Genomic DNA, 72089 nt, shown 5'->3' with positions numbered 1-72089 from the left:
CCATCTGAGGTGAATTCGCTCTGCCTCTTTAGGGCACTTTTCTCTCCTTTTTTCTTCCATCATTCCTTTCTTTCCTTGCTTCTCCAGCAGCCCCATTTCTTCTTTGCCACAATCTCCCAATCACTTAATCCCTCACCCATAAAAACACTTTCCTTCTTTTTTCCCCCCATATCTTGTTATCATGTTCACAAGGATTTCAGGGGAAGTGTGTATTTAGAAATAAAGTGCAGGATATTTAGAGAATAAAAGAACAGGGGAAACCCAAGATAGATCTTTTCAACATCCAAAGCCCCTTTGGGAAGGAGGGGAGCGGAATCTGCTCAGGTTGTGTGCTTTCTGTGTCTATCGAGGAGAACTACACCCAGACTCTGGTTATTTGGATGACATCAAAGAAAAGGGGATGCTGGAATTGACAGCATTATGTTCAAAGGGAAAACCTGTATGTAACAGGAAGCCTTATTAACAAGAACTGATTTTCTAAGTTTCTGGCTAAATTAGGGAAAGGTCTGATTTCTGAAGGTCTTATAAAGAAGCGAGCCTTAATTACATTCTCATACACACAGAGAACTAGAGACCTCTCTAGTTGTAGTATCTAGGAACTCATTTTGGTGACTAGAGATAACATGTTAGCAATAGGTAAAACCTGATTGTGACATACCAATTGTATGTTAACGAGCATTTCTGCTAAGATTGCTTCAGAACAATTAACTACATAATTAACTGGAAAACTGCTTCTTTCAGTTTTGTTTACGCTATAAATGCATTTGGCAAACTTTCCCTTTGGAGAAAATATTAGGTTAGACTTTATCCCTTAAGATAATCATGAACTCTAATTTTCTGGGGCCTGTATTAATTTAATATGCTTAAGTAACTTTGGGTTCAGACATTAATGGACCAGAAATGTTGGTTGAATATACCTAAAACTTCTTTGTTAGCCACGAATTACTGAGAAACAATAGAACTGTATGTTAGAAATTGATGAGAACCAGCTCGATGCCTTTGACCTTCTTGGTGGCAGACTACTCAAAAATGTATTTGAATTGTTTCCCTGAATAATGTAGGACTTGGTACCATTTTCTGAATAACTGCCACAGCACCATCAGCTGGCTGTGTCCTGAGGGTCACCAGGAAGCTGACTTTCTGTGATTCTTGGGCATCTATTCTTCACAAGACTATTGAAACTTATCTTCCCAACTCTTGCCTCCAGCTCAGATCAACTTTTGGGGAGTCTCCAAGAGAACACAATAACCAAAGCAGAAAACCATCGCTTATTGGGCCATCAGACAAAGAAAAGGTTGACAATGTGAGGGAGACTTCTTTAGAAGCTTGAGGGCTATTTCTGAAACCTTTCTTGTTGGATGTAGGAGAGAAAGCGCAGGTTTTTTTTTTAACATATCTCAAGGTTCACAGTGGATACCCTGATAACAAAAGACAGATGAACAAGAGAAAAACATAACAAAATTTTTTCATATAAAGTTTATAGGACCTGGAGGCCTTCAGAAATGAAGACCCAAGATCTAGGTAAAAGTGTTTTTGTGGGCCGCCCTCCAGACGAGGGAAAAACATATGATCTGATGATAGTAACTAGGGGGAAAGTGGCAAGTCCCATTTGTTCAGATTCTTCTTGGATTCCACATCTCCTCTGCAATGAAGGTCTTAAAATCTACTTTCAGGAGAGATGGGTCAAGAAATCTAAAGAGATTCCTGTTTTAGAGGGTAAAATAAGAAGTCAGATAAAGGGGAAAAAAAGGTTAGAGAGTTAATTTCCGTGTTCTACTGATTTCTTCATTTCCTTTACCTTAGAATATTCGGTATGCAAAGTTGCCATTGTTTACGGAATCATGTTCTGAGTCTTGACATGAAGATGAGATTCAGGTCACAGAAAGGTTGTGGTATGAGTGAGAAGGAGGAACTCAGGGCTTTTCTTGTTGTACAATATCCCAGAAGCTCTAGGATGTTTGCATAGAAATAATTATTTCAGTTGTTAGCTACTGAGGGTCCCCTTGGCTCAGCCCGCCTGGATCCATAGTATACAGATATCTTTTGTGCTAATCCAAGATATTGGGTCAATATCCCTTGGGGCATCAGCAAAAAAAAAACAAAAAAACATAAACTCAGAAAGTTGCCAATAGTAAGCCATGAGTTCAAATCTGAATTCTCCCACTTACTTACTATGTGATCTTGAACAAGTTACTGAACTTCTCTGCCTCAGTTTCCTCATCTTGAAAACAGAGTTAAGACAGATGAAATTACATATTATTTGAGGTTTGGTTTCAGAAGTTGGGGAGGGGATTATATGAAAGTTTATAATACTAGTCTCATTACTTTGTTTGAAACTTTCCATAATGAAACATTAAACATTTTCCATAACAAAATATTTTATCAAGTAGTAATAACTGTACCTACCTCATAAGCTTTTTTTAAAGAATTAAATGAATTAATATATGTAAATCCCTGTGGGTGGGGTTTGACTCATAGTAAACTGTATAGGTATAAGGTATTTATATTGCTAATATAAATATTGTCATCATCTCACCTAGGATGTTCACTTAGTACTCAGAGAGTTGTAGTCTTGAATAATATTAGATATAGTAGATCATTCTCAGAATCTCTTCCTTTTTTTCCCCCTCTATTTTAGATACCCAATGCTTTCACTCAAGGCCTGTTTTTTCTCTCTCCCCCAAATTTTCACCATCCTCCAAATTGTTTCCTTGGCTTTTATCTTGCTCCTCACCCCTTTTAGTGCAGCCAATGGGAGGACAGTACATGCAAAGTCATAGAGCTTGAAAGGGAGCCAGGAGGCAGTGTCTTATTGAGCACAGCCATGACCAGGGCTTAAGATGCATGGAAGGTTGTGAAACTAAGGAGACTCTTCATGGTCAGGTCACAGATTGGAAGGAGAGAGACTGGAAGGAAGGTTATTTTGGAGGTTGCAATAGCTCTCCACAAATGAGAGTATTTGATGAGGAACTGAATCAAAAGTGGCAGTGGGAAGGAGAGAGCAAGAGAGAAAGCTAAAATCAAGTAACTTTACCTTTTGCAGATAGAGTGAATGTAAGGATTGAGGGAATGAACAAGACGGATACCGTATATAGATACTGTGGATACAGTATACAGATATCCAGATAAATGGGAGGATGATGATGGCGGTCAATTAGATAGAACCACAGTATAATATGCAAAAATTGGAAGAGTTTAGATAAGGTAACGTTGGATTTGGTTCTAATAAGCTATATTTGTAATATTTCAGATATCCATGGTGAACTGTCAGGAAGGCCAATAGAAATGAGAATTTGGTCAGAATATATATAAGGAACTCAGAAGACTCTATAATAACAACCACCACAACAAAATAATTCAATAAAAACAGGAAAGATGGATAGATACTTCTCAAAAGAAGAAATTCCAATGAAAAAAGCTCAACATCATTAGTTGTCTGTGAACTAAGACCACAATGAGATACCGTCTCACCCCAGTTGGAATGACTATGATCAAAAAATGCTGGCCAGGATATAGAGAAAATGCTGGCCAGGATATAAGAAAAGGGAAGTCTTATGCACTGTTCACTGTTGATATAAATTAGTAGAGTCATTATAGAGAACAGTATGGAGTTTCTTTAAAAAAATAAAACTAGATTTACCGTATGATTCCACTATCTCACTTATGAGACTGTATCCAAAGGAAATGATGAGACTGTATCCAAAGAAATAGAATACCTGAATGCCCACATTTATTGTGGCACCCATTCACAGTGGCTGAGATATGGAGTCAACCTAAATGTCCAATGACACATGAATGGATAAAGAAAGTCACACACACACACACACACACACAAGAATATTATTCAACCATAAAAATAATGATATTCTAACATTTGTAGCAAAATGAACAGAATTGGAGACCATTATGCCAGGTGAAGTAAGTCAGACACAGAAAAACAAAGACTACATATTTTTTCTCATATATCCTAAAAAAAAAAAAAAAAGTTTATCTTAATGGATAATAGCAATTACCAGAGGCCAGGAAGGGAAAGGGGAGATAGAAGGAAGTAGGATAATGGGTACCTAAATATAGGCAGATAGAAGTAATGAGTTCTAGTGATCCACAGTACAAGGAGCTGACTATAATCCACAATAACTTATTACATGTTTTATGAATAACTAGAAGAGAGGAGCTCAAAGCCTCCAAACCAAAAGTAATGATAAAGAGATGGTAACATTAATTATCCTGATTGGACCAGTATATATTATATACATGTATAGAAATACATCACTATACCTCATAAAAATGTATGATCATTATTACACTGTAACCCCCCAAAAATTTAAAGTGTGAGATAGAAATGCTAACTTCCATGATTTGATAATTATACACCATATGCATGTACAAATTATCACACTGTGCCCTAAATCTATGCAATTAAAATAATAATTAATAAACTATCTTTAAACAGAAATGATATTTTATCATTGGGGCATTCTTTTTTCTCTTCCAACACATTATGCATTAGAGATATATAATCTTCTTAAAGTTGAGGGTAATTAAAATAATTAAAAAAGAAAAGTCAAAGATTTAGTTAGGAAAGTTCTCCATGTCTCAATGCTGAACGCAACTGAAAGAAGAAAATTTAATTCTGAGAAAATATGCTGATTGATAATGAATTGTGTGCATACATGTGTGATAGACATATACAGATTCCTCTCTCTCTCAGAAACTATTTCCCTATTCATTAACATAGCAGAAAGGAACATGGTGCTGGAGAAGGAGTTGATGATCACACCCAGTCTCCTGGTTTGATTAATAAGCAACAGACTCGTGTTCCTGTTTTGAGGGAGCTTTCCTATCATGGCTGTAGTCTCTGGAGAGCTCCAGCCTACAAAGCGATAACATCTGGTGCCCATTATTTCCCCAGATCTGTTGTGATTAGTCCATATGATAAGCCTGGCCAATTGCTGTGGGCAAGGGATTGTTACATTCCCCCCCATCAGGGCACTGGAGCTGTCACTTCTGGTTTGTGGCCCCTGCTAATTTGCCACCACAATTTCCAATATCTGCTAGAATTCCACAAGGAAATCTCAGTGCCTTGCAGGGGCAGTAGGCTGTGTGGCTGTAGACAGAAGGCTAGCCCTGATAATAAAAAGGAGAGGTTTATCAATTAACTCAAGCAGAGCCCTGTAGACAGAGACTGGCAGCCGACCCCCACTTCCATTGCACCACTCTAGTGAAATGGTCCAGGAAAACTTTAGCATTGTTGATGACAGAAATGGGAAGCACCCAAAAGTTAAAGGAAGAGGAGGCGTCCACAAACTCTCTGCTATTTGAATAAAATGAGTTTCCTGGCTTTCCAAATGCTTTTCATTCTTTCTCCTTTACCCTTTCTTTCCAGCTATGATACCCAAGGATAATACAGTTGGAGGCTATCCAAGTTGGCAGAATGACTCGTCTGTTTCAGATAGTAGAAGATTCAAGCCCCTAAAAAAGGCAGTTGCACTATTTGATAGAATTCGTTAGTACTGGAGCTAGCTACTATAATACATGTCCCTTCAAAAACCAAAATAGATCGACTGTAAAAATTGGGAAAAAAAATGAGGTAAACCAAACAATTGTAATTTTTATAGAACTGGTAAATATTGAATAGCTTTTTCACTGAAATGAATTTAGTATTGTCTTTAAATAAGTTCTCAAGATATAATTTGGAACAACACTTTATTAAACTGAAATTTGAAGGACAGGACAGGGATCAACTTGTATGTTGTTTATGTGTGTGTGTGTGTCCTTAGTAATCACTTAAAAACATTCTTAGGAGCATACATTTGTTTTGATACTTCTGAAAATAATTTTGGCTAATAATTCAAGATATGAAATTTAGTAGTAAAATATAACAATTTGCTATCACTTATTCAATAGGACCTATCGTTCCTAAATAATCAAATGGCAAGTATTGTGACTAAATGTTATCACAAACGGCTTATGTTGACATGACACTTAAACTTGCATAAAACAGTAAAATTGTCAATCATGTGAGTCAAAGACAGTGCAATAGGTGTCTGGATTTTTTTCCTCTGCTCTTTGGGTGTTTGACCGTCATTCAGACATGCACCTAGGATCAAGAATGGAGAAAGTTACCTGGGAACAAACATCAAAGATGTTAGTTTGAACAGATTGCTGCATGCTGAATTTTGTAAGCAAAAGTCAAGATTTGTACAGCCAGAATCACTCCAGTAAATGTAAAAAAAAAAAAAAGGTAAATGTAAAATAGTGGTAGAAAGACAGAGGGAAAGGTTTGGCCTAAATTATTGAGTGATTTTGTCTTTTTTTTTTTAATTAGCAGCTGGAAAAATAATAGAAATGTTGATTTAAGGTAAAAATTTAAATTCCTTTCTATCTTATCTTACCTGCCTGAGTTCTGAGAAGCCTTTTCCCTTTTTCTTTCTTTCTTTCTTTTTTTTGTTAATCTAATTTTATTTTTGCTTTGACTGCACAGAGCTTCTTTAACCAAGGCATGCTGGTCTGATCTTGGTAGACATTCTCCTTCCTCTTGCTGGCCTGTTTCTAGGGCTCAAAGATCTCTACCCATCCAATGGCCAGTTTTACGGCATAAGAGTAAGCAAGCTTCATAGGGAAGCTGTTATTCTCTGCCATGTGTTACCCAATAATTTAGGATCCAGCTGGATTTGGTGAGGGCTGAGTGTTATCTATTATTCATGTGCAATTGACATTCCATCAGTAATGAACTTTGCTCCACTTTACTTTGAATGCCGATGTCTTGATAAGGTCGAGTGAGCACCCCATTCCCAGAACCAATCTGGATAGTTGAAGCCCAAAGTCTTCCCTCAATTGTGAGCCTCTCTCCATTATTATTGAATTACATATTACTTTGTAATTTCCTTCAAAGTGGAATTTGAAAAAAAAAAGTTTCATCTGTTAACATGGGTAATCAAAGTATAGATTTATCTATAGAACCATGTACCTAATAATAATAATGTAATCAAAATGTTATATTTTTATTTCCTTTATGTGTCTTAAAAGTTGAAGAATACTGATTTAATATGGAATTTCAGATTTTGCACTCAGGTAGATGGACACAATCAAAAAGATAAATGTAACAATACAAGATGCGTGATCAGTGTACAAGGTTAAAAATCCTAAGGATCAGAATATTTTGCAAGCTTTCATGTACATAAAATGGATTCTGGGAATGGTCAAGCTGCCAAAGTGTTTCTAATAGTACTTTCTTGGACATGAATGAATTTCTTTATTTTTGTTTGTTCTTCTTAGCTAAACATGACAGCATATTCTATTTTCACATATTTATACAAAGATGGAGTACATCTTATTTTAATTAGGATATCAGTCCTATACATGCACATGATGTTGAGATCCATTATGGTGTATTCATGTATGTATATAGGAAAATTATATCAGATTCATTCCACTGTCTTCCCTATTACTGCCACCACCTGATTTCTTATAGGATATGAACAATAATTTTTTTCTTTGCAGAACCTTTTTCCTTTTCTTTAATATTTTTCTTTTATTAACTCTATTTTCTCCTCTTAAAAGAAAACAATAACTATAGTAAATTTAAACACAGCAAAAAATAAAGAAAATGTAAAAGTTCTTTTCATAGTGACTCCAAATGACACCATTCACTTTGCAAATATGTTTTGCCAAATCCTTAATTGTCTTTAATATTCTCTTGCTCAAGAAAGCAGAGGCTAAACTTCAGAACAGTAAAGAATGAATTTAATTGTGTTAGTATCAATACAGTTTGAATATATGTATGGCTTTGGTGTGATCAAAATATGGTTATTTTTCTGGTTTAAATTATTTTAAATTAATAAATAGACTCTTTGCAATAACTTAAAAGCCATTTGTAATTGGGTGCATTAAAGTACTTAGCCAACTTTGCTAAATTTATTCTTCAAAAACTAAGAGCAGAGTTGCTCTTGCCTTTGCATTTAGTGCATCACAGGGTAGGGTGATTCCCTGGGGTACAGAGACCGCATCTTCAAGTCCCAGCACAGCTCCAGTAGTTCCACTTGACTAGGCTTGCAGAGGAGCCCTCTCTTCTGTGAGAGGTCAGACCCTCTCCATTGACACTAATGGACCGTTTTATGCAAAACTGTTCATTTTCCAGAAAGAACCATGTCTGACTGGTGGAGTGATTCACAAAAATCACTTCATTAAACGAATACTCCTCATGCATGGCCTTACTCTCTTTAGTGGGGTAGACACTGCGAGTCATGCCTGGGTGCCCATGGGGAGCAAGCTCATCTCCACAATGCAAATCCAACCACAAGTTCCAGTCCCTGCATTCAGACAATGACAACCTGTCACTTGCACACAGGCCAATGCAAACCTTGTGACTCCATTTGTCCCTACTTGCCTACTTGCCTGCAACCGAGCACTGCACACAGCATTAAGAGAGCCAAGCCCACAGAAAAGCTGCTGAGAGCCTTCAGACCCCACACCAGTGCTAGCTTTACTCTTTCTCATTGTCCATGGAGCAGCAAATGGTGCTGTTAATGGCAAGAATGGCCAGAAATTCTCTCAAGATCTCCAACAACATGACAAGTCCATAGACATGACAATGTCAGAGGAGGAAGGCACTGTCATTTGGGAAAGGAGAAAGAACAGGGCTTAATAGGCATGGAAGACAGAATGGGGGCAAGAGGCTGAGCTGTTGATTAAAACACGGAAGATTGAGGTATGACTTATCTAAACCTTTTGAACTTCTTGCATAGTACATGACATTCACCCCTGGGTCACTCTGTTCTCCTGAAGTTGCCTTGCTAAGTCTAAGTCAGAGTGTCTAGCTGTCACAGTTCGTCATCTATCATCATGGTGATTCTGCTTCTCTCATTTTCACTTCAACTTATGCATTGGGTCTGGTAATACCAGATTTCATTTAATGTTCGGAGTCTAAACTCTACAATCTTTCCAAATATTAAATAAAAACGAATTCTTTGCCTTTCAGAATGCAATGGCCAGCAGGCTATGAAAGGTCCGTTTTGCTGTGATCTGCACAACCCAGGACTGCTCAGAGCTCAGCTGCACCAGGCTAATTTCCATAAGCATCATGTGGTGTTACAGAAACCACATTTTGCCAAGCTGTCAACTATACAGCCTTCTCTTTGCTAAACAGACTCCCATTAAAACTGTCTGCACAATTTGTCAGTTAAATGAGGTACAAGAGGGACGCTCTATTTGCCCCTAATTAGCTGCGCAGACTACCTTTGTCTGTTTGATTAAGCATTCACATTATCAATTTTGTTTAATCTGATTCATTTCACACACGTCCCCTGGGACTCAGCCCATACGGTTAACTAATCTCTGATATCATCTCTCATATCAGGCAGCCATCATCTCTCCCAGAATACATTCTACCCACAGGCACCGTGATCATCACGCTCAACAGAGGGGAGTTGGTCTGGTGAGGGTCAGAAATTGAGCTCAGGAACTGGAGCTGAACCCTGACATGCTCAACTTAAAGTGGAAAGCAGCTCCTTCCCTGGGTGACATCTGTCGGCCATGAGCCACCCACTCATTTGTTCATATTCACTCATTCACTCTTTAAGCAGCAAACATATTGTTTGTCCCCTATGCACCAGGGGCTTGGTGCAGGCTGAGAGGAACACAACCTATAAGAGTGTCTTATCTCTACCCCGGAGAGCATTGTGAAACCCGTCACAGACAGCACACCCTCCCTGAGGCCAGTTTGTCTCCTATCTGTCATACATGGCCTATTTGGCTTTGCTACCCAAAAACTCTCCGAAGACAGCATTTGGCTAAAGTCATTAAAACACATGGTCACGGCTTCAGGAACTCAACTCCCCTCCTGCTCACAATTTGGAAAAGTGGTTGGCATGGGGAAGGAGGAGGCATAGAAATTCATATCAACAAACCACTTGCTGATAATTGGTTATGAAACTGCATTGCACCTCACACTTCACTGAAGTTACACCTTAGTGAAACCACACTACTTACCTTTAAGTCAACCTCTTCAGGATATTAGCAGAGGCGATTAATCCCTAGAGGAAGCCAAATGAAATATTTGAGAATGAAAGTGATTGGTTTAATTGAATGGAAAGTATGAAGTAATTCTGGGAATGGGACCAGTTAAAAAATATACAGGTATTCATGGTTGATGAAATACATTCCTGCAAAAGTATGAGAAAACTTCATGCTGATTCAGATTGCAGTTTCAGAAACATGTCCTCCCTGAATGTTTTTGGGTCTTGGCAGATGATTCATTCTCACTTGAGAATTAATGTTGGAACTTCAGTGTGGGAAATGGAACTTTTTTGAAGTCACCCCATGTAATCCTCTGCAATTTCAGGGACCTCTTGGATGGTGTTGTAGACCAGGGAACTAGAGAGTTCTTCATGACTCCCTTCACAAATGGGTCTCATTGTTCTTCACAGGTGCCTTCTTCTGATTAATCACTTTTGACAAGCACATGCTAAGTGAAATCTGCCTGCGTGGAACTCACATTCACTGACTGCAGTGAGTGGATCCCTGCAGGTACATCTAATCTCTTCTTAACAATTTTGAAGTTTAGTTATCACCTTTAGTGCTCGATCCAGACTTTCCTTCTCCATGTACAGAACCATGCATTTTAAAGCAGTTCTTCATGTGGTGGTTTCTACTTTCTCCTGTCCCCTTCCTCCAAATATTCTTTGGTTAGATACCTTTCCAACTGAGATTTCCAGAACTGAGCCCATCTCCACAAATGACTGACATGGAAAAATGGAGCAGGACTCTGCCTGATTTCATGGATACAATCTAAGGCCCTGTTGACCCTCAACAACCTCATTGCTCTGTGGATTCACAGTGGCCTAAAATCCTTAGGATTTGTTGACATGTTCCTTTATTCATGTCTCACTGCTCTGGATTTACTCTATCATTCCAACTCATGTTAATCCCAGTTATATGTTATCTCGTTAATGTCTATTCATCATTTTGGTTTGTGAATCAAGATCTGGTTTTCAACGTTCTATCATCTCTCAATTTGATTAGGATGGCAGCACTGTCTTCATCTAAGTCATTAATTAAAATGGCGAAAAGGACGAGAATTGAAGTGGTTAAGAAAGTCACTGAGGTTTCTAGAATACAGTAAATACAACTCATGCTAAGATATATTGGAAGTGTATGCCAAATATATATATTATATATGCTTTACTATAAGTAAGGAAATTAAAAATAGTATATTTATCAATCTTTGTATTTTGATACCAAATCTGTTTTTTAAAATATTGTAAAAAATTACCAGAGAAATTTATAGGAAGGTAAACCAAAATGTTAGTGTATATTTTAGTGTATTTTAAATGTTTTTGTTTCATAGTTCTTAAATATATAAAGGTGGACATTGTGGCACACACCTGGAACCCTAGTGACTCTGGAGGCTAAGGCAGGAGGATTATAAGTTTGAGGCCAGCCTCAGCAACTTAGTGAGATCTGGTCTCAAAATAAAATGAAAACAGCCCAGGGTATAGCTCAGAGGTAGAGTGCCCCTGGTTTTAATCTCCAGCATTGCCAAAGGGAGGAGGGAAATAAGACCAAGGAACCACCTAGTACATAAACCTTATAATCCTGAGTGAGAATTTCTCTAGGGTCTAGACCTGGAATGGAGACTCCAAGCACAAATGAGTGCTCAGTAACTCAACCAGCCAGACAGAATTTCTTTTCCCCTGCGTATTCCATTTGGTAATTTGAAACTTAACTTTTGCCAATCTAATGGTTGTGCAGTTGCTGCTCATGTTTTTTAAACATGTATTTTTTCTGATTATTGATTTGAGCATCTGTTCTTAAGCTTGTTAGTCCTTCAAGTTTCCCTTTCTGCAAAATGCCTGTGCACATTTTAGCTCTTTTTTTTCTATTTTTTTCCTAATACCCAAATTTCCCTTAGACAATAAGTATAATTTTGTAAGATCTACTACACAGCAGGATGATTATAGTTAATAATAATGTATTTTTTATTTTAAAATTGCTGAGAGTAAATTTCTAATATCTTTTCATGTAAAATAAGTAAATGAGATGGTGGATATGTTAATTTTATTTTATCATTCCACAACATGGATGGAGATATGTGTGTGTGTGTGTGTGTGTATCGTATATGTTATATATGTATATATATGTATATGTGTATGTGTCACATTGTACTATATATATGTATCTGTCAATAAAAATTATAAAAATGTAAAATAACATTCGTCATTTTTATTATTATTATTATATCTTTTTTGATTATTTTTTTTAATTTGTTTCTGTTTCCACATAGTAAGCAATGACCAAAAAGTCCTCGCATCATCATCTCTATGGCAATGACACAAACCTATGGTCATCCCTTACTTCTTTACATCCCTTTCTTCTTTACCTAGATGGTAGGCCCTAGAAATTCTACACTCAGCATTTCTATCCTATCATCCATTTTTCTGCATTCATTCTGGGTATCTGACTTAATTGCTTCTGTCTTTTATCCAATTGTCTAAGTGAGAAACAGTTTCCCTTGGGCATAGTTTCTCCCGTATTCCCCATGACTAGTCAATTCCTCTCATACCTCCCTCCTCTTCTCTCTTTCTATTACCCTACACCAATACTCATCGCCCATTGTCCCAGCTCTCAGATGAACTCCAAATTGGGGTATCTTGAGAATCCCCCTACTTCATACCATCCCTACAACACCATCAAATTGCATTACAAAATACATATGTGGGTGTTTGGGTTGGGGAAGAGAAGTGAATGTTGGAGATGGTTGGTGATGATGATTGCACAATTGTATGTATTTTGTGACACTGAACTGTCCATCTAAAGAAAACCAATTTAAATGATGTTTAATGTTTTATATGTATATATATATATATATATATATATACACACATATATGCATACTTTATCACAGTAAAATGTGTATATATGTATTTTACTGTGATACTATATATATGTATATAGTATCACAGTAAAATATATATAAATTTTTTATATATATAAAATATATGTAATTTTTCAAGCTTCTAAGCCTCCTTTATAATCACTATCGATTTCTCCCATTTACTACAGAAAAAAGTCCAAATGTCTTTATAATTGGACCCCAACCATCCTTTCCAGGCTACCCTAGACACTGCATTCCATACATGAACACACTCTCTGATTTGCAAATATGCTTTAATTTTACTCTTCTACACATTGCTGTCTCCCTACACCCACCTCCCAAAACCAGTGATCTCTTTTCTGTTCTTATAGTTTTGTTTGTTCTCGAAATTTATATAGATGAATGATAGAGTATGTAGTCTCTGTGTGTAACTTCTTTTACTTAACACGTGCTCTTTAAATTTCTTTTAAAGGAATAGAGTAGTGGTCCATTATGTGAATATGTAATAATCTACCATAATTCATGCATTTACTACTTGATAGACATTTGGTTGTTTCCAGTTTGGGTATATTAAGAATAAAATCACCATGAACATTTGTGTACTAATCTTTGAGTGAATATATATTTCTTTTTTCTTTTTTAATATTTATTTTTTTAGATTTCGGCGGACACAACATCCTTGTTTGTATGTGGTGCTGAGGATTGAACCCGGGCCGCACGTATGCCAGGCGAGTGTGCTACCGCTTGAGCCACATCACCAGCCCTATATTTCTTTTTAGATTATGTGAATATCTATCAACAGAACTATGGGGCCATATAGCAAGTACATATTTAACATGATCAAAAAACTACCGAACTATTTTCCCATGGTTGTATTATTCTACACCTCCACAAGCAATGTATGAGAATTCTAGTTGCTTTAATTCTTATCAACAGAAATATTCATTTGATTTTGAATGATTTCTAATTTTCTGTTGAAATCCTCTCGCTTTTATTCATTTTGTACATATTTTACTTCATTTTCTTGAACAGATTAATTTAAAATATTTTCTAGTCCTTCTCCACTAATGCCAATATTTTGATCATCTCATGTATGCATTTATTGATTATCTTATGTCTTCCTTATTGGAATATTTTCCTGTTTCTTTGCATGTTTCTATTTTTTTAAATGTATAGCAGAGAATTAAGATGATGCACTGTAGGAACTTTAGACTATTTTATCTCCCTTTGAAGAGTGTTAGGCTCTACTTTTCTGATAGACAATCAAATTATTGTCTTTATCTGTCAGATCCTGTCGAGCTTTTACTAGGGAGGGTCTATTTTAGTTTTGCTTTCTTTCATAGGTTGAAGTCCTTATTGTTAATACAGCGTGTTTATTCTCTTCTGATTGAGGCAAAACCCCAATGTCTCCTAGAATTTGAAGACCCTATGAATCTTTGCAAAGCACTACAGACTCCCATAACTAGGCTGGTCTCCCACAATGTTGCTATGGACATATGCAGCTTAGTGCATTTTTGAGATTCCTTATCTACTTTGCCCCAAATCCTAGCTGCCCTTGGCAACCCTAGATTCCACTGTTTCTTCCACCCAGTGTGACTGTTACCATCTGCTTGGACTCTGTTCCCTGCACCCCAGTTTGGAAAAGACTCTTAGGAAGAAAGCCCTGGCAATGCTGGGCTCATCTCAATTGTTTTCTTTCTTAAAGATGGAAGCTCTGAGTTAGTTGCTGTCTGGTACTTGCAGACACTGTTGTGAAATAATTTTGAGACAATCTGCATTAAGTTTAAGAAAACTGACTTGATAATAACTGACTACAATCAAGTGGGGACTATTTTAACAATGTAAACATATTCAGAATTACAATCTGTCATTCACAATCACAGATTAATGTCAGGAAAACCATTTAATAATATTTTACATCCATTTGTAATTTTTTTTACAAAAAATGCATTTTTTTCTATGATAAAATATTCAAAGCATTTAATATCAAGAATAAGATAATAATTTCTGGCATCACTATTTCCTTCTAACCTTGAATCAGAGGTCCTAGTTAGCGTAAGAAAAAAAAAATAGGTATAAAGTCTGGTAGGGGAAATTTAAAATTACCATTATTCATTATTTTGTATATTTTCTATACATAAAAATGCAATGAAATCCATAGACAAATTACAATAATTAATAGATTAATTTCATATGAACACCATAAGATCAGCAGACAGTCTGGTGTGGTGGCGCATAGCTGTAATCCCAGTGACTTGGGAGGCTGAGGCAGGAGGATCCCAAGTTATAAGACAGCCTCAGCAACAGTGGTACCTCAGCAAAACAACTTAGCAAGACTCTGTTTCAAAATAAAAAGGATTAGGAATGTAGCTCAATGGTAAAGCACTCTGGGTTCAATTCCTAGTAGCCCCTCTCCACAAATATACAAATTTCATTTTTATAATCAGCAAAAAATAATTAGAAAGTAAATCTGACTTATATTTTTGTAATACATAGAAAATATTTTATGTATTACAAAAATATAAGTCAGATTAGTGACATTAGAAGAGATCACAGTAAGAATTTTGTAAAATAGCATATATAAAGTAATCTCTTCCTTGTATTTTACATATGTTATGTACTTTGCCTTTTCCAAAAGAAGTTTGGGGAAATGTCTATCAAATGTTAATTATAGTTATGTCCAGAATATGGCATGATGTTTCTATTTAAAAATTTTTGATAGTCAATTTTTCTATATACATTGATTAACTTCATATTTGGGATTTAAAAAATACTATAAACAATTAATTTTTTAAAATCACTGTTTTACTTCAACTGTTTAGAAATTATAGGGAGAAAAATGTAAACATGTACCTCAAAATCAATGTTAAGGTTTGCTACACCTCCAAAGCTTCTAATTGGTGAAAAAAAAATTGTCAGAATAATTATTTAATGTCATAAATTTGAAATGTTGGTTCACTGATTTAATATTTGATTTTGAGCAGTTTTTTTAAACTCTTTGAACATTTTAGACTCATCCAGTGACTCAATAAACATTTGTTGAAAATCTGAATACCTTCAACAAAAATAGGCTTTTTATTTCTTGGTTGAAATGACTAAAAGACAGGTTTAGTTAAGGGATTTTAGCCATTCGTTAATCAGAAAGTATGTTTTGAGATCCCTGAAAAGCACCAAATGGGATTTCATTCTCATATTTACTTTATTCTCTGTGTTTTCCTAATAACTCTTTGTATGTTTTAATTTTTCATTTAAGTATTTTAAGATCTCATATGTCTCAATAAACAAATCCAATTATTTACATTTAAGACAACCAACAACTCCAAGCTCCAACCTCATGAATCACTTGATGGCTCTTCTTGGTATTAAACTTCTGTGAATAAACATAACTTGGAATGTTTAGAAGCAGCCAAGAACATCTGGCTTACAGTCTTAATAAAATGAACCTTAAGTTTTATAATTTTTTAGTGGCTGCCCAGAAAATTAGATCTTCATATGGATTTTCTTCTTATGGACTTGTAAAAATGAAATAATTATAGGTAAGAAACATTTTTTAAAAATCATACATGAAAATGTTCTATGTATTACAAAAATATAAGTCAGATTAGTGTGAAGAGATCATTCCATAAACTTTAAAACTTTATAGCAATGGTTTAAACTAATCAGTCTGTCATTTACATGAATAAGTTTTTAAATTGCTCTATATGCCGTGCTTTGGGAATCATTCTGACTCATTAGTTTCTTTCATTTGATACTATTAAGCATCAATATTCATGCTCATTGGCTTTGCCATCAGTTTTATATCAATCTAATCAGTATCCCTATATGTAGTCATGTTAATTAAAAAGTTTATCAAAGTCTCAAAGATGAAAATTATATTCTCCTTCATAATGCTTAGCTGATGAATGATAAATAGTTATGTGTAAATGCCAGAATATAAATTAATCCTGATAAGAGGAGCAAGTTTTAAGAGGTAGCTAACTTTGCTGTCCCTTGGTGTGCCAAGTAATTGTGTGGAGGAGGCTCTAACAAGTCCTGTGTTGAGATGCACAAAGTGAGGGAAACTGTGACTATTTTTGACTCATGTAGAAGATATATTAAAGTCCCCGCCCCAAAGGAGAGATATGCTTCTTTTTAGATACAAATAATCTATGGTGTATGTTTTTAAGTGAAAATTAACTAAATGATTTCTAGATCTCTCCATTTGTTTTTTGCTACTCATTCATTATTTTATTCACTCTTTTATCCCTGGATGATGGACTCATTCATTTGATGAATAAATGTATAATGGCTATTTACTAAATGGTATTTTCTTTTTCTTTTTTAATTTTTAGTTTTGAAGCAGGGTCTTGCTATGTTGCCTAGGTTGACCTCCAACTTGTGATCCTCTTTATTCAGCCTCCCCAGTAGCTGGGGTAACAGGCTTGTGCCATAGCCCCAGACAGAAATGGTGTTTTCAATTGGTTAAGGAGCCAGACAGTCTAATTTACATGGGACCTCTACCACTTAATCTTTTTGTATCTCAATTTCTTCATCTGTAAAATAAAGATAAAAATGGAGAAAGTAATAGTAAATTATCAGCAAATTCATGTACTTTAAATGCCTGTTCCTATAGCTGTCCCTGTCAATCTGTCATATCAGATTATTGTTCACTATTAGGTATTATAACATGTTCTAAGGGTCCTAGACTCAGACAGTACATAATACTCAGTTCAATAGTAATTCAAACTTTTAATCTGCTTTGTACACTGAAAGTTTTTAAAGTATTTTACTGTCATTCTAAATCCTTCTTATGTTATATTTCCTGTATAAAATTTATTCCTGTATGCACTAAAATGCATGGATTTGTTTTACATGAGACTTTCTCATCATTCTTCTCTACTACATTATGAATTTCTTGAGTTTCTTTATTCTTTTTTAAAATTTTGTTTATTTATTTATCTATTTATGTTTTGTAGTGCTAGGGATAGAACCCAGGGTTTCATGCACATGAGGCAAGAACTCTACCTCTGAGTCACATCCCTCGTCTGAGTTTTTTTTTATTCTTGAGTTCATAAGTGCTGGAATTCTCTCTGTGAGTTAAGTAAATAAATCAAAAAAAAAAAAAAATTACCTGCCAGGACACACGTGTAGGTTGCTGAAAGTTGAGTCTCCTAATAAAGTAGAACTTCTTCACCACAAACAAGTATGAGGAGGCAGACGGACCGTCCCCATCTCAAGGTAAGCCATGCCACTACAGACTTGAATTGCTGTATTGTATGTGCATCCCTCTGTATATAATTCATAAAATTTCTGCAGCCATGATCCAGGCTGTGATGAAATACATAAATGGTGTGATGAAATGCTGATTGGGAGAACTCATGAACAGCTCTTTCAACGGACCAGCAATCCCCCATGAGCCAACAAAATGGCCTCCAAGAACATTATTATCAGAATATATTTGGCCTTGGTCTCTCTTATTTCCTATTTTCTTTATCCATGGTTTTCAAACATTGAGATCACATTTTAGAATATTTGGAACCAAGCAGATTTCCTTTTAATAAACATTTCTAAATTTGAAAATTAAATTTAAATCTATATCACTCATTTGAATACCCAAATATGTTTTGAAAAATGTGGTATGCTTTGAACCAAAGCACAAACCAAAGGCAAAATTCATGGGCATTCTGAATAGTCAAATAAAATTGGAGTGATAATGCAATAGTTTGTTCCACTTGTGTTATAATTCTAAAATATGTTCATATTTGACAAGTCTTGCTAGTTGGTGAGTTATACTTTAGAAAGAGTTCCTGTGAAAAGTCCTAATTATCCCATTAAATTATCAGTAGAGAAACCAAGTATAACAATGCTTATCAGATTTACATGTTCATTACTATTTTTTTTTTTAATATTCTATGTTCTGTCTCAAACACTAGGCAAATTGATTAAGCATAGTATTAGTTTTGGCTGAAAAAACAGTTTTATTCTTTGAAAAACTATTGAAAATAAAGTCAGAGATTTTCAGTGATTAAATAAAAAATTTGTTTTTTATTTATGCACATACAATACAGCCATACAAGCCTGCATGACATGGCTTACCTTGAGACAGGGACAGTCCTTCTGCCTCCTCATACCTGTTTGTGATGAAGAAGTTCTATTTTATTAGGAGACTCAACTTTCAGCAGCCTACATATGTGTCTTGGCAGGTAATTTTTTATTTATTCACTTAACTCACACAGAGAATTCCAGCACTCCAGCACTTAGAAACTCAATAGTTTCTTCCCCTGCCCTCCCTCTCCATCCATCCATGAGGGAGGTAGAGAGATTACAAAGTATTAGCTCACATGAATGTTCAGACTGAGAATCCAGACAATTTTCTGTCTGCAAACTGAAGATCCAGGAAATTTAACCAAATTCTGGACACCCCATGGCCCAATCAAATAAAATTAATGATCGCAAGAAGATAATTGTAGTACTTCAACTATGGCAAATATCTATGTTTCCAGAGACATCAGAAGGACATCAAATACCCTAATGGGAAGGATACACTGAACTGTTAATTTATTTTGAGATGTTAGAAAAATGACTGAAGAATTACATTTTTTTAAAAGGAAGTGGTTTTCCAAATATATGTGTTTTAAGATTACTCTTATATTAAGGAGATAGATCATAGAGGGGATTCATTCTAAGAAAGAAACCAATTATAAAACTCTTGAAGATTACCCAGATCATCCTCTATGGTGGAGTTTGGCACACTTTTCTGTAAGTGGCCAGACAGTAAATATTCTAGATTTTGCAGACCATAGTATCTGTTGCCACTACTCAATAAGGCCACTATAGTATGAAAGCAGCTAAAGACAATCCATAAAGGAATGGGCTTGGCTGTGTTTCATTGAAACTCGATTTATATACCCTGCAATTTGAATTTCATATAACTTTTTATGCATCACAAATATTATTTTAAAATTTTTCAAACAATTAATGTGTACAAAGCATTCTTAGCTTTTGAGACATATAAAAAAACGTAGAAGACCAAACCTGACCCATAATTACAGTCCCGTCTGATCTGAAATAGTGGCAGTGGTACTAAAGAAGAGAGGGGAAAAAATTTTAGTGGCGGCAAGGAGATAGAATTTATAGAATTTGGTGACCAGTTGAATGTTGAATGCTGAGGAGACAGGGAATGGCCTTGGATGAGTTGCAGAAGTTTGGCCTGGTTAAATGGTGGGGTGATTCATTGATACAGAAATCAATGCTTAGAGGGAGGGAATCAGAAAGTGAGTTTATATCTCCTAAACTAATCCATCAAGAGAGTGTTCAGAGGAAAACATTTGAGGTTCTTCATTTTTTGAACATTGATCATGAAGTAAAAGAAGTGAAGTCTTGGGAAGCAGAAACTGAATTGAGCATTATTTTATCAGAAGGGCACATGACCCCTTGTATTAGCTTTTTGCTGCTGTGACCAAAATACCTGCCAAGAACAACTTAGAGGAGAAAAAGTGGCTTACAAGACCCTGTCTCAAACTGAAAAGTAAAAAGAGCTGAGGATGTAGCTCAGTGTTAGAGCAGCCCTGGATTCAATTCCTAGTGAGAGAGAGAGAGAGGAGATTCCAGAGATTGAAGATCCCTCTTAGCATATTGATTTGCAGCTGCTAAAACAAACTACCACAAACTGCTACTTAAAAAAAAAACCCAAAAAACAGAAATATGTTTTCTATTATCTAACAGTTTTGGAGACTTAATTTGAGGATCGAAGTATTGACAGGTCTGGTTCCTTCTGAAGAGTGACAGTGAGGTAGTCAGGGACCACTATGGTGGGACAAAAGGCTGGGGCAATAAAACAAACCACTGGGTGCATTCATCTATTGCCCTTTGTAATGTGATGAGCTGCTTCCTTACCCTGGTGCTCTTTTCAACTGACGGACTCCGATAAAACCACAAAAGCTGTATATTACACAAGTTGAAATTGTTTCTAAAGAAAAACCCAAATAAGTCCTCTAGCTCATTCTAAATCAACACAAAAATCCTAATTTTGGAGGTCATAGAACTGGGTGATACATTATTGGTTTCCCACTAGCTCTGCTGTAGGTAATACCTATGACATGTGGGTTATGATGACAATGGTTGCCTGGGTTGCTTTTCAGGGACTTGAAGCCTGCTTTTGCTGAAAACATCAACTTTTTGCTTGGGCCTGAAGATATCTGATGGTTGATTACAATGGGATGAAAATGTTTGGCATCTCTGTCTTCATATTATGTCTTCCTCTTTTGCTGCCTCAACTTTGGGTCAGATTCTACATGGTGCTGAATGTAGACATGTTGGTTGCTTGTTGGAACTGGTGTATGTTTTCTTTCGTCCCACCATTGCGTTTTTTCAGCAGGTGTAGCAGCCCAAGCACCTAAAGTCCTTCAGCCCTATCATAAGACCCAGAGTGAGCCACAAAACCAGGAGACTTGCAAAGGATGATGGCACCAGTTCCAAGAGTAACTCTGCAGTTTCTAAGGCAAGTTGACCTTGGTGCAAGTCTTGCACAAGAATTAACATCTTTGGAACTGTATTCTTGACCAATGGGAAATTACCAGACTTTAGCCCACCCTAGCAAATCAATGAAAGCTTACATCTCCCTTTTTTCACAGAGCAGCCTGGTGCTGTCTCCCTTCAGGTGAGGCCCAAATTAAAGCCTGGCATGCAGTGGTTATGTTTGTGCTCTCTTGGCTCAGTTTCACTTTCAGCATCACCAAGCCAGAAGTCGCATCTTCAGTAATATAAGGAGTATCTGTTCTATGACTCTTTCTGGTGGTTTGCTTATAATCTGTAGCATTTCTTGACTAGTAGAAACTTCACCCTGATCCTTGCCTTCATATCCACATGGTATTCTTCTTCTGTGACTATCACGTCTAAATTTCCCCTTTATATAAGGACAAAAGTCATCTTGGGGCCCAACTTACTCTAGTATGACCACATCTTAACTAATTATATCTACAATATTCCTATTTATAAATAAGGCCACATTCCAAAGTACTAGTGTGTGTGTGTGTGGGGGGGGGGGGGTGGTTAGAATTCCAACATGAATTTTGGGGACCTTATACCAGGGCCTTAGCATAGTTCATAATAAGACATCAAGTTTGTGGCTATTTTGTTTTGTTTTGTTCCTCTCCAGACATATGCTGAATACTGAGGCTGCATTAAAAAATTTACTAAAAAAGCTATATAATATGTTTCTTAAAATCAAAACAAGGTTTTTCTGTGTATTATAAGAAAAAGATTAGAATTTGATTCTTACCGGAATGTGGGACCACATAGAATACAATAGTCTCCTAATTGAAACTTAAGAAAAGGGTGAACTGAATGTGTACTGAATCTTTGCAGAGCTGAAAGTCTAATCTTAACTCAGCTAAATTATGATTAAATTAAAATGATCAGTGAATAATCTCTCTGTTTGCCCAGTAAAAAGAAAGAGGAAACTTCTTTAGAGGAATAACATCCTCTTGAACTTCAACAATTATTTTATATAATAATTACTAGAATCTTCCCAAAATAAAGCCATGTGACCAAAAATTAAAGGGAAAAACAAAAATAGAAATAGTCTACAAAGAATCTAGTTACAATGAGATGACAAAGACCTTAAAATAACTATGATAAAAATGTTGAAAGGGTAAATGAAAATATGGAAAAATAGACAAAAATATCAAGATACTGACCGAAGAATTAATTCCACAAAAACTAACAAAATGGAAATTCTAGAATCAAAAAAATATGAAATCATAAGAAAAGTTGTACAACAGATTGGATACATAAGACAAAATTAGTAAACTGAAATATCAACATAAAATATTCATACCTAAGTTAGAGAAAAGAAAGGAAAAACTTACAAAAAAGTGCCTGATAGCCATGTAATACTCAGAAAATATCCAGTATGTGTAACTAGATTTCCAGAAAAGGAGAAAGATAAGGACAGAAAAAACATTTGATTTGAATCAGCAATGCTTTAGAACTTTCCTAAACCCCTAGAAGATATCGATCTTTAGATCCCAGAAGCTCTAGAAGTAGCAAACAGGGAGGACAAAAATCTAAGACTCTTCCCAAAAACAAGGACAGAGAAAAACTAATAAAACAACCAAAGAAAATAAGACCCAAAAGCAACCAAAGAAAATAAGACCCCCAAACAATATCACAATTAATAGCTAAGTTGTCATGGAGATAGTAGAAGCCAGATGGCAACGGAATGATACCTTTAAATTGCTACAGGGGAAACAATAACTACCAATCTAGAACTCTGTTTAAGTAGTAAAAACTAAATGAAATTAAGATTTTCTTTAGACAGGAAAAAATTGGAGAATTTGTTACTAGCAAACATCCATTTTTAAAAAAATGCTAGACTATTCTTCAATCTGAAATAAAAGTAAATATATAGAGAAATTTGGGTATAGGAAGGAATTAAGAGCAGTGGAAAAAGAAAAGCATGTGTGTAACTTCAAAGAATATTGACTGATTTTGGGATGTCTAAAAAAATAATAATATTGCCTTCTATAGTAGAAATGTATGTACAATTAAAACGTGTGATAGCAATAATGAAAGGTAAAAGAAAGTTAATGTGGCTGAATTTTTCTAAGATTTAGTATAAGCTGAGGGGTAGTAAAGAACAAGTCAACTACATATGTTTCCAATATGAAGGGAAAGACTAAAAATAAAAAGTTAATAGAGGAATAACAGACTAATAAAATTATATATGTATATATATAATATATAATTTTATAAAAGAGGGCAAGGAAGGAAGTTTAAAAGAAACATAGGCAGATAGATAATAAGATGATATACATAGACCAATTTTAATTAATAAACACATTAAATGTAAATTGAATAACTGTTCCTATCAAGAAACTAAGATTGTCAAACCACCTTCACAAAAATAATATGCTGCTTAAAAGTGAAGTGCTTAAAACACAGAACAAAGGTGTTTGTGTGAAAATAAGAAAGCTAAACCAAATAAGCAGGAAAATAGATAGTAAGGCAAGAATTTTTACCCGAGAAAAAGAATAATAGTAGATTAAATCCTTAATCCTAATGGAAAGTCTTAAACACATCTTTCAAAACAGCTGGTTACATATGCAGAAAAGATTATAGAGAATTCACTTATGTAAAGAGTTTGGACATCTTCCCTCCCATACTCACAATAAGAAAAAAAAAAACCCTGGAAAAAAACAAAATCAATAACTCTTCCTACTTCTATCAATCAGAGAAGTAGGTTGCTGAGCAAATTGTCCCTGGGAAACAGAATAGGTATACAAAACAGAGAATCACAGCTTTCCCAGGGTGAAGCTGCTGGAGCCAGTAACAGGCAGGATCATTTAAAATGATAATGGGTGAATTGATGGAGGTTGAGAGTTAAAACTCCTGGAGCCCACGCAATCCAACACTTTCATTCAGGAACAGAGGAGATCATCCTGAACTTGATAAAGAGCATTTACAAAGAACACACTACTAACAGTACACTTAGTTGTGAGAAACTAGATGCTATCACTAAGATTGAGAACAAGATAAGAATGTCACCTCTATTTTCTTATACTACAGGTGAAGTTGTACAATATCACCTAGATTGTGATAAATCAAAGATTTACATCATAAACTCGGAACCGCAAAAGTAACGTGACAAAGAGTTATAACTAATATGACAACACAGAAGATAAGATGGAATGTTTAAAGTGTCTAATCCAAACGAAGGAAGGAAAATAAAAGAATGGAACAAAAAACATATGGGGCAAATAAAAAGCAAACAGCAAGGTGGTATATATAAATCGAACCACATTAAAAATTGTGTTAAATATGATTGGTCTGCTTATCCCAATTAAAAGGTGAAGACTGTCAGATGGGATTTTTTAAAAAGTCAACACGCAATTATATTCTATCTATAAGAAACTCATTTATAATAATAAAGCAGATTAACAGTTAATGAAAAGTGGAATAATTCATACTATGATAGTTATAATCAAAATGCTAAAGTGGTTATATTGCTATCAGATAAAGTATGTTTTAGAACAGAGAATATTGCCAAGGTTAAAGAGGGACATTTCATAATGACAAAATGGTCACTTAATCAAGAAGACATAAAAAAATCTAAATGTTTTTGCTCCTAAAAAGAGCTTGAAAATACCAAAGCCCCCAAAACTTTACAGAAGTCCAAGATGAAAAAGATAAATGTGGAATTACAGTTAGATACCTCTCTTTCAATAATCAATAGAGCAAACAGAAAACAAGTAAATGTATATAATACTTGAACAACACTGTCAACCAGTTTGACCTAATTGGCTTTTACAGAATTTTCCATCCAACACAGCACAACTCACATTCCTTTCTCAATAATAAAAGATTATTTGTTCCCTAGATGTGAGTCAGTTTCTTCTCCAGCTATTTCAGAATGTATTAAATGAGTTCATGAAGGAAATGGTCATGGCATCAGGGATGGAAACCATATATCTACACAACACAAAGACTTTGCCTCACCAGGGCTGACCTGGGTAAGAATATACTGTGTAGCCAATTAGCCAGCAGAAGCCAACACTGGGCCCCATAAATAGCACCACACTCCAAACAAACTCAATCTGAGGACAAAAGGGATATATTAGACTCCTTTCAACATGGAAGGGTCAGTGATCATCTTCCCAAGTACTTAATATGGAGATTCATTTTCCTTCCACTTCCTCAAGCCTTTTGCCAACAATGTCATCTGTAGGACCTAATGAATTAACTGCCTTTTGGAAAACTATAACTGTGTCTCACTCAGTATTGCTTCTGAACAAGAAAATGTTCTTAAAGAAAAAGATGTGGAGGGATAGCCTAGTTCCTATCAGATTTATTAGTAATGGCACATAATCTATTACTTAGAAAGAGCTGGCTTTATACAACAAAGAATTGTCCTCTTAAAGAAAACAAATAAATGTATATAATACTTGAACAACACTGTCAACCAGTTTGACCTAATTGACTTTTACAGAATTTTCCATCCAACACAGCACAACCCACATTCCTTTCTCAATAAGAAAAGATTATTTGTTCCCCAGATGTTTGTCAGTTTCTTCTCCAGCTATTTCAGAATATATTAAATGAGTTCATGAGACACCACTTAGCCAAGTTGGGGTGCTCACAGAATACAGTGTATAATATAAATGAATGAATAATATAAGGTGTTATTTTTCAAACAGCCAGAATTTATCAAGTGTGGAAGGTGAAAATTTCACTAAAACGTAAAAATGGCAGTGGCTTTCTCACTATTACACCCAATAATTTACTTTTTGCAACCATGCCCCATCATTGGATACTGCATGCTAATAAGTCTTGGATCCTGAAGAAAGAATATTTTTCACTCAGAATGGCCTCATTAAATTACAAGCTGCACATTTTGGATATTCACACACACACACACACACATATACACACACACACATATATATATATTCACACTTATATATATTATATATATTTTTTTTCCAAAAATTAAAAAGAAAACAAGGAGTTTCTGATTTAGTTATGATAATTAATTTAGGCCTTCAGGAGTAAATAAAATTGCAGCTCAATAGTGCTTCCAGGGAGGAGAAGGTCTGTAACTGAGAGATGCTCCCAATTATAAAAGTTAATGGAGCTGGGCACAGTGACACACGCCTATAACTCCAGTGGCTCAGGAGGCTGAAGCAGGAAGATTGTGAGTTCAAAACCAGCCTAAGCAACCTAGTGAAGTTCTAAGAAACTTAGTGAGACTCTAAAATTTTTTTAAAAATAATGATAATATAAAATGAAATAAAAGGGACTGGGGATGTGGCTCAGTGGTTAAGCACCCCTGGGTTCAATTCCCAGTATGAAAAGAAAAAGAAAGTTAACAGAAAATGCTCGTACCATGAAGGCTAGCCCATTCTGAATTAGAATGCCTAAGGAATGAGAGACTGCATTAGCATAACAGGTAAAGATTCTTGTCAAGGTAAGGTATTTACTGTACACAAAAATCATGGACTGGGCAGTTAAAGAAGGAAATTATAGATACTAATCATAGATTTTGATCTTTTGAAAAAATTAGAACTGTGATATTCAACAATATTTTGTATTTTCCTCACAATGTCATGCATATATATTCATTAATTTATGATTTAATCATTCAGGAATATATTGTGTATATTCATAATTTTCATCTTCATTTTCTTTTCCATTATTTTTGTTCATTTCATTTCTTCCTATGTTAACATCCATGAAATATGTGTAGGAACATTTTTACATATGCTACATGTCCAAAATTGGAACTCATCTTACAACAATAGTATGGTTACAGTCATGGCATAATGACATGGTATTTTTTCTTTCTTTTCTTATATGTGGAACAACATTGATAATGATGCATCTTACAAATGATGTCTTGTAATGTGATGAGAGTGTCTACAGAATGGGAGAAAATCTTTGCCACCTGCACTTCAGATAGGATATATAAAGAACCCAAAAAACTTAACACCAAAAAAACCCAACAACCCAATTAATAAATGGGCAAAGGAATGTAACAGACACTTCACAGAAGAAGAAATATGAATGGTCCACAAATATATGAAAAAGTATTCAACATCACTAGCAATTAGAGAAATGCAAATTAAAACTACACTCCATCTCACTCCAGTAAAAATGGCAATTATCAAGAATACAAGCAACAATAAATGTTGGTGAAGATGCGGGGAAGAAGGTTCATTCATACGTTACTGGTGGGACTGCAAAGTGGTTCTACCTCTCTGGAAAGCAGTATGGTGATTCCATTGAAAATTTGGAATGGAACCACCATTCGACCCAGTTATCCCACTCCTCAGTTTGTACCCAAAGGATGTAAAATCAGCATACTACAGGAACGCAGCCACATCAATGTTTACAGAAGCTCAATTCACAATAGCCAAACCATGGAACCAACTGAGGAGCCCTTCAACAGATGAATGGATAAAGAAAATGTGGTATATATACACAATGGAATGTTATCAAGCTATAAAGAAAATGAAATTATGGCATTTGTCAGTAAATGGATGGAACTGGAGGCTGTCATGTTAAGTGAAATAAGCCAATCTCAAAAAACAAAAGGCCAAATGTTCTTTCTGATATGTGAATGCTAACACAAAATAAGGGAGGGGGTGGGAAGAATAGAAGTTCATTGAATTAGACAAAAGGGAATAAAGAGAAGGGAGGGAAGATGGGGATAGGAAAGACAGTAGAATGAAAAAGACATAACTTTCCTATGTTCATATATGAATTCATAACCAGTGAAACAGGACATCATGTACAACTGCAAGAATGGGATCCTTATTAGAATAAGTTATACTCCATGTATGTATAATATGTCAAAATATACTCTATTGTCATGTATATTTAAAAAGAACAAATAAAAAATGATATCTTTTATTTGTTCAGTAAATAGGGTGTGTTGGCAGTGGTTAATTTTATAATTTAGTATTAAAGTTATATAAAATCAAGAAGGAATTATTGCTATAATGGAGAAGGAATCACCCAGAAATACTGAATTTGGTCAGTAAATGAGACTGAACAAATTGGAGAGAATGCATCGTATTCTCATTTGTGAGAGATATTGTATTATGTCAGTCTGGCATGTGTAGTTGATATTCTTATTGTTTGGAAGACTGAATTTGGAAAGGGTAAGTGTTGTTGGACAATTAGTAGCTTAGCTGCTCTGGACATCAGCCATGTATACCTGTCTAAAATCATTTGCCTTTCCAGTCATTGTGAATCCTACTTTCTTCAGATGAAGCACTAAGTCTACATTTTTCAGATACTTGGAGTAGACAGGTGATTGGCTTCCACCAAGAAGAGGCACCCAAGGAACAAGGAATAGAAAATTTAAACAACTCAGGTGTTAGGGGAGAAAAACTATTAAGTTACAAGTAGTAAAACTGACGTAGTTGTCCAAGGCTTGCTGAAGAATGCAAACCTCTTTCCTCAGATGTAAGATCTTCTTAAAGATCCCTTGTTTGAAGTTCACAGTATCAATGTATTTGATGAGGATTATTCCAAGCTAGAGATTAATGAGATGGGAATATCAGAAAGTCAGTAGGATAAACAATGTGGAACTCTGGGAAAGCAATCTAAAGTATTTATTCATAGGCTATAGGATAACATTTTAGGTTAAAAAGCTAAAAAGAAGTGAAGTGGTAAGGAGTTTAGGAAAGCTTAGGATAAAATCTAACACTGTGAGGCAGAAAGAGATGGAACAAAAGACACACACGCTCAAAAACACAAACACTGCACAAACAGTTTGTTTTAACGACACCTCAACACTGGGGTTGTGCTTTCTTTGGGTGTACTTCCTCACTGCTCTTGCCAGTGGGTGTTGGAAGCCATACACTCAGGGACATGTAGGCTCTGAGAAGGAGAAAAAGTGAATGGGTAAATATTTCATTCTTCTGTCATGTTGGAATTCTCTCTCATTGTTTCTGAAGGAAAGTCTTGCCCCTTGTTTTTTTCTTTTTTCTCTTTGCACATCCTAACTGAAATTAAGCAGAGGACATGGTCCTTGCTTCAGCTGATAGATGCCTAGAAAGCCCCTGAGAATTTTTTCTCCTGGCTTTTGTAGTGTTTGCACTGAACTTTGCATTGCGTTATCAGTTGAAGTACAAAGTTAAGTTCACAGAATGCCTTTCTAGAACAGTCAGAACAAAATGCAAAGATGCACCTTAATTAACTTCTGCACTGAACTGTTTTCATTCAACTAAAGTGCTGTCAGTTAAAACGAAAAAGAAAAAGAAAAAAATGAGGCTGGGGTTGTTGCTCAGCGGTAGAGCGCTTGCCTAGCACACGCGAGGCTCTGGGTTCCATCCTCAGCAGCACATAAAAATGAATAAATAAAATAAAGGTATTCTGTCTAACTACAACAAAAAAAATATTAAAACAAAAAAGACCTCTCCCATTGAGGTTGAGATTTATGTCTTCTCCCTTCATATCTAAGTGGGTCATGTCATTGCTTTGACCAATAAAAATGGAAGTTGCAGTTCTGGGCTCAGGACTTAAAGGAAATGACATCTTTTATTCCTGTCTCTTGGAACCCTTGTTCTTTCTAGAGCATGTCCTTGGTGACCTACTTCCTCCAACTAGATACCTCCCCATTGTTTATTCAGCTATCAGTGGATTCATCCATTTGGTGAATTATCCACTGATGAAGTCAGAGCCTTCATGATCCAATCATTGCCTAAAATTTCCACCTCAGAACCTTGCTGCATTGGAGAACATACTTTCAAAACAAAGTTTGGTGGGGACGTTCCAGACCCAAACTATAATAGGTCCTGACTATGAGGCATGCTGGCTGTGCACTGGTTACCAACTAGGCCGAGTCTGGTAAGATGGAACATATTCTACACAGACAGGTAGCAAGGAACAAACGAAGCATAGACTCCACTGTGAGCCTGATGCCCAGAGTCCAAGAAATCTACCTGGGGTTGATGGAATCCCACTGTGAGAACCCACCCCACCGGTACCACAGCTAAGAACCATGACGGGTATTTCCTCCCTAGCTGCAGATGTGGCATTCCCTAAGAGGGACTGGAACAAAGGCCCAGCTGCATCAGGCAGTCCCTCCCTACCTCAGGATGTTGGGTTCCCAGTACACTGGAGATTATTCTTGAGAACTTCAAGCACAAAAGGGCACAGAACCAGTTGGCCTTAGGCTCCTGGCTAAGCGTCCTGCACTGACCTTACCTGAAGGGGGCTAAGCTGAACCCAGATTCTCAGGCTTCCCTACCAAAACTCTCTGTGTGTAAGGCCATCTTTGGCCTTCTGTACTGTCCAGAGATACCAGGTGATAACTGAATGACCCCAGAGTCAATACCATATGGAAAAAAAAAAGTCTCCAACCACTTTCTGCCAAAATGCCTGAAACACAAAATCCTGGATATATTTAAATGGTTGTTGTTTTAAGCCACCAATATTGGGATAGTTTGTTACATAATCATAGATCATCAGAATAAGAAGTATGGCTGAAAAAGCCATGTGTAAACACTATTTTTATGAATCTGCCATAATTTTTCCTTAATTTACTTCATAATTTTAGAGCTGCCTTCTGTTCTTTTTGGTGAGTACTTTTAGAATTGCTATCCCTTGAGCCCCTCTGTTAAGGAACTAATGATCTAGAAACACGAGCGATGCTCATTTGGGAGTTCCCCTCTTAAAGAATCAATAAAATGAGTAATTTTTTAAAAAATAATATAAAATACAAATCTTTGTCTCCTCTCTTGTTCTCAGTCCTTCCTATTTTATCTACTAAGTAAAGCATTTAAGTGAACATAAACATTCCTATGTTGTATCGTTACTTGGGCTCATTCTTTCCTGCATATTTTTTTTGAAGATGTGGGTAACCCTCTCCACGATGGCTGCATTCCAAGCTGAGTCCACCTAACGCCTACTGGGCAGAGTGGGTGAAGCTATTTGTGAATCCATAAACCATTTGGGATCCTCCTGGGTGAAATGTGGTGTTTGAATTATAAGACCATTATCATTAACAATTGGCAGGAGGCCCCTCTCATTTCTCCTGGAGAGATTACAGGGGTTGAAGAATGTCCCCCTTAATCACCATGCTGACCTCACCTGACAGAAGTTTGCTCTATTGCAAAAGAGCCCACTCCCCGGCTCCCCAAGGGCCACGCATCCCTTAGCTCTGAGCAGCAGGGGCAGAGTCCAGGGTGAAGAAATGAAATCCCTTAGCTAGACAAAATGGTTATGGCAGTTGGTGATCATTACCCAGAATATTACTTCAGGGGAATTAAATATGAGAAATGTCATAGAAAGAAAAAAAAAGACAAAGTTGGGTCAGCTTTATTAGTCTGAACATATCTCAGACATTTGGGCACAACATGTATGACTCATGTTTGAGATGATATATCCCTACACAACAGAAACTCCTTTTAGCTATTTAGTAAGTAATAACAACTATAAATTACAGAATTCTTGCGTGTGTGGTAGGCTTTCTATATACCTTTTCTCATTTAATCATTATAGTAGTCCTACAAATTGGTACATATTTCTCTATTATTCAGATAGATAAACTGAAACTGAAAAAGGTTTAGCCACCTGTTCAGGATTACACAGGGGCTGGGCACATGGGGGTGTAGCTCAGTGGTAGAGTGCTCCTTGGCATAACATGGCTTTGGATTTCAACCCCCAGCACCTTGGGAAAAAAGAGAAATGAAATGAAATGAAATGACATAAAAAGGAATCAAACACTTTCTGATATAAAAGTTGCTTCTCTTTCCATGTCTGTACACTAAATTCATAATTTGTGAATTTATGAATTTAGATTCATCTGCTTTTAAAAATCAAACAAGCAAGTAAATAATAACTAGCAATGTAAGATCATTGGAATGAAATATTTTGCTGTAGTAAGCATTCTAAAAGAATTCTTATTTGCTGGTAAGGAGATAGTGATCCAACACTGAAATAAATACTCAAAGAACACAAAAGCAGTAGATAATAATACTCCAGTAGAATGCTTACTGTTGTACAGGTCTCTTCAAAGTGTTTATATATTAACTCATTCTTTCTTCACAGTGACTTTATGAAATAAGCAGTATTAACAGCTCCATCTTACAAACAGGGAAACAGAGGCACTGAAAGACTAAGTCACATGCCCAATTTGACACAGTCTTAAGGTAGCAAAAGCTGGGCTAAGTCAGGAAGCTAGCTCTGTCCTCCAGTTCCTGATCTCAAATGTACTTGCCAAAGTTGGGAACCTAATACTACCATTTTCTGACCCCAAGGTAATACTTCAGTTTTCAAAGCTGTTTCCCTCTCTTGTAAAATAGAAATGGTTATATCTCTCTTAAAACATTGCTGGAAGAAATGCACATTTGATACTCCAACAGCACCAGCATGATACCTGGACTACAACAGATTCTCAACTAACATTAGTTCCTTCCAAATTCCTGGCTACCCCAACCCACTATACTTCTCTCTTATTCTTGCTTTTTCCTCTTCCCGCATTCTCTACCCCCATTAGTGGCCGTCCCATGTGCTTTGGGGCAGTTTGCATCCAAAAAAGCATTAGGGCTGGCACCCTGCCTTCCAACTGGGGGTGCTGCCAAGAGCTGCAGGGACGGGTGCTTGGAGCCTTTACCACCCTCTGATTTTCCTCCCCTTCATCCAAGGCAATGCCACTGGAGGTCATTTCAGTATGAATTTGGATTGAGGCCCTGGGGTGAGAAAATATCTGTTGCTCTAAAGATCAAAAGTACTGCAATGGAGAGTTCAAGCAAGTCCCTGCAGGAAACACTGGTACTAGAACTGCGGTTGCTCCAAGTCCGCCTATTTGGTGACAACACCATTGTCATAAAGTTCACTTTTGGATTCGTCTGCATGAGACCAATGGAACCGAAGCTGATGAAACATCAGCTGGGCTGGCTCAGCCCTTATTTCTTTCATATCCCCCTTGTCAACAGTTTGAAAGTGAGATGGCTAATTTTGTGCCTGACAAGAAAGGACGGATCATTTTCTCAGATGCTGTTACCAGCAGAGTCAGAGCTGGTACACTCTCTAAGGGGGTCCCTGAACCACAGGTTACTGGCAGGCAGACAAACACTCGCTGACAGCCATTTGTGACCAACTATGAAACACCATCTGCTGTGGTTTGGGGGAGGAACAGCTCCAGCAAGTGAGAGCCATTGTAGAGTCCTTTGCCTGTGTTAACTCAGGGCAGCCTGTAGGTAGCCCCAAAGGAAGACCAAGTCTGCAGTCCTGGACAATATGTGTCACCCAGATTCATATGAATATAAATTTTAAAATGTCAGTGGTTTTCTAGAAGTGACAAGATTCAAATCCATCATTCTATTAAAATGCAAACATTAAGGCAGTTAATCCAGCCAAAGAATATTGTGAAGTAAATACAGCACAGAACTGTATATTGTTCCTTTGGAGATTTGAGCCAAATTGTTTGCACTCCATCAAAAGGACAACAAAGACTGGACAGATAGAAACCTGATGTCTTAATATGAGATTTTTTTTAATCATATTTTTCAACCATTGGAGAAGAGGATCTGTCAATTGCTGGAAGGAGTTTTATTTTACAATTCAGGAGGATTCTGTCAAGAACAGTGTAATTACTTCTCCCAAATAACAGAAGAGAAAGACACTTTACTGGGAGGAAAGGCCTCAGGTCTTTCAGGCACTTCGGAGAAGGACATTTTCTTGCTCATTAACTTTAACAAGAAGCACAGCCAATGGTGTGTGCCAACCCTCTCCCTCTCTGGTCGAAAGTCTGGATTTTCATGTTTAGGAGTCTTAATTGCCCTATCTCATGATTAAGTAATGAGAGCTGGCATCAAAGTATCTGAAGTTCAGCTGATTTTGCACTTATTCTTATAGGCCTAGGAAAGATCATAAAACAAAATGTTTTAAAGCCAAATGTACAAGCAAATGTAGATAAATAAATAGAACAGACATAGATGCTTCACAGTAGAAAAATGTCAGTTATTGATACTGCTTGAACTCAGAGGACTTGGCAGGGTTACCAGGTTTGCTAGGGGACAATACTTTATACAGACTCAAATATCTGAGTTCTGTCTAGCCCCCAACTCTCTAGCTCCCAACATCTAGCTCCCTGCTGAACAGTCAGCCCATCACTCCATCATTCTGGCTAGCACCTATCGGAATGTCCATGCCTGTCTTTTCAAAGTTCTTAGACAGAGGAGTTTGTGGATGTGTGTCTTTGCATTTTAATCTTCCAGAACAGAAAAGGAGCTGTTGTTCAGAGGCTGAAATCCAATAACCACGAGCAAAGACTCCAGATTATCCCTGAAATCTGTGCCTCCCTTGGAGGGAGGGGAGAATGAAGGTGGCGGCCCAGGCCTTAATGAATCCCATTACACCAAAGCATGGGCATGACCTGCTCGTGGGAACATAATGCATCGGTGAGGGAGGATGAGGGAAAAAGATTTAAATGTGCTTTCACTTATGGCTGTGCAATATGAAAAACAAATCTAAACATTTGTCTGTAGAATCAGGTGATGATTGGCTGTCTGTTGTCTCAAGGGGAGCAGGGAAATGGTCCATGCACCTGCCACCTAATTCAGTTTAAAACCTGACACATTTACCAAGAGTGGGCTGGCATAATGAAGTTCATTCAGACTGTCATTGGAGTCAATAACTTATCCCCAACTGCTTTTGTTTCAGCAGCGGCAGTGCCTCTGATCGGGCTGAGGTACTTATTCAAGTAAAATTTATTTTCAATTGCCGGCCATAATGCCACGGGCACAAGCCTGGCTTTGACAGGACCTTTTGCTCAAGGCTACACTATTGTTAAAGTTTGTGTCTATTGTCTGGGGTCTTTGATCTGTCAAAGCTGCTTAACAAGCTGGTAAAAAACTGTTTCAGATAACAGGTGTGTCCTTTGAGGGCACAGGGACATTTTTCAGCTCATTTAAAGGCCTGGATTGAAGACTGACTAAAATTTACAAGCTGGTTGGTGGTGATATATGTAAAGCGTTTTTAAAACAAGAAAGTGAGATTTAATGTCTTTACTTCCTTGACTTTGGACAACATGCAATCTTTTTGAATGGGAGATTTAAGAGACATGTTTGTTTTTGTTATTTTTTTAATCAAGTCAAGTGTTAAATTATTTGTATGTAGATTTGCATGGAATTAGGCCAAAGTTCAACGTGCACCAGAGGTGTGGGAGAGGTTGCAATGTCCATAGAAAGGTCCCATGGATGGCGGTTACACCTGAAAATGCAAACGACTTTTGTTTGCCAGGAAGGGCCACCTGGTGGCAAAGGTGATGGACATTCAGACCGACAGTTGACAACATATTCCTTTACTGACTCATGCCAGAAAAACTAAAATTAGACATGATGGAAATTCTTTTGGAAGCCAAATTGTTCTTGTTAGCTTCAGGAACACCCTCATATTTATGTGAGGGGAGATACATTTTCAGCTGCCGTTTTTTGAAGTCTGTCATAAACTGACTCCCTGTTCTTCTGAGGCGGTAATTTTGTTTTCACCGAAGATTAATGGGGCTAGAACCAGGGGACACAGTTGGGTCGTTTACTCTATTCATGTACATAAAGCTGCCTCACTTTGCCAAACCCTCTTTGGGAAAGAGTACAAGTTAGAGTGAGCCTTAATTCACCCTGCCTGCAAACTTTAACAAAATGACTAAACACCTAACTTTCTAGATATTTCCAAATTGGTTTAGAAATCAGAAAGTTAAAGTTCAAGAGCCCAACAGGATCTCTTTTAGTTCAAAACTATCTCTACAGAAGGAACCAAACAAAATTAATCTAAAATAATTGTTCATTAGTTTTCTTCCTAAAAAGTTGAGGTGGTGTGCAATTATTAAATATAAAAGAAGTTTCTTTAATAGTCTCAGAGAAAATATTTAAAAAGGAACAAAGTAGGAAATTTATATTTTTAAAAAAGATCTTTTAAAACATGTTTCTTATTCCCCAAGCCCCCCAAACAAAACAAAAGCAGAAGGAGCACATATCACATGTTTACTACACATACAAAAGCTCTTACTAGGGGCTAGGGATATAGCTCAATTGATAGAGTGCTTGCCTTGCATGCATAAGGCCCTAGGTTCAATCCCCAGTACCTCAAAAACATAAACAAATAAAAATGCTCTTACTACATACAAGAAATTTCTTTCTTCATGCAAGTATTTAATACATTTATGGAGATACCCTCAATCAACAAGAAAGAGAAGGGAGAATCAATAAATCACTTTGGGGAATGCAGTTACTCATGCAAAGAAAAAATCAATTCAGTTCTTATCCTGAATCATGTTAGTAAATTATTCCTAGGTGGAAGCACTGGAGCTCAAATGTGAGTGGAAGCTCTTTAAATCTGGGCAATTTATGTGTTTCTTTAAGCATCATCCATGACTGTTGCCCATTCATAAAATGGAGATGACCAAGAGTATTTTGAAGATTAAGCATAATTTTTTTAAAGCTCTTGATTAGTACTAGTATTTATAATTGAGTTGCATTATATAATAACTCATATAAAAGGTCAATGAATATCAATTGTCTGGATTACAGGAGGCCTTGCTAGAGTGTGAAAGTAATCAGAAACAAACAAGTACAGAGAGAGAACTACACGAAACTGTAAATCCTCTGTACGTTAAAGAAAAAAAAATTAAAAGATTAATTACAAACTAGGAAAGATACTTTAAAGAAAAGAGTTACCATCTTCTATGTGAACGTCTCATAAAAATTAATTAGTAAAATATCCTTATAATTTACTAATTCTGTTCCTTATTTTACAAATTATCCAATAGATAATTTGATTTAAAAAAAAAACCTGATAATTCCTGTAAAAGGAAATTCTTTCTTTCTTTCCTTCCTTCCTTCCTTCCTTCCTTTCTTCTTCTTCTTCTTCTTCTTCTTCTTCTTCTTCTTCTTCTTCTCCTCCTCCTCCTCCTCCTCCTCCTCCTCCTCCTCCTCCTCCTCCTCCTTCTCCTTCTTCTTTTGATAATCCTAACACCAAAGTACAACTTCTGCAAGGCCCAGGAACTTTGTCAATGTTGTTTACTGAGGTATCTCCACAATCTGGGGCAGAACCTAATGCATAGCTGATGTTCCCCAAATCTTCATTATTTAATACAAAAACATTCTTCTTTGCTATCAAAGAAATAAAATCGTAAGTAGATAAATATAAAATGAAGCAATATACATGCATTTTTAAAATTTAAGCCAACTTATAATAGTGAAACACTGAGAAACACTAAATATAGAAACAAGAGAGAAAAGGTGAGTTTTCATATTATAACAAGAAAAGGATAATTGTTCTGATTTAAGTATCCTATGGAGTTCTAGAAATCTAAAGCCATAAAACACTCCATATGGGCGTTTTGCTATTTGAGTTGGATCTAGTGTAAGCGTAAGGCCATGGTAGGGAGGTGTCAACAGCAGCCTTCTTCCAATTCTTTCCCATTTCAAGAGTCTGTTGGAACCTCTGCTCACATGTGCTCTCCTGTCTAAGGAGGATTAAAGTGGATTCCTCCCACTTTACTCCTCCCTACTCTCCCACCAAGAATAAACAAATTAATTTGGATCAAGCAAGGAGATGCATAATCAGTCCACAGAAAAAGCACTGAGGCAACACAAAGAGCAAGGCCTCACGGCCAAAACAGAATACAGGAGCACTTGGGTGCTCTCAGGCAGCCACATTCCTCCTGGCAAGTTCTCCTCCACATCCTCCCTCCTGAGTGGCCAGTGGAGCAAGCCAGGGCCCAGCCAGGAGGCTACGTGGTGGAGTAAGGCCACTGGGTTGAATAGTGCTATAGTTTGAATGTTTTCCCTCCAAAATTGACCTCAAAACTTAACTCTCATGGTGGTGGCATGAAGAGGTGGTATCTTTGGGAGGCGACTAAGGCAAGAGGGCTCTGCCTCTTGAATAACTTAGTGTCTTACAAAGCAGCTAGAGGGAAATAGCTTAGGTTCTTCCCCCCATTCAGTTCTTTCCATCATGTAAGGACCCAATGCTTATTATTTCTGAGGACACAGCGATAAGGTCCCACCTAGACCCTTACCAGACACCAGTGCCAGTGCCTTGATCTTGAATTTACTGGCCTCCAGAACTGTGAGAAATACATTTCTGTTCCTTATGAACTAGCTGGCCTCAGATATTCTGTTATAGCATCACAAATTGGCTAAGGCAAGTAGTGCCACTCCAAAATTCATCTCCACATGGAAACTGTATAGGTAATCTTGTTTGAAAATGACATCTTAACTTTGATTTAGTCAGGTTAAGAGGAGGGACATGCTGGATTAGAGCAATTTCTATACAAATGACAAGTGTCCCTAGAAGAGGAGGGAAATTTGGACCCAGAGGCACAAAGAAGGAATTCCTGGGGCCACCAGAAGCAGCAAGAATCAAGGAAGAATCTGGGGTCTTCCCTAAAACCTTTGCAGGGAACACAGCCCTGTCAACACCTTGGCTTCAGACTTCCAGAACCATTAGAGAATAAATTTTTGTTGTTTTAAGTCACCCAGTGTATGATACTTTGTTACACCAGCTCATACTAGTACCAGCTGGAAACCAGTACAGTGGGCAACAGGAACAACGTAGAAAAGATGTAAAAGCAGGTGTAACAGGGCATGGCTCATGTTAAGTGCTATGTGTGTGATCTACTTTCCATATAGTAGGAACTTAGAAAGTACGCGTTGAAGAGATGAGTGAGTGGATTGCGATGGCTCTTGGTGACCGGCTTCTGCCAACATCTGCACCACAATAGCTTGCCTTGTTCCACTCTCACTCCACTCACTCATACACAGGGATTCTAGACTCCAGCTACACTAAGATATCTTGCAAATCCTTTCTGCTCTCTTTTGCTACTGAATATTTTACGAGGTTGTTCCTGCCACCTCACCTCTTCACCTGACTAAGCAGTCAGCTTGACATACCTCTCTCTCTCCCTCCTTCCCAGGGCTCTCAGCTTCCTGAGTGCTGACACCACATCTTCATTCCTTACTGCACCCTCAGAACCCAGTGCAGTGCCCAGAGGGGAGCAAGGCTCATTGAATGGGTGACACACTAGAGCAAACAAATAGCCAAGATACCTGATAATCCTCTGGAAACAAGACCTCCTTACAGGTGCTGCTAGGAAGGAATGGACAGGAGCAGTATCCTGTAGCTTACTATCAAAAAGACATGGCCACCTAGAAGACAGAGAGGGAGAGGTCAAACAGATCAGAAGGATATTCATGAAGAGCCAGGACAGTTTTGGGAATATGAACTTTGGAGTAAGACAGCACAGTATTCAAAATTCAGCCATGCCCTTGACTGTCTGCACCCTTTCTCAGTTGCATAACTTCTTTAACCCTCCCTCTCCTGTCTTCCCAAACTATTGAGAGAGTTCCGTACAATTACATTGTGTGGCCCTCATTAAAAGGCAGCTACTATCAACATAGCACATGGAAATGCAGCAGCTGGGGTACCGAGGCTTCTGCCAACCTCTGCACCACAATAGCTTGCTTTGTTCCACTCTCACTTTCCTCATTCTTTGCTATCTGGTTAAGTTACAAAGTTACTTTCCACTCCAAAAAGTGCCCAGAACTACATGTGAACTGTATGCTAATGTTGCTATGGCTTTTTGAATAGTTGTAAATGTATTCAGACTGTGATTTTATATTATATGGTCATGAAATCTCATAGTTGGAAGGGAAATAACAGAGCATCTTCTGCAACTACCCATTCAAAGACTGACTCTCCTTGATAACTCTGTCATGCATTGATTTGCAAATTGTTCTTTATGCATTTACAATATTCCAGACACTATGCTACATGGTGTTCACATTCCAATGGGAGAGAGACAAGACAATGGTTCCAGATAGTGAGTGAAGTGAAGGGAAGTACATTGGGCTTCCCAGCACAATGGAGGGGGAATTAACACTGGGCCAGGCTTCCCAGAGAAGGCTGGGAAGTGAAGACCAGGAACAGGCTGGACACAACAGAGGGACTGGGCCAGGAAGAAGGTTTCTACATAATGGAGCTAGCATGTGCACAGGCCTGTAGGTTCAGAAGAACCTACTTATGAGTTAAAGTTCCCCATTGAGGTTTGAATCCTTCTGCCAAGTATTTTTTCCAGATTATCAGAAAGGTCCTTCTTGAAGAAATATCCTACTATCCACTGCATAAGATACCATACAGAAGGTTTGTAAGGATATAGGATATATAATGTAGTAGACTATAATGATGAACATATCTTTAGGTTTTTATGACTGGGGGGAAATTTTCTTCAAAGCCCAGATTAATGAGGCATTAAACTGGTTCAAGTCAGGAGGCAGAGAGCTTAAAAATTCCCACCTATAGTTATCAGCTTTGGGCTGAAGAAAAGGAAGAAGAATATTACAGCAACTCCAATATAGATCTACATGTATACATATCTGGTTGTCCATCACTCCACCATGGAAAGGAATAGGTGAAGGAAATCTTGTTATGCTACTAGCATTGCAATTTTTTTTTTAAAAGTATCCTATTAGCTTAGAAAGAATTCAATTTGGCAACAAACATGACTCTACCAAGAAAAAGTAAAAAATTATCCTTCCTGGACTTACTTCTGAGATATTGAGATAGAATACCCAGTCATGGTAATAACAATATACTGGTACCTCATAGCAATACAATAATGGTATACTGGCATAGGAATAGACTAATAGACCAATGGTGCAGAACAGAGAGTTCAAAAACAGATACATGAATATTGGAACTTGATATAGGATAAAGATACCACCTTAAATCAATAGGAATTGTGTAGCAGACAATGTTAGGAAAACTGGTGTATTATATAGAGAAAGCTATATGTAACATAAAATTAATAAATTTTAAGCTGGAATAAAATGGTACATCTAAAACTTCATCTAAATTGTCTTAGTCCATTTTGTGCCCCTATAACAGACCACTATGGACTGAGAAATTTATAATGAATAAAAATCTATTTGGCTCATGGTTTGGAAGCTGGGAAGTTCATGATCAAGTTGCCACATCTGGTGAGAGCCTTCTTGGTGTGACATAACATAGCAGGAGGCATCAAATAGTTAGAAAGTGTACACAAGATAGAGTGTCTTTTCATCAGAAATTCACTCCCACAATAACTAGGGCTCCTACGATAACAGCATTAATACACTCATGAGGGCAGATGCAATCACCTCATGGCCTAACCCTCTTTTAGTGATCCCACCTCTCAACACTGTTGCATTGAGGATTAATTTTCCCATACACAAACTTTAGGGGCAGTGGAGAACTAAGTGGGTTAATATAGGCCAACTGTTTAAAACCATAAAAGTATATTCCATGAGTTGGTGCAAGCTGGTAAAACATGAGTAGTTTCTACCACAATGTCTCATTCCCTAGGAAGACCTGCTCATGGTGATGCTACTTCTGTAAGTTAAAGGACTGGTGAAGTCCCTGTTCACATACTTCAGTGTAGCTCCTTTTTTCTAAAACATCACACTGGCTGAGAGTGAAGATGTTGAAAGAGGGCTGGGAGCTTCCTAGAAACAGCCAGAGCACCAGGGGAATGTCAACCCCTTGATCCTCTAAAGCAGTGGAGTGGCTAGTGGGGATAGGAATGGAATAAAGTTGAGACTGGAAGTAGAAGAAGACAGCAAAAAGATGGTGACAGATCATTGAGATGCAACATAGAGAAGAGGAAGAAAGGAAAACTGAAGAGAAAGACCAATCAGAAACAGCAATCACCCATAAATCTTTCATCTCTCAGAAGTAAGAAACATGATCATTTTTATAAGTAGTGCCTTCATGACCAAAAGCTTGTATAGGTAAGAAACAAACTAATAAGTATAACCTTTTAATTTTCGTACAGGGGATTGACCCTAGGGAACCTCTACCACTGAATTATATTTCTAGCCCCTTCTAGTTTTTGAGACACGGTCTCCATAAGTTGCCTGGGCTGGCCTAGAACTTGTGATCCTCCTGTCTCATCCTCCTCAGTGGCTGGGATGACAGGTGTGCACCACCACGTGCGGCTTAAGAATACTTCTTGATGTTATGTCACAGGTGGAAATGTTTTGCATTTTTAAAAAGTGGTTACTATGTTTCACCTTTGACCTGCCTTACTTAATAAATCCATTTTATCACTGCTTTATTAATTCTACCTGCCCATCTATTACTTCTGACTTCTTCCATTTGAGTCTAAACTGTAGAGAAACATAGGATGCTTTATTGAACCTAATTCTAGTGTCAACAAACTTGAGGGCAGGCAGCCTTTTACACTGGTAATGCTATGTAATATAGTTAGATGAAAAACCTCCATATAAAATTTCAAAGGAAAGCAATAATAGAAAAAGAATCTATATAGCAGAGTAAGCAATTATAAGGAAAACATCTCAGCCCTTAGGATGGGTTTAGTATCTACATAGTGAGAACACTGGAATCACAATTTAGAAGAATAGCACTGTCTTCCTCTCCCTCCCTCATTTCTGCTCTGGCCACCCCAATACTGTCAATATCAGCTGTTTCAAGGACAAATCAACAATTGGCTAAGGTTTAAAGAAAATCACATTTCCAAAAAAATATCAAGTCTCTCCATTTTGAAAATATTCCAGAAATCTTTTACTGTCAATATTGTCCAACTTGTCACAGTTAAGGGCCTGGCAAATACTCCCCAGAACGAAGGAAGTGCTACAGCATCAAGGAAAAAAAATCAAAATTCCTTTGGGGAAAGAACACTGATATGTGAGCACATTAATCTCTGCAAAATAAAGAGAAAGAAACTAATTTGGGCTGATGTAACTCAATGTTAGAGCACTTCATAGGATGCATAAGGCCCTGGATTCCACCCCAAGCACCGCAAAGGTAGCAACAACAACAAACCTAATTCACCTCTTCATGTCAGCATAGTTTCCAAAACTGTACCTCATTCAGTTCAGTCTTGGAGTCTAATTTATTAATAATATAGTTTGGCAAAAAAGAGGAAACAAATTGCCTCCTCTCCTATTTCCCTATAGATTATTTAGCAAGAGGGAATGGCTTCTAATTTTTCATGTGTGTCTCTATCTAGCAGAGTAGGGAAGTCAGGATCTCTAGACTTCATTGTGTGCACAGGCAATGATGACTTTGTTATTGAAAAGGACAACTCTTTCTGGACTACACAGGTCATAATGTCCATCTCTCTGTCTGGATCCCATTTCTGGAGTAAAGGGTTAGCAGTAGAGAACCAGGACCAAAGCTTGGCATTGACTGGGGGTCAAGTGAGTTTTTAAATAATGAGTCTTTTCTAGACCCACTAGATTTTTAGAGTTTCCCAATGAGAGAAAAGTGTTTGACACTGTTCTGTGTGAAGCACAATTATGGGCTCAATTTAATGTTAATCACCTTTGAGGTAGCCTCCTCCCCTGTTCATTCCTTACATTCACTAGCTTTTATGTGGTCCAGTCAATTCTGGCAAAGAAAGCTGGCATTAAGCAACACGTGATACCTAAGGGTCACTTTCTTAAGAAGTGAAAACAGTGAGGCAAACAGAATGGTTTGACAGACTCTTTCTGCTATTATTTCAACTAGGCAAAGAACTAACCTGAATTTCATATGGTATTGATCACTTTCATAACACCCAAATTCATAGATGCCAGATCTCACCATTCTGCAACGTTTTACTTGAATGGGACCAACAAAGGCCAAATGTATATCAAATTGAAAACAAAATTTTGTCAATTAGTGTTATAGCACGTTTATGTGTGTGTGTGTTTTTCTTAAAGAGGTGTGTTGAAAATTGAACTTTTCCAACTGTTTCTGGTGCCAATTAACTGAATGATTGCACGATATGAAGATCAAGTTTTTAAGTTTTTATTTTAGAAATATATTTAATTGCATCATGCTGTTGTTATCCAACATCTGTGAAAAGATGGAGACTAACAACCAGAACCTGCCTCCTGTTTTGATTCTTTGTTCCTAAAAAATAGGACACTCAAAAATCTGTCTTTTTACATTCAGGACACTCAAAATCTGTTGTCTTACATTCAAACCATTAATAAAATACTGGGGAAAAAATGCCCACACTCTCAATATGTGTTAAATGAGGAGTCAAAAAAAGATTGGATAAAGGAATTATGGTCAAAGACTCAAGTGAAAGAGAAGGAAATTTGACACAGAAGGATAAGGGAACAGAAAAGTCAAAAAAGCTCTTTTTAAACTTTTGTTGAAGAAACCCTGGTCTAAAGCTTTAAAGATTATCAGAAGCCTCCAAGGGTGCTCCCTTGGGTCTTCTCTGAGGATCCAGTGACCATCCAGCAATTGTAAGCTGAATCTTTGAGTTCTAGGTAGGATTATTTATCAAGGATTTTTGTTTTGTCTGGGTTTTCAATGACCCAACCCCAGCTGTACATTTGGGGACAGACCACAGCTTCAATCAACAGAGGGTTTGCAGAGATCCATTCGAAAGCTTCCCTCCTCCTGCAGGGATGCAGTAATTAACAGACCATTAAGTCACTTCAGCTTTATTGACGGGGGACACTGAGCAGGTCATTGCTTTGAAAACTTTTGTTCTTAAAGGAAATTACAGGATTGTTTTATGTTTAAAACACAGCCTGGCCAACTCTGGAGTCCAGAGGCAAGTTTCTGTAGCTCAGGGAGCCACGGAGAAACCGAGGATAATGACTCTAATCCCATTTTTAAAAAGATTTCCTCCGACCTCCTCCCTCTTTTTATTTTTTCTTAAAAAAAAAAAAACAAACATTTAAAAGAAAAACGATTTGCTCATTTGGTGATAACTAATGGGAACATGAATTACGGAGATGCCCCAGACTGAAGTTTATCTCTTGGTCAATAAATCTCTAAACAACTGCAACGAAACTAAGTACTGCCACCATTGCTTCTGTTTATTTCCATATTAATCAAGGCATCTGCTCCGGTCCTCTGTCTAGTTGAAGGAATGGGAAATGAGTTTCCTAGCGTCTGAAAAAGGCCCTAGAAGACGTGCCTGCGGCACTTTGGTTTTGTGCCGCCAATGGAGTTTTTATCATTGGACTTAAGTGACTTAGCTGTGTGTTCCTACTAAAACTCCCAAGGTCCTGAGCACAGAGGTTATTTCTTATGAATTTGGATGCACTTATCTCGCTGTTTTACTGGGGGTTTTTTTTTCCCCCCTCTCCCTTTGGTGTCCCCGCACAGGGCTTGGCTCAGCGGAAGCATGTAGAAGCAGTTCCTTACTGAAACAGAAAGATTCAGAGATGCTCCGAAGGCTATAAATGTCAAGGGGCTGGGGATTCGATACAGCGCTATATGTTTACGGCTGAGTCTAACAGAACGTGTTAGCTTCCTTGTCCCTTTCTGAGGTAGGTAGAAGGGATGGGCTGAATTATCAGGAGGGGAAAAGACTGTTCATAAGATGTGTCCACGCCAACCTCTTTTTCCTCCTGTGAAATCAAGGCTTCTGCTCTGGCAGAAGTGATTCCTGAGAACCTCAGCCCTGCTGCAAGGGGCTGGAGGGCGGGGCGGGGACGCAGTATCCGACTTCTGGAGTTTTCCAGGCCAAGGGAGGTTATGGATGCTTTCAGACCCGGGCTCCTGCACTCTCCGTGCCATTCTGCTTCCATCCGGACCCCGAGCACCGCCGAACATCCAAGGTCCCAGCTTTGAACACCGAGATCTGCACACCTTCCCTCTGTCCCCCTTGGGGTCCTGGCCTCAGCAGATGCAGGCCCTCCAGCATCCTCTCGTGGATCATAATAAACTTTCTTTCCTGTGTAGGCGGCTGCGGGGACGAGACCGCGCTTTGTTGAAGGAGTCGCAGGCAGTCCCCGGGCTAGGCTAAAAAGCAGAGACTCTGCGCCACCAGGGCTGTGGCCCGGGTCCGCCGCGGAGATGAGGTGGTCTGGTCTCCCCGAGGTCCCTAAGGAGAAAGGGCACTGTTTCCCCGACTACCTGGGCCCACCTTGACCAGACCTCCTTACCAAAGTTGATAAACCGTACAGTGTCAGCCCCAGGCTGAGCGTAGGAACTCACGGAATAAAAAAGCGCTCGGCGGTAGTGTAGATTTGTTTTTAGTTGAGATTTTTTTTAGTGTAGATTTGTTTTTAGTTAAGTGTCAGTTTCTCCCTCCCAGTTGCCTTACGTGCTTAGGGATTTCGAGGTTCTTCGCAGGTAGCGCAGTCGGGGTTGCTCCTCGATCGCTGCTACCCTCTCGCCAGTACATCTTTCTCTGATTATCTACAGCCCCGCCTGCCTCTGTCTTGAGGGCCTCCAGACAGCAGGGCTCCTAGGCACAACCTTCCCACCAGACTCAGCTTCAACCCAGGGACCAAGGTCCTGGCGCAAAGTTGGAATCTGGGCTCCTGGCTCCTGCCACTTGCAAGAAGAAGTCGCGAGGGACAACGCACCCAGCAGGTGGGCAGAGAGGAGAGAGACTACGGGGGGGGGGGGGGGGACAGTGGAGAGCGGATCTCGTCTGCTTTCTGGCTCTTCCACTTAATGTTACCCTCACCTACTCTGTCCTGCTCCCTCGCAGCCCCGCGGCCGCAGTGTCCCAGGGAAGGTACCCCTGAAAACTGACATTGAACCAAAAAGAGATTCCGCATACATAAGCCTGTGGAGTTTTGACTCTTCCTGACCACTTATTAGATCACTGGGTACACTGGAGGCGCAGATACTTCGCAGGGGCAGGATTAGAAGGGACATTGGTTCTCCTGCAGATTTTCCTGGAGGCGGGGCCTCTCAATCTAGCAGGGGCCCTTCACCTCCCGGCCTAATTCTTTCGAGAACCTGGAGATTTTTGTTGCAGTTCCTTCTCTCGCATCCTTCCCAAATCAGAGGACACCACGGGGGCCCAAATCCGTGACCGTCTGGGTGATCGCCTGGCCCCGACGTCCTCTCTTTGCAGCTCTGGTTGCCCAGTTCCCCTGACAAGGGTGCCGGGGAGGGGCGGGTACCAGGTGGCCCCAGGCCTGGGGACGCACGCTGAGGGCACAAGGGGAGGGTTCCTGTAGGAAAGTGGCTGACTCTGCTTGTCCTGTCAATCCGAGAAATGCCTCCTAGGAGTGAGGCTGAGATTCTGTGGGGTGTCTTTGGAATCATGAAGGCTCCGCCCTGTCCAAGCCCCAAAGTCCCTTCTCGGGTCCCCACAGCGGCAGAGGGGCTGGGACAAGCTGCGAGGCCTCAGATTTGTCCTGGCAGAGTGCTGGGAGCCAACCCTTAACGCACCGATGGGAGTGGTCATCCCTTTGCTCCAGCGGAGGATGGGAGGAGAACAGACGGGCCGCCCGCCCGATGCCTCTGGAAGTGACCTGGAAAGCACAGTTAAATCTCCTGGTCTAGCCGAGGTGATTAGGAAATCCACCGCCCTCCCCGAGGTAGGGGGCTTTTGCAATTTCTGCTGAGGACATCAGTGGAGGCGACAAAACCTTGTTCGACTCCTCATCTAGGGGAGCGGCTGGGTGGGAGCAGTTTAAGTGGGATGTTAGCTTCCTGCTGTGGGACCCATGAAAATTTGGGCCTGGCCCCCTCTGACCGAATCTCTCTGCCCTTTTGGGTGGTGTGAGCCCAAGGCCCCAGAACCGGAATACAAAGATCTCGTGGGCCCAACCCACTGCCTGCTGCACTTTCCCTTTCCAGGAATGACTTTTTTGAGCCCTTAAAGTTCCACCACCAGCCTGAGAAGAAGCCAACTGGTTTCTAGCAGGAGCTTCTGGCGCGGTACCTCCGCCCATGAAGCTTTACATTATCCTTTCAAGTGTAAAACAACATTTAATCCAGGATGAAAAGATCCTAGATTTCTGGATTGAATTAAAAACTACTTTAAAGTTACGAACTTTCTTAGAAAGAGATAAATTTACAATGAAAAAATTCTGTCCAAGAACCATTTTCACCTTCATGGTTACGTAAGTCTTGTTGATAATTCGAGAATGTAACCAGAAAAGCAATGAAAGTAAGGGTATGCCTGCAAACTCACATCCCCTGGGAGAATGCCAGGCCCTCTCCAAAGGCCAGTAATCCGTGGTTTTCTTCCCAACAATCAGAAACCTTGGGAAGACCCGGTTCCCAAATTGCCTTCCTCCCTGTCTTGTGTCCTGTCCAGTTCTTAAGGAAATTCTCTATCCTAGTCATCTCTAGGCCAAAGGAATTTCTGTAACCCAGAAAAGAGCTCAAGGCCTTGGGAGGATCTTCTAAATGTTGGAAGGAGCTGTTGATTTTTCCTCCCTGGATGAATTCAGGTACAGCTACCTGGGCTTGTGGTTCCTTTTAGTACGGTACCTCATAAGAGTGGACTTCAAGAGGCTGAGGTTGTGGCTCAGTGGTAGTGTGCTTGCCTAGCATGTGTGAGGAACCATATATAAATAAATAAATGAATAAAGGTCCGTCAATAACTAATAAAAATTTTTAAAAAGAATGGACTTCACAGCTCTTTGAATTGACCATTGGAGGTAATGTAAGGAATTCCTGTCCCAGCAACCCAGAAAGCCAATACTCCCTGGTGTTCCATGTTACCTTACTCCTTTCCAGTCCCCTGGTTAAGCCTGGGCTCTAAGGAAAGAGAATCACACCCCTCAGCCAGTGAGGCATTGAGTCTTTCCTCGAGAGGTAGGCCTTGGAAACAGGACTCAAAGGAAGCAAGTGATTCAGGACAAAGTCGTTTTCCTGATTGATGAAACTTTCCCTCCCCTCCCCTTTCTAAATAATAAACTCAGGGAAAGGCTGGAGGGCTGCCTTGTGTTGGTTTCAAATAAATCCTCAACAGGGATTTATTCTTTCCTTACCCAGAGAAATGAATCACACTTGGGAAACAGATGATTATTCCCTCATTTGTCTGCCTAAAACCAGTGGAAACAAGTGCCTTCTGCTGCAGACTCTCATTTTGGTCTTTCTCCTTTGCCAGTGGCCTGATGGTAGTGAGAGAGGAAAAAGTCACTGAGGAGAGTGAGTTGGATTGAAGAGATACCCTCCCAGAGAAGGGCAGCACTGGGCAGGCAAGGGGATCCAGGAAGGGAAGGATAAATGCTTCCTACATGCACTCTCCTGAGTGGATCCTGGAAAGAGAACACAGGCCTCAACTAATATTGAGATGATTTTTCATCTAATTCAGAAATAAATTCCAGGTGGTACATTTCCATCAGTGTTCTATTTTTCTCAGTGGGAAATATCAGCGTGTGCTGTTGGAGTTATCACTAGAGCTCATTTTCTTACCCTTTTTTAAAATTTTGTTTTAACAAATAAAATCCTCTGCTGGATTACTTACTCTTGTTTAAACCAACTTTTTGGAAGTGTTATTGGGGATATAAGATGAGAGCGAAGACAGTAAAGTAAGTGATCAAAATGACCCTTGTTTTAAATGACATTTAAACTGAAGATGCCCAATAACTTTAGTTAATTAGAACTGCGATCTTCTAAAGGAGGGGAAAAAAGGAAAATTCTCCCTATAAATCTGCAAGATGCTGAGAGTTGGGTAGTGCTTTGCCTCCTCCCAGAGCTCACCTTACAAAGCAGAATGGCATTCTTTCTCTGCAGGGCATGCTGCAGAGGGGGTAGGCAGGCAGGCGGGTGAATGATTATTTTCTAAGATCATTCTTTGTTGACTTTTTAAACATACACTGGATTTTAAAATGGGTAGGGAGAGATCACAAGGCTAATTTAAAGTAAAAAGAAGTTAACTTACTGCTTCATTCTTGTCTGTTGCCAACACACCCAGGGTAGTCACCACTCCGCCTCTCATTTCCTGCCACTTTGTGTTTCCAGATTGCTTTTTTTTTAAAACAAAAAACTCAATTTCTGAGTTTATGAGGGAAGTAAACAAGAGCCCAAGTAACAAGACTACAAATATGGACACTGTCTCACTGAAGGACATTTAGTTGCAATGATTAGCACCAATTTACCCATCCTCTTTATGGGGGATAGACCAGAGGGGGAAAAAAAAATCTTCACATCCTGTTGCCACCCAAATCCCTGACCCATACCCAGACACACCTCACTGAATCCACACTTTCCCACTAACCCCATCTTCTAAGACTTTAGGCAAAGGCAAAACCAGGATTTAAGGTTCTTTTTTATTTGAAATCTCATCCAGAAACACTGGTTATTAATAAATATATCATAGTTATCAAGAATATATAAAAAATAAAGACAGGTATTGTCTTTGAGGCCCTAACAAAATATTTCAAGCAAATGTTCAGGAAATAAAAACGGCACCCCTCCCCCAAACCACAATAAGTTTTCAAAGCTGATAATAGAGAGAGCCGACCCCGCATGCAGAATAACTGAGCGAGGGGGGGTGGGGCAAGCTACTAGAGGGAACCCAAGCTTGCGATTGCGGTGCCCCTACCACAGCTGAAGGTTTGGAATGAAATTTGAAGGGCGTGGGGTGGGGGAAGAAGCGTGTGTGCGTGAGTGTGAGTCTTTGCACTCTGCCCCCTTTTTCATTTCATACAACCACAGACAGATATATGGAGTACTTCGGATAATTCACTAATAAATCCTTGTTACAAGGAAAATGGCACCATGGCCGCACAACATGTTAGACAAGATTCATTTAGAAGCGTGCATGCATTCTTTTGACCTACACTGCGTCGAAAAGGAAAACCCACATAGGAGGTTGTCATGCCCTGGACGGGAGTTGAGATTCAAAACTTGGGTCTTGAGATACACATCTCTGTCTCTCTCCCTCTCTCCCTCTTTCTCTCCATTGTCTCTAGAAAAACTATGGTGAGGACAGAGAGACTCATAATTGCATCCATCTCAAGGAAATATTTACATTTGTTTCGCACAAAAAGGATGGCCATTTTTTCCCAAGGTGAGAACAGAGCCAGAGAAAGTCAAATCGAAAGTTCCTTCGCATCTTTGTAACTACACCGATCCCGTCTTTATACAACAAATGCAGTTCTGACAAGAGCATATGGCAGTGAGAAATACTGGCGCGGCATGGGGAAAAGAAGCATGCATGCGAAACACGACGTCTGGTTCGAGTCCCCCTTCTCTACCTCCTAGAAATTGTAGTTTGTTTTTGGTCTTTTCTCCCTGGGGGTCAAGTGGGATCTGAAATCTCTCCGACGGGGTGGGAGGCCGAGGGACCCCGCGCCCGCCCTCCCCGCAGGTGGTGCGCCTAGCCTCCCCCTTCCCTCCCGGCCCGGCACCGCGGCTCCTCCCGCCGCTCTCTCCTCATCCTTAGCAGCCGGGCCGACCCGCTGCTCACTTGAGCAAGTCCTTGGACTCTGCAGACAGCCGGGCCATGTTGGCCGTGGAGAGAGCGGACAGGTGCGGCGGCGGCGGCATCTGGCAGATGGTGCAGGGGCAGGGCAGCCCGGCCCAGTGCTGGAAGCCGCTGCCCAGCTGCAGCGCGGGCGGCGTGGAGGGCGCCTTGAGCAGCGAGTGGGGAGGCCGAATGGTACCGATGGTGGGCAGTGAGGCGGCGGAGAGCGGCGACGAGGCATTACCAGATGAGAGCGCGCCGCCCAGGATGGGATGCACCGGGTGCACAGTGTTGGCCGCGTGCGCCGGGTGTCCGGCCGAGTGCCCCACAGTCCCGCAGTGGAAGGCCGAGTGATGGCCACCATAGATCTCGCCAACCAACCTCTTCATCTCCTCCAGGGAGCTGGTGAGCATGAGGATGTAGTTTCTGGCTAGCAGGAGAGTGGCGATCTTGGAGAGCTTGCGCACCGAGGGCCCGTGCGCATAGGGCATGACCTCGCGCAGCCCGTCCATGGCGAGATTCAGGTCGTGCATCCTCTTGCGCTCGCGTCCGTTGATCTTCAGCCGCAGCTGCTGTAGGTCCTGCTCCGACAGCTGCTTCTTGATTTTGTACTTGCTGCTCTCTCCCGCGGCCTTAGAGCCAGCCCGCGAGAGACTTTCCCCAGGCATCTTCTGCACCATATCGCCCTGTGTGGACGAAACTGAGTTGAGACGACTCTCCTGGTGGTGGTGGTGGCGGTGGTGGTGGTCCCTCAGGTACATCTCATCCATGTCCGGAGATGAAGCTCTGCTGGAGACAGAGCTCGAATCAGAATTCATTTTATTACAGGGTATGCGGCCCTACCGTGGGGGAGGCTTTAGGCGGGAAATTAAGGAGAATCTTGATTATTAAAAAATCCGCACAGCCCAACAACCCACTTCTCAGTTGCAGGACTTGAAAAGAAAAGCGGAGGCACTGTCTTGCCCCGCCTCTCTCCCTCCCCGCGCCCCTATCTCTGGTTGGGCTGTTTCCTGGACAGCTAGTTGGTGTGTGCTTGAACTAACCTCACGCTGAAAAAGAGGGGCTTTTATAGAGCTGCAGAGGAGAAAAGAGACAAAAGGAGCCCTCCTATCTATCCTGGACTGGTTAAGATGACGTGCCATCATTCAGGGCGGTGCGCTTTGCTGTCCCATTTAGCAAGGATTCCTATTCATATTCATTGTGGGGCCGCCCAGGGACACCTCTGCTCCAAACCGCTAGGAGCCCCCAGGCACAAAACCCTCTGATTGACACACTCACCGCTCTAGCTCTAGCCCTCCTGATTTTTTTTTTTAACTTTCTTCCACCCCACCCTTCCCCCCCCCCCAATTTCCCTAATCAAATCTTACACTTAAGGAAACGAAGGAAGGGAAGAGAAGCTGGCCAGACGGTTAGTGCAGGTTCCTCTGGATTTGGAGAGATGAATTGAAATATTTTCTCTCCTTCATTTATCACTACTCTGAAGTTTAGGGACGTGTAGGCAAAAACGGGTCCCAAATGGAAAGGTTTGAGGGAAAGAAGTGCAGATGAAGGGCAGATTCGATCAGCCAGGGCTGGGAGAAGAGAAAGGATGCATGCCCAGGTTCACTGTCTTGAGTTTTTTTCTTCATTAGGTCTCCTTTCCTACACACTGGAATTTTGTTAATTTTGTACATTGGGCCCCTCTGGTGTGGTTTCAAAGTATGGTCCCTATTTAGTGATGGGGTTGCCGCTGACACTGCTGCGGGGAGGAGTCTTTTTCTATGATTTTCATTTACAAAATAGATTGAAATAATTTTAATTTTGTACAATTCTCTGACTTCTTAGATCTGGAACGGAGGGGTAAAATGTCTGTTTTTACAAGAAAATCAACCTGGAGGGGAAAGAGAGAAAAAGGAGCTGATGGGGCGGGGAAGGAGTTGGGGATTGGAAAGATCCCCAAGAGCTCCGGAGAGGCCATTTCGGCTCTGGCGTTAGCGGAAGATGCTGGGGCAGTTCCCGCCCGAAGCTTCGCGGCGCGGGCTAGCCGAGAGCCTCTGGTAGGTCCTCTCCGCTGGCCCCACTCTGGCGGGATGGGGGAAGCAGGAGCTCAGAATCCAATAGTACAATACTTTGGCGTGTGTGTTGGCTTGGGGTCGGACAATGAAAGGACCTGGAGAATCCCTTGTGCGTGCGCGCCTGGGCACTGCGGTCCAGAGCAGTTTCTGAGGATAAAGAGAAGGCCTGGGGTTCGGAGCACTGTGTCCGAGTGAAGAAGTCGGCACAGGTTATCCTTTCCCTTTGCTGTGTTCTTTTGTTGAGCAAGACTTGGGTTAAGCAGAGCAAGGAGAGGGAAGGCAAAAATCCCCCGAAAGAAGGGAGTCCCACGGTGGCCTCTGGGAGAACCTGGGCACCGCCACGCTGCGGGCTTGAAGGAACCGAGGACAGACACTCAGTTAAGGCAGTGTCGCCATTGAAAGCAAGAAACAAAATCAATACTCAAACCTTAGGCACTTAGGGCCTCTGCGGCTCAGAGTCACTGTGAGAACTAAGAAGAGGAGTCTCCACTCTCCTATGACACAAATAGAGCGGTCAACAGAAGAAGGATGTATGCCCAAGTCCACAGTTTGCACATTCTATGAGGCTGTGCCTTACTGGCATACAGTCATGTCGTGAATGTAGCCCTGGCACTACCAGCGGATGGGGAGATTCAATTTTGGAATAGATGCTTTCTCTACACCAAAATTGATTTACTGCAAAGTCATCAGTCCCCCTCCCAAACCGTCACATCAATGCTCCGGAAGCATGGACACAAACCATTTCTACTGCTTCCACTTCGGTGGAAGGAAAGTTTCTTTAAAAGAAGGATCCAGGAAATTCCATGGAGTTGGAAACTCAATTCTAACTTCCAAGCAAAAGAAATGTTTCCCAATCCACCACACTAGCTAAGATACTAGCTAAGATACTGACATCTCACGCATCCTTCATGCGAAAATGGGCTCAAAAAGAACATCTGTAGTACCAGGTGATGGACGGAAGCTAGGGGAAGTGAGTCCTAAGCACAGACCTTTTCCGCACTCCTCAAGATCAAGTGGCTATGAGGGGCGGGGGAGCGCTTTACTGGAGAAAAAGCGGTTAGCAAGCAGGGAGCCTGTGCGCTCGCTCCGCTCTGTGGTCCTCGGGAGCCACTTTCTGACCCATGAGTATCCTCATCTGTCTTTTCTGGTTAAAACTGAAAATACTGAGCCCGAGTTTTGATTTCAAAGTAGCAAAATCAGAGCAGATTTTAAATGAAGGAGTAAAAAAAAAAATGCTGTTGCAAGGTATGTTAACATTTTTTAAAAGTTCTCAATGTACAATTCGAAAAGAAGTTTAAAGTATCTTCAAGTTAATCAAGAAAGCGGAGGGGGGCGAGAAGGGGAGGGAGAAGGGGAGAACAGACCTAGAAATACCTAAACCATTCACTTGCAGGCCTGGAAAGTGAGTGTGGGAGTTTAATCCAGAAGATGGTTTCCCTCAGCCGGCCTTTCTGCGAAAGGGATTTAGGCTGACCGCGACCAGCCTAGCGTGAGGTCTGCACTGGGCCAGGAAGAAGCACCGGAGTCTTTGCCTGAACACGCGAGTCCACCCTGGAGATATTCGTTTCAAAAACAAAACGGTGCCTGAAATGGGAGATCTACTGTGTCATCCCCGGACCCTGGCGGGGTGCCGCGCGCTCTCCGCTCTCTGGCTGCCCTCTGCTTTTCCTAAAGCCATGTGAGAGTGTAGGGTGACCTAAGGACCAGGACTGCAGCCAGATAAGCACTTTTGGTGAGCACTTTTTGGAGTCCTCCGTTGAAGACGTTAACAATTAGAAAAGGATGAAAAATAAAGTAAAACAACTTTGCTCGCTATGAAATGGGTTGACAGTGGTCAGGGCTCAAAGAGCGGAGGCACCACGGCATCTTGCCTCGCTGAGTTGACTCCGGTAACCCTGGCTCCCGCCCTCCACATAAGCCCTGAACACACAAAAAAAGGAGCAAGCCAGAAGATCGAACGGATTTATTTCTGAGGGCTGTTTCTCTCTGCCATCTCCCATTTGGGGCATGTGCGGGAAGGGGAAGCAACGTGGACACAGTTGGGCCTTGGCTGCAGCAGCCCAAAGGGGCCTCAACCAGAGAGGCACCGTGACCTTGGCCCTGGCCCGGGGCCCATCCAGATTGCTCAGACAGGCCAGGAGCTGGAGCTAGCTGCCCGACTGCCGCGCGGGGCCGCGCTCTCTGGGGCCACACCCCGCGCCCTAGCGGCCAGGGCGGGCGACCGCACCGAGGCGGGGGTCGTTTCTGGCAACAGGTGCTGCTGCTTTCAGCCTAGCGGGTCTCGGCTGTGGGAGTTCACTAACCTGCATAAGACCCTTGAAAGCAGCGATTTGCCGCGGGGACCGGGTTGGAAGAGTAGTCCAGAGGTCCCCGCGCGCTCTGGGCGCACAGCCTCGGCTCTATAGCTTCAGGCTGGGCCCTTCCAGCTTTCCCAGGACCGCGAGCTCCAAGCTTTTTTCAATCTTCCCAACATCTCCCTCTGCCTCCCTGACCACCGGCGATCGTCCCTTACCCGATTCTCAGTGCGTGCAGCTTGGTGCCCGACACCCACCGCTCCGCAGCTCCAGCAACCGAGTTCCTCTCCAGCATCTGTCTGCTGTGCCTGAGGCCGCTGTGATTTTGGCTCAGGCGAACCCCCACCCCGCCCCCACACCCTGCAAGAGTCCAGCCGCAAATGTCGCCTTGGCTGACCCACCGGGAGGCTACTGTGAGGAGCAGGTCAATCAGCAACGTCCAGGGGCTCCTCTCGCTCATCAAAGCCACCAACTTGGCCAGGAGAAACTTTGGCCGAGACAAGAAGGCAGGAGGCTGCCCTATGGGTTTCACCTTTCAACCCAACCCCTTTCCAAAATAAAAAAGAAGAAAAAAGGAAAACCCAAGTATTTCTATACAAGTTCCGTCACGTGCAACCGAAGAATCACCTAAAAACTAGTTGACCAGACTGAAGAACTTCTCAAAAAAATGTTTTCTTCGGCTCAGGAAAGCAATAACTTCAGGGAAGTAGTAGGGGTGCGGTCCTAGAGACTGTTAGGCTGATCAAAAAAAGCCAGTCCAAAAAAGAAAATAGAGACACATTTTTTAAAAATTAAAATCAACATAAATCTCAGCCAGGCAGAAATTATCTCCTTTTGTAGCAAAAATGTGGCTAGGGTACTGAACTCTGAGCTCCTATATTCCAAGATGCCCAAATCAAAATCCTAGCAGCTCCATAGGTGCTACCAGGGCCAGAGAGGATGAATCTAGACTGAATAAAGCTTTTTGGTTTTCTGAGTTATCCCATATTTTGAATAACACCTGGAAAACTTATTGATCCGCCCAGACTTTCACCTCAGTGAAAGAATTTAAACAAATTCTTATTTTCATACAAGGAAAATAACACAAGTTGAAAGAAAAATTTTATGAGGCTGTAGTGATTACTCTTTGCACTGTTTAATGGAGACTGAGGACGAGACCAAGTGCCAGAATGCATGAAATGATGAGGTGCTAATTATGTGAATATACAGACAAGTTAATACACTGGCACAACTAGAAGTTTGATTTTAATGATGCATAAGCAGAGAGACCGGCTAGAACTTACAGATTCATTATAATTATTTAAAGACTCACTAAAGTCAAAGGACATATGAACTTCTGGGCTTCATTTATAGGATTTTGCTCAATTAGTGAGCATACTTCAGTATTCTTTTATTTTTCTTTCTTTCTACTAACATCTGCTCAATTGCCAAAACCTCAACTGAGTTTTCTTCTGTAGAAAGCTTATAAATTTGAAACATTTTTTCCTCAAGACTGGAAAATTTAAGTTGATTTGAATATCACTGGTGATCAATCATATAAATTGATGAGTTCTATTAAAATTTGCATACTTATACACACATTCTTGGCATGTGCCTTGACATTTTGGATTTGCGGCTTCATTAATAATAACACTTTAAGAACCACTAAGCAGATGATTTCTTAATAATATTTTATTGATATTAATTTACTTCTTTATGAATTGATGGTTAAAGCCACTATATAAAATTTGATATATTAATGTAAAAGTAGCCAAGAATAGTCAATTCTGCTTTTCATTTTTGGAGGTTAATGGATCATCTCCTTGATGTACTCTATTAGATAGTTAAATTGAATATATATTTCTGTATTTTTTTGCTGAAATGCTTAAGTAATTTAGTTTTGTTTTTGAGATAATTATCTTAAGTATATAAATATTCATTTTGTGTTCAGTAATGTTTTGTCTATACGCAAAGACAATAAATAAGTAAACAACACAAAGAGATTAGAATATAATCAATGTGCAGAAGAGCCGAGATGTTACATTTACGACAGCAATGTATTGCATTGGCCTTTTATTATATTATTAAGTTCTGAAACTTACATGTATATTTTTATGAAGTCAAATACATAAAATATTTATGTGAAGGCTTTGTGTTATAAATTAAAACAAATTATTTTTCAAATGCTATGTTATAAAGACACAAGAAGACATATCACACACCTGTTTGTAAGTAAGTTGAACTTGAAACATTCTAACATTGGCTTGACTTCTAACACATACTGACATGCATTATTTGAGAAAATTATAATGAAGTATTCTGCTACTGAATCTTGAAAAGTTTTTTTTTTTTTTTTTTTAAAGACAGGTTTCAAAAATTAACCTTTCAATGTCTGATTGATTTTGTACTGAATCCATAGTGTGGACCAGGTGGTTCCTACTTTATTATTTCTAATACCAACTAAAAATATAATAAATTGTTGTATTTTTCTATCTATAGATATTTTGTTTGCATAATACCAGCAGTCTGAATGTAAAGTATATGAAGTCAGATTAATACCATTTACAATACTGACTAAATTTTCATCTCTATCTTTATATTATAATTTATAATAAAATTACAGCAATTATCCAAGTAATTCAACTCCTTTTAAAATTTGCTGGTTTTAGATATACATGACAATAGGATGTATTTTACATATATGGGGTACAACCCGTTATAATTTTAACCCCAATAATTTAACTCGTAAACTGTGCTGTTCTTTCATTTTGTGGGGTAGGAGGAGGTGGCTAGAGAGGAAGCAGGATGCAAACCGATTATCACCAAAATTTCTTGATATTTATCATTCCATATTTTACTTGCAGATCATGCTCTCTCCTCTTTGACAACTGAAATTATATTTTTGAGAGTTCTTTTAAGAGTTGGTAGTAAAACCCCCCAAAAGTTTCACATATGTTAATTTTTATAACATTAAAAGGATAATAGAAATTATAACTTTACAACATGACATCATTTAAGGTATTGATGAAAGAAAGTTGGTCTTTATTTTTTTTCTAGTAACTTTAATTGTCTTTCCTATCACCCTTGATAATAAGAAATATCGGAACATTTGACTACATCTGCAGAAGTAAGTGTTTCAATTAATTACTTCAAAACAACTTGATATATTTATCTTTTTATATTGGCAAATGTAATAAATTTGAGTAGAATATTAGATGAGTTAAACTTTATGATGAACAGGAAAAGAAAAAGAAGGAGGGCATAAAAATCATAATTATACATGTCCTTAGTTCATAATACATAAATTTAATCCCACCCTTCAGGGCATTTTATGGAGTGATTTGCATGAGAGAACTCCCAAAATATATGCTCACTTTATAAGTTCATGGAAGCTATCATATTGGTAGTGATATTTTAATATAGGGCACATTGTGATTGTTTTCCAAGATCAACAGTGTAGCAAGTTTGCCAATCTTGTTTAAATGCCCTTTGGACTCGTCATTCTCTTTTACCATTTATCCATCTTGCAATATGTTGAACCAGTCAAATTGCCAGAGATGAAGTACTGAGAAGAATGAAAACACCAAATAATCCCTCAGGGGTGATACTTGTGGTTTGGGGATGGCTTAGAAACTATGCTGAAAAGTTGAAGTGGAAATTCTCTATTGCTAAAAATAAGCAAAAAGTTTTAACTCTATACCAAGGCATGGCTCAAATGGCCTAATAATTATTTAGCATGCAATAATGTATTTATTTAAGTAAAAATACAATACTAGATATTTGTAGTAAGGAAAAGATAATTTTCATGTCATTGACAAGGGTTTGTAAGCCTATTTTACATTCTTTGCAGAGTTTATTTTCTCTGGGAAAACATTTTATTAGTGATTTATTTGTATAAAACGGAATCACATGCAATTATGTATGCAATTTTTAAGTACACTAAAATTGTCCTGTCTCTTCATCTCTATCAACATTTTATCTCTGTTAAAAGTAAAGTAGGGGCTGAGTGCATGGGGCTCACACCTGTTTTCCCAGCAACTCAGGAGGCTGAGGCAGGAAAATTTTAAGTTCAAGGCCAGTCTCAGCAATTTAGCAACATAATGATACCCTGTTCCAAAACAAAAAATTAAAAAGGACTGGGCATTTGCAGGGGGAAAAATGGTTGGAACATTATGTTAAGCAAAATAAGCCAAACTTAGAAAGTCAAGAGTTGTAGTTTTTTTCTCTCATATGTGAAAGCTGGTGAGGGAAAAGGAAGAAAAAGTGGGGGAGGGGAATCTCATGAAAATCAAAGGGAGATTAGTAGAGGAATAGGACTAGTGGGTGGCAGGAAGAAAGGGAAAGAGGAAATACTGGGGAAGAATATTGACCATATTACATCTCACCATTATGTACAACTATAATGTGCCACACACACACACACACACACAAATAGGACTGAGTGTGCAGCTGAGTGGTAAACTGTCCCTGGTTTAAATCCCTAGTACCAAAAAAGAAGAAAGGGAGGGAGGGAGAGAGAGAGAGAGAGAGAGAGAGAGAGAGAGAGAGAGAGAGAGAGAGAGAGAGAACGAACTCAGGCAGAGAATAATAGCTCTTTTGCTTCCATTAGATTTATTAATTGAAGTAATCACATTCAATATGAAATGATTCCTTTGGGGAAAGTAATGCAAGATATGTGTGGCAGAAAAGATGTGCCAGGATTCTATAACCATTTGAACTTGAGAGTTTTAAGTGGCTGTAGAAACCAAAAAACAAACAAACAAACAAACAACAACAACAACAAACTCATGGGCATATGCAGCTTGGGGTCAAAATTTTTACAAAGATGGGTCTAGAATAACAAAGGCAGAATTCTTCTCCAGGTTTGTGGTGCTTCTCATTCACCTGTTTGAGGAAGGTGTCAAAAGCAATGGGAACAAAATTAACATCAGTGCAACAGTATTTCATAGGTATTTCTAATAAGTTGTCTTCTGGCCAAAGCTTACAAATGCTATGGGATTAAAGAAAGATAGATGAACTCTTGGAGACAGATAAACTTTTTTTTTTAATAACTCCTTTGGTGGGGGTTCCTCACTATGGTACAAAAGGCAGTCAGATATTACAGATTTGTGGCTTACCTGCTATGCACCTAGACACATTTCTATTTCTGAACCCTTGTTTTGTCATCTCTATAACGAACATAATGAGATACATGATGTACAATTGGGAGAATTAAGTATGTCTTTTGCAAACCTTTTAAAATCATGTGCAAATTCATCAAGATGGATCAGACTTAAATTTTAAGAGCAATATTTTAAAACATTTAATAAAAATAAATTATTAATTTATGATGGTGAAACAGGGGTACATTTCTTAAGTTAGCAAAAGCAATTATTTATAAAAGGAAATGTTTGATAAATGTGACTACATTAAAATGGACAGTTCTTCAACATTCACTGAAAGAATGTGAAATGACTATTTTTACACCGAAAAAAGATCTTTGCAGCATAAAGTACCAATAAAACATAAGTGTCATGCATAGATACATAAGTCTAACAAATCAAGATAAAAAGGATAATAGAAAAATAGGCAAAAGACAAACAGAAATATCACAGGACAGTGCTAGAATCTTTAGAGGTGGGACCTAGAGATAGGTCCTTAAGTCAGACTGCTTTTTCTTATTTTTTCAGTTTTTTAAAAGGCAATATTACATAGAATAATACTTTTTTTTAAAAAAAATCAGGGATTGTACTCAGGGGCACTGGACCACTGAGCCATATCCCCAGCCCTATTTTGTACATTCACATGCTATTAAATATATGAAATATTTTCAACTTATTAAGAAAATACAAATAGAGACCACAAGGAGATAGTATTTTATATTCTCCAAATGGGAAACATTAAAAAGTTTGATGACAGAAATATTGTAGACACTTAGCTCATCAGCACCTAAGTGCATTTCTGGTAGAAGCAGAAGCTGACGCATCAGTTTGACGTTATCTTATTAGATTGAACAGTCATTTACTCTGTGACCCAGCAATTCTCCTCCTAGGTTATATGACTCCACCCCAGACTCTTGAACCTAAACACCTAAAGACAAATACTACAATAAAATGCTCATACCATCACTATTCACAGTACCAAATAGCTATTAACAGGAAAACAGGTAACTAAATTGGAGTGAAAGCTACTGAATCATTCAGTAGCAACATGCAAGACATATGGATAAATCTTATCAACATAAAATTAAGAAGAAGAATAAAAGATTGCATGGAAAATGATCAAAACTTTGTAAGACTTAAGAAACCAAGACAAAACAATATATTTATAAACAGAGAAGTGAAAAAAATATATAAAAGAGAAAATAAAGAAAGTAATAGAAAGATCAACTTCAATTTGAGACACAGACATTTCAGGTGGAGGAGGAAGGCGTATGGGAGGTACCACACAGAACAAAAGAGGTTACTATCAATTTTCCAGTCTCTGCATTGATGTACTAGTCAGATTTTGTTACTATAATGAAACACCTGACTCCTCACATTTTTGGAGGCTCAAAGTTCAAACAGCATAGCACCAGCTGAGCTGGTGAGGGCCACCCTTTGGCTGCATCACCTCATGATGGACAGCAAGAGTGGGAGAAGATCAGAGCATGAGGTTACATCTGAGCCAGGAAACAGAGAGTGAGAGAAGCCAGAATTGTTCTTATACCAACCCTGCTCTGAAAACTACCAAAGTGTCTCTTGAGAACTACCTGATATCTTCGGTGACTTAAGGACCTATCCCTAGGTAGGTCCCACTTCTTTAAAGATTCTAGCACTGCCTAATACCAGCACCCTGGGATGAAGCCTCCAACCATACAGACACTCAAACCATATCCTATTAAAGAAATTGCGAAGGATGTCCATTGGTATATGTTTCAAATAAACACACAAGTATGCACAGTGTGTTATGGATAAAGAATTACAATTAACCACATTCTCTGTATCTTCCTCAGAGTTTGTATCAATGAAGTTTGATTTAGTTGATTATAACAAATGCCCCAAATAACACTGCCTTAAAGATACAAGTTTTTCTTTTATATAAAATCTATAATAAAGTAGTTCAGGGCTGGGAGAGCAACTCTAAAATATAATGTCCTCAAGAACTTGATTACTTTGAGTTTATAGTTCTAATACCTGTGGTAGATAACTCTCATGGTCTTGGTTCAAAATGGTGTAATCACATTGGCATTCCAGCAAGCATGATGGAGAAGTAGGGAAGAAAGGAACAAAATCACACTCCTATCTGAGAATTCAGTGCTGGCAACAGAAACTGTTCTATCTTCAGTATTCAGCATAGGAAATTGCTTAGTTTAAAGTCTTTAGAAGGACCAAATGAGTGGACATAAGCCAGGTCTCCAGAACAACTCTCAGAACAACTTATTATAAATAACCCACAAGGGAGCTACTACCTCTGAGGTTGCAGGTGAAGTCATAAATTTAAGAATACACAGTATACATTGATCCAGGAGTTAGGAAACTGGATTCAAGAAGTTGTTGACTCTCCATAACCTGAAGCAGGAGAATGGTCCCTGGAACATCGTTACAGAAATGTAACAACATTTCAATGACACAGCTGCATAAGAGATGATTTTTAAAGGAAGCAGAAGAATGATTTCTGCTTCTCTTCTACTTCCCAAACATTGCATGAGTACAACTAAATGAAGGAGTATAACTCGAATTCACTCATTAGGTAATTCATGAAATGAAGATTTAACCTTCTTTTTCTCTAATTAAAAGAGGATAGAATGAAATTGCAAAAAAAAATATGCCCATCAAGTTTACTCCTTTCATTACCTAATATGCACATAACCTCATAGCTGAACTTCTGAATAGCAACTATTAGAATAAAAGCATACTCATATGCAACATAATGCAATCACCACTCATACAAATACATGAACAATAACAATAAAAATGTACTTAGCCTTTCTTCTCAAAGGAAATCTAATTTGCTACCACTCCTTATATCTAGCACGTAGTAATTTTCATTCTTCTTTTAAGTTAGTCAGTTCTATTTGGTATCAGGTTCTCTATATGAAACTAGTCTTTTAAATATATTAACACAACCTATGTAAAATAGTGGAAAAAAAGTAGAAGAGAAAAAAGGGAAATTGGTTAATACATAGTTAAAGAGAGAAAGAAAATTTTGGTGCACTATTGATGAATTTACATTTAAGTTTTTAAATTTTCATTTACTTGGTGGCTCACTTCATCAAGTAAAGAACCCTTGCAAACTTCTCAAGTGGCAAGGGTTCTTTACTTGGTAAAGTGAGCCATACTAACATTTCTTGACAGTCCTGCATGTTGATCTTCCAGAAGTTTTATTGTTAACTATGGAAGCAGTGTCAGGTACCCAAAAGATCTCTTCACTTGCAAACTCTTCCCTCTCCCCATTGTTTTGCAGCAAAACTAGTTTTCTTGAAAGTCATCATAGAAACAATTTCAGCTAACACAGTGATATACTTTTATTCTCTTTGTGGTTGAGTAGTATGAAGAACTTTGAATTCCAGATTGTAGTCTACTTCCAGTTCATTAGAAATAATATTGTATCTTTTTAATGAATGGGGGCATTCTTCCTTGGTATCTAGGACTGTTAAAGGATCAGGATCCAAAGTAATGAGGATGGGTTGACAGAGGTGGCTGCAGGTTTTCCAAAGCCAGTTTATTATGGACTAACTTCAAGATATCCTTTTTGTTAGAAGTGACCCTGTGACTAGGTCATTGGTTGTAGAAAGTGAATGTGAGTTTTAAAAGTCATATCTAGGTCTGGGAGCTAAGACTGTACATAATCCTTCCATTTTTGACCCATGTCTACTTTCTGACCACACTGCAACCATACAGATGACAATAGTGTCCTAGGTCTTTGCAAAGCAGTAACTTAGGAAGATTCTAGACCCCCAACTTACAGTGTGGAGCAGAACTTCCCTAAAGACCTGGAATTATTGGAACTAATGGAACTATATTAATCTTGGATCTGTTGCATAAACAAAAATGAAACTCTTTTGTTCTCTATGTGATTTTATATTTGGCTCTTCTTGTTAGAGCAATCTTGCTGCACTTTACCCTATATAGACACAGAACAAACATTTTGCAAGGGGGCCACTAAGTACAATAATAAGATATGTTAGATGGACTAAATTATGTAAGGGAGCTAAAAAGTTAGCCTAGCCTGAGGAAAATTTGGTGAAGATGATTTCTTTTGTTTTCTCCCAGTTCTTTGCAGGTGGCATGCTTGGTTAAATTGGTGGTAAGGATATTCAGACTGTGCAAGGAAAGGCTCTTCTCATGTCTCAGATATGTAAAGAGGCTCCAAGAATATATAGTGCTTTATAAAATTTTACTCTTAAGCAAGAACTTTAGTTTTTACTCTAAGTAAACATGGAAGCCAAAGATGTGACTTAAGCCTACTGATATTTTACAAGGCTTAATATTTTTAATTTTAAAGTGTTTTGACATTTATTTTCTATTTTCAATGTTAAATTTTGATGCATATCAAAATATATTATATATAGGTTTTATCCATACGTCCCCGAACTTACAAAATATATATTCATAGGACTCACAATTTACTCTTCCCTGTTTCAGATCCTGTATGTTTATGTATGTTTTCACACTTAATTTCAAAAGTACATTCTTATGACTATTCATATATTCCATATTAATCTTAATTCTCTAACCCTAACCCTAGCTCAGTACAAAATTTGATATTACTCTTACTATACCTCTCTATATAAAACTAATGTGAGGTATATTTATATACATGAATATGATTTTTTTGGTCTTCATACATGTACTTGGAGTAATGATGTCCATCTCATTCCACCATCTTTCCTATCTCCCTGCCCCCCTCCCTTCTACTTCCTTCTGGTTGCCCTATCTAAAGTTCCTCCATTCCTCCTATGCTCCCTCCCACCCCCATTATGGATCAGCATCCTCATATCAGAGAAAACATTTGGCATTTGGTTTGGGGGGATTGGCTTACTTCACTTAGCTTAATATTCTGTAACTCCATCCATTAACCTGCAAATACCATGATTTTATTCTCTTTTAATGCTGGGTAATATTCCATTGTGCATATATACCATGGTTTATTTATCCATTCATCTACTAAAGGGTATCTAGGTTGATTCTACAATTGAGCTATTGTGAATTGTGCTGCTATAAACATTGATGTGACTGTGTCACTGTAGTATGTTGTTTTTAAGTCCTTTGGGTATAAACTGAGGATTGGGATAGCTGGGTCAAATGGCGGTTCTGTTCCAAGTTTTCCAAGGAATCTCCATACTGCTTTCCATATTGGTAAGGCTTATTCTGTTCTATGGATTAAAAAAAAAAAGGCAAGGTCAAAAGTCAGGAGACCACATAGGGAGCTATTATATGAATCCAGGAACAAAATGATGGTGGCTTGTACTGATTGGTGAAAGTGGTCAGATTCTAGATATAATTTGAAGGATGAACCCACAAGATTTGCTGAATGCTGTGAATTGAATTTTGGAGGCTTGGTCCCCAGGGTGGTAGTCTTAAGAGGTGGTGGAAAACATAGAGGTGGATCCCAGTTAGAGATCTTTAGGATAGTTAGTTGTGCCCTTGAAAGGGATTAAGTTGTTTCTCCTGTGACCCTGGTTGATTCTTGCCTTGCCAGAAGATTGTCATGAAAGCCAGAGTCTGGCTCCTCCCAACCTTTCTCTGGCTCCTCCCAGCCTTTCTCTGGCTTCCTGTTTGGTGATATAACCCTTGCTCCCACACACACTCTCCCCATTGCCATCCACCATGGATGGTACAGCTGAGAGGGCCTTCACCAGAGCTGAGCCAATGCCAGCTCCACACCCTAAATGCCCAAACTGTAATTTCAACAAACTAATACATTGCCAAGGGATTAAATGCAGATAAAGATGAGAACATCCCAAGGATTGAGCCGTGGTAACTTCCTGGAGAGAGACAACAAAGAAAGAGATCAGCCACTAAGACTGAAGAAAATCTTGGCAACAGAAGAGTTCTGAAAGCTAAAGGAAAAGAGAGCTTTAAGGAGGAGGTAGTTATCAACAAAGTCACATTCTTCTCATAGTTCTGGTAAGATGAAGACTTGAGATTTGTCCATGTGGATTTAACAACGTGGACATCATTGGCAACATGGACAATCAGTGTTTTTGTTTGTTTGTTTGTTATTGTTTTGGTACCAGGGATTGAACTCAGGGGCACTCGACCACTGAGCCACATCCCCAGCTCTTTTTTTTTTTTTTTTTTTGTATTTTATTTAGAGACAGGGTCTCACTGAGTTGCTTAGCTCCTCGATTTAAAAAAATAATAATAATTAATTTATTTAAATTAGGTATATATGACAGAAGAATGCATTTTGATTCATCATTGTACACAATTGAAAACTTTTCATTTCTCTGATTGTACACCATGTAATGTTGCACCATATGTGCAGTTTTACATGTACCTAGGGTAAAGATTTCCATCTCATTCCACCATCTTCCTGCCCCCATGTCCCCTCCCTACCCCTGCCCCCTCTTTGCCCCATCAAAGCTCCTCAATTTTTCCAATGTCCCTTCAATTAACCAAAGGCCAAATGCTGTCTTATAAGCTCCTCACTTTTTGGCTTTGAACTCTCTATCCTCCTGTCTCAGCCTCCCAAGCCACTGGGATTACAGTCATGTGCCACGGCACCCAGCTAGATAATCAGTTTTGATAGTATAGTGAGGGCAGTTGTTAGATTGGAATAAGGTTAAGGAAAAAAAAATGAGAAGGGACAAAATGGAATGTAACTATAAAAACTGTCAGTGAATCAGAAAAATGATAATTACTGGAGCATATTTTTTTAAAGATTGAAGAAATCATGGCATGTAAGTATACCTATAGGAATGATCCTGTAGTGAGAGAAGAACACAGACAATTGCTGGATCCATAACCCTGAGTAGGTGAGAAGGGATGGCCACTGCACACAGGTGGAGAGAACAGGCCTTAAATGGGAACAGGAATGATAATGATAAAGAGGGTAGAACACATGGACTAGATGTAGGAGGGTAGGTGGAAGTGATGGTAGGTGCTTCTGGAAGATTTCTTCTGTAAATCTCTTTTCTCAGTAAAATAAAAAGAAGATGAAAATTGGAAGTGAGATTTGGGGATTGAAGAAGGAAATCAATGCACCTTTCAGGAAAATGGGAAAGTAAAAGGACTAAGGAAATATGAAATGATTACCATACATACATGGGTGCACTGGGAGTATGAGCTATGACCACACCATGGGCATGAATAAGCACCACCTGCTAAGAACAGAAGGGATGGAGTGCAGGGGAGCTGACCCACCACACAGACAATACCTATCATCTGTCCAAGTCATTTCTTGTTTTCTTCCCTGTAAACTTTTCTAATTTTGCATATTTGATGATGTGCTCACAGTGAGAAGATGTCTCAAGCTTGGTCTCAGTCATGATAATCTATTTCCATTTTGTCACATACTCAGTTTTTCTACTAGAGGTAGAGGTAACTATATAGTCCAGTTGTGGCCACTGAGAATATCAGGAAGACTGTTGGAAGTTTCTGAAAACGGTTTTCCTCTCTAATAAAGAAAACCACTTTAACTTCTTCAAATTACTTCCCGAGTGAAAATGCCTACAGTTGTGGCTGACATTGTGTGGCAATGAGGTTACAAAGAATGCAAACGTCAACCTTCTCCCAGAGAAAAATGGAAGAAAAGATTAAATCTAGTGGATTGAGCCAGCAAATCAGACCTGGATCGACTTCCTTACAATCTTCTTCTGGAGTCTAATAAATATTCTATTTTGTTAAATTCGCTTACTTGGATATTTTTCACTTGTAGTCATATGCATTTTTATTTGTTCTTTTTACATATATATGACAATAGAGTGTGTTTTGACATATTATACATACATGGAGTATAACCTAGTCTAATTAGGATCCCATTCTTGGAATCTCCTCCCTTTCATTCTCCTTTGTCTAATTCAATGAACTTCTACTCTTCCCTCCCTCATCCCCAGCCATATGCATTTTAAATAATATTCCTAAGTTTCAAGGTGATAACCTAAACTTTTTATTTGACACTTGTTAGAGTTTGGATCTTGAATGTTTCTGAAAGTCCTGCATATTGAAGCCTTGGTCTCTAGCCTATGGTACTATTGAGAAATAGTGAAACCTTTAGCCAGGTGGAACTTGAGTGGAAAGAAGTTAGACCACTGGGGGTGTGCCCTTCCGGTCTCTCTTTTGCTTCCTGACTGCCATAAGGTGAAAAGACCCCCCTTCCATGTGCTGCCATCAGCCCAAAGCAACAGGGGACTGAAGCTTCTGAAACAATGAGCCAAAATAAACCTTCCCTCCTTTTAAGTTGTTTATCTCAGGTATTTTGTCACATTGACAGAAAGCTGATTAATACAATACCATAACACACACAGTATGTGGCTATATAAAAGAGTCAGGTCCTCCTTTATACCAAAATAAGGTGTATACTACATTTAATGTAAAAAAATATTACTGAAATTTCACTTCTGAATATATAATAGAAAAAATTGAAAGCAGGGCTTCAAAGAGATATTTGTGCACCCATGCTCATTGCAGCATTCTTGACAAAAGCCAAAAGGTAGAAGCAACCTGAGTGTCTTTTGACAAAGGAATGGATAAGCAAAATATAGTACATACATGCAATGGAATATATTTAGCCTTAAAAAGAAATAAAAAATTCTGACACAGGCTACAACATAGAAGAACCACCAAGACATTGTGTGAAGTGGAGTAAGCCAGTCACAAAAGGGAAAAAAAATATTATTCTGCTTATTTCGGCTATCTAGAGGAGTCAGATTCATAGAATAGAAAATAAAAGTTGGTTTTCATGAGACCAGAGGAGGAAGGAAACCAGGATTTGGTAATTGGGTAGTATCAGTTTCACAAGACAAAAACGTGCTGGTGATTGGATGTACAAAATTATGAATGCGTTTGACATTATAACACTATATACCAAAAAATAGTTAAGATGACAAATTTTGTATTATGCGTATTTTGCCACAATTAAAAGCAACTGAGAAACTGGGTGTGATGATGCACACCTATAATTGCATTTCCACAGGAGGCTAAGGCAGGACAACTAAGGGCACATTCAAGGCCAGCCTGGGCAACTTACTGAGACTCTGTATTAAAATTTAAAAAATAAATAAATAAAAAGGGCTGGGGATGTGTAGCTCAGTGATAGAATGTCTCTGGCTTCAATTACCAGTATCATAAAAATAAATAAACAAATGAGAAACAAAGGTAAGGAATATCTCACAGATAAAATGATACGGCTTATCAAGAAATAGAGAGAATTCATGAAAATCTCCACTATAGGGAGGTTTTACTATAGAGAGATTTTTATTCTAACAAGTTTTTGGCAGTTTTTTTCCTTTTTTAAGTCATTCAATTGTGTGAAATAAGTGGAGAACTTAAACAAGGAAACAAGGGCAAGATCCGAAGGCCTGTTGGTGTTCCCAATGTCACCAGCAGTAAATTTTTTGCAAATATATCATACCATTTCTTACCAAACATGAACTGTTGTTGGAAAACAGGATTACTCAGGAGAAATGTGCAAAAAAAGAATATGGAATTGTGACAGAAGACAAGAGCTTTTATCCCTTAGGAGACTGTGGGTTGGTATGCCCTACAGAATGTTCCTTGGCAATACACTGCTTCTTACTTTGAAACTGGAGGGACTTGTTGTTTGTTGAAACATCTGCCATGCACCAGGCTCTTCATATGTTTCATTTCTAATCCTGGAAGTGGATACCCAGATACACATTATTTTCTACATTTTGGGTTTGGGAAAACTGAGTTCAACAATTTCATGTAGCATATCCTATAACATGCAGTAAGCAGGGTACAAGATCAACTCAGAGTTGTTTAGCTCTAGAAACTGTTCTTTGTCTCTCACATTATTCTGAATGATTGCCATCAAATTTTGATTATGGAAAGAGGGAGCCTAGACTTACACCTGCACTCAGAGATAAAGAGTAGGTGCCTTTTTCCTCCTGACAATTTGCACAGAGATCCGTTAACACAAAAGACTAAAATAAGATTCAGAGTTTGTAATATCCAGAGTGTCCAGAACACATAAAAATGACTCATCATACCAAGAACCAAAAAAGTCTGAAATTGAATGAGAAAAACAATCATCAAATGCCAACACCAAAATGGCACAGCTGTTGGAATTATCTGAAAAGTATTTCAGAGCAGTCATCAAAAAATGCTTCAATAAACAATTACACACTTGAAACCAATGGGGAGAAATAGAAAATCTCTGTCAATAAATAGGAGACATAAAGAAGAACCAAATGGAAAATTTAGAACTGAAAAATATACAATCAAAGTAAAAATCTTACTAGATGGCTCAGTAAGAAGAAAGGAGGTGGCAGAGGGAAGACACAGTGAACCTGAATATGAAACAATAGAATTTACCCAATCTGATAATAGAAAGTAGACTTAAAAAATGATTATGGGGGGTGAGATGTAATTTGCCACCAAACAGGTTTTTTTAGAATTTGAGACTGATCTTGAAAAGATATTGCTCATCATAAAGCATCTCTTCAAAAGAGTTACTGTCCTGAAATACTTCAGTTCATTTGTTTGGAGGTGTGTGAGTGTGTGTGTGGGTATTTTCTTGTGAAGACTGTTCTATGGAAGACACAGTGTATTTCTTTTGAAAAGATTATGAAGAGGAGCATAGAATGTTTAAGCTAAAAAATACTTTAAAGAAGCATTTTTATAAGTTGTAAGTTGTATAGTGCTAGGAATAAAAGCATCGGATATTTTCATTCTGTTTGTTTGTTTGTTTATTTATTTATTTATTTATTTATTTATTTATGCTGGGTATTGAACCGAGGGGCATTTAACCACTGAGTCATACCCCTAGCCCTTTTTATTTTGATACAGGATCTCACTGTATTATTAGGAACTAAGTTGCTGAGACTGACTTTGAACTTGTGATCCTTCCACCCCACCTCCTGAGTTGCTGGGAATATAGGTATGCACCACCACACCAGGATCAAACCCTTTATTTTACACATAAAGAATTTCAGGCCAAGAGAAAACAAAGTGACTTGCTTAAGGTTAACATTTGTTAATGATGAACTTGGCACAGGTCACCAGATCCAATAGCAATTAGTGATCAATCTTTCTTCCATTAATAAAAATAATTTAAAAAAATATTATCCATAACAAGGGGACATGTTTTTATTAAAGGTAACATTCAAGAGTTTATCAGAAGTCAATTTT

At 38.8% G+C, this 72089-nt stretch overlaps 1 protein-coding gene across 1 annotated transcript; it reads right to left on the bottom strand.

The window, feature by feature from the left end:
* Positions 1-51484: 51484 nt before the first annotated feature.
* On the bottom strand, positions 51485-52303 carry Olig3 (oligodendrocyte transcription factor 3). The gene has a single exon (XM_027938410.2). It carries the CDS (start codon positions 52301-52303, stop codon positions 51485-51487), a length of 819 nt encoding a protein of 272 aa, XP_027794211.1.
* Positions 52304-72089: the final 19786 nt, after the last annotated feature.

This window comes from Marmota flaviventris, chromosome 6, assembly GCF_047511675.1.
Source record: "Marmota flaviventris isolate mMarFla1 chromosome 6, mMarFla1.hap1, whole genome shotgun sequence".
NCBI lineage: Eukaryota > Metazoa > Chordata > Mammalia > Rodentia > Sciuridae > Marmota > Marmota flaviventris.
The sequence above is the reverse complement of the archived record's forward strand: the minus strand, read 5'-3'. Positions and strand labels throughout refer to the sequence as shown.

Bases quoted from the DNA above. Each gene is read 5' to 3' on its own strand.
- Olig3 (XM_027938410.2), bottom strand. From the start codon at position 52,303: ATGAATTCTGATTCGAGCTCTGTCTCCAGCAGAGCTTCATCTCCGGAC.